The sequence below is a fragment of the Somniosus microcephalus genome, chromosome 5 (genome assembly GCF_052327205.1).
Source record: "Somniosus microcephalus isolate GS21.2 chromosome 5, FLI_Smic_1.0, whole genome shotgun sequence".
NCBI classification, from domain to species: Eukaryota; Metazoa; Chordata; class Chondrichthyes; order Squaliformes; family Somniosidae; genus Somniosus; species Somniosus microcephalus.
The window spans coordinates 64237073-64309161 of NC_140991.1; the positions used below are offsets into that span (position 1 = coordinate 64237073).

Sequence of the window (72089 nt, forward strand, 5' to 3'; positions counted from 1 at the left end):
TGAGATCTGGGAACACAATTACAGCCTAGTTTCATCCACTCGTGTTCGTTTTGTAGGTTTAAATTTTGCATGTATAAACCTGCTTTGCAGGTCCCCGTAAAATAACGTATGCACAGCTGTTAAACTATTTCTGTAGAGCCCGACAAGTTTATTAATCAAGTTCCTCTGTCATTCTGCTCAATAAGCCCGTAAAATAAACCCGATTTGTATTTAATAGATGCTTGTTTTTTTTGCTGTTGCCGAGAACCACAACCTATCCCATTACTAGAGTTAAATCACCAACCGCAAACATTGCCCAGCTTCCAGTTCAGACCACGGTTCGCACGACCCGCCGTTCAGTGCGAGAGTTTCTCCCACACATTTGAGTAAAGGTTTCTGGATTGGGACGGTCTGGCCGTCTGACATCCTGGTTTATCTAGTTGTAGAATCGGAGGCACAACTAATGAAAAGTTCTTTATTCATTGTTTAATTTAACCCGGCTTAATGAGAAACACACGGCAATGAGAAGTATTAACATCGTTCAAAAGAAATAGGAAAAGTTGTTTTAAAAAAGAAAGCCCTGCACAATGCAGATTGCCTGCCTCCAGTCAGAGGGATTGGTGCTCAGTCTCGCCAAATCAGCAGCCGACTTGCACTGACTTTCACAAACTTCTTTCGTTTTACCTAAAGGCAAAGCACTGTGATGAAAGATTGATTTTTTACAAGACCATTCATCAACATATACATCAAACTCTATCTCTGCGGGCAACGCGTTTATTTCAATCCCCCCGCATTCATGTCACTTGGAATTAAAATAATAAAATTAGGGCTGAAAGCGAGAAACTGTGAATTCGAATGGGTTGTAACGTAAAATAATCTGCGCGTACTCCCGCGGGATTGTCGAGTGCCTAAAGCAGTGAGTTTCATACAAGAATTCACGGGCAATGGCCAAGAGGAGGTTACCAGGCGGGCACCGTTGCGGTCGGATCACTCAAAACGGGGAAGCAAAACGGTAGATACTGTAAAATATTACAAAAGGCAATTGATCAGAGTGTGATACCGCCAAAGATCAGATAACCTTTTAATACCGTGCGTGGTGATGATGGTGTTTTGATATTGAAAGAAAGACTTGCATTTATATAGCGCCTTTCACGACCACCGGACGTCCCAAAGCGCTTTACAGCCAATGAAGTACTTTTGAAATGTAGTCACTGTTGTAATGTGGGAAATATTGATTCATCCCATCGCATTATACTTTGTTATTTGCCGTGTTACGACTCTTTCATGGGATGATTGAGCTGTTTCGAATGCCTCACCCCTGAGATCACCAGGATTATGAAAAGCTTTATTTTCCTACTTTTGAGTGTGACCTCGTAATTCACTTGTGGTATCCCATAGTCCCCGTTGCCTATTCTCTGGGTATACATTTTCTGCTTGACGACTAAGCAATTCAGGGGCTCTGGATTTGCTCAGACGCGTTGATCATACAAGTGCATTTGTAAGTGTGTCACTTTAGTGAAAGCTACAGACGTTTGTGTGTTCGGAGCGAGTGCCAGTTGTAATCATAAGGTTGTAAAGGCAAGGGTAGAGATTACACGTTTCCTTCGCTTTTCAAGTGCTGACGGACCCGCGGTGTGCTTCCAATATTTCTGTTTTTATTTCTAGCATTTTTAACTCGGGTTGTGTTACATTTATGTTTACAGTTACTTCACTGGGTGGCTGACAGGCAAATAACATTAACCGCCGTGTTCAGTCAGTGCACAGACCCCAGCCTTGTGAGAAACGCAATCATTTCTTCGCCTATCTTTTTGGTAACGAAGTGGATCCAGTTACAAATCACCTCGTCAAGTTCACGTTAACACTTGCAGGTATTCAAGGATATTCTCGTATCATTTTATTCTGGATAAAGCCACCGTGATTTTCAACACAAGCCTTTCATTAGGAGAATTGTAAAGGTTCTACCGGGTTCTGATTACTTCTCAAGAAGATCGGTGCTCGTAGGATGTAGAACCTTGAGTTAGTTTAATGTCGTCTCCAGCGATAACTAATACTATTTGTTCAAGATATTTAACACCAAAACCTGACCCAGCCCCGTAGGATAACACAATTTTATAAGTCAGCCTTAATTTAGCTGGCCACATTTTTTTGTTGTCCAAGTGTATTTAAATAGAATGCCCATGATTGACTTAATAAATTAAATACAAAATAGCTGGCGCTGTGATTTACGTTGAGAATATGCTGTGCTGATCCAATACACACGATTTCAAAATTATATATTAGATAAGCTCGTCCTTAACCAGAAATGGAATCGACTTCTGATTCGAGAGACTCATCCCATCTGCCAGGTTTTTAAATGTGTTGCGCTGTTATTCCTGTGCAGATTTTAGCTATTGTCAAAGTTAGGAGTTCTACCTATGGTCCAGTTTTATATGAGCCCAATTTTCTCGCAATTGAATTAGTCTAATCTAAGTAGAAGCCAATTGTCCAACATGTTTGAGCGAGCCCCGTGTATCTGTAAAGTACGTATTACGATGTTTAAATAAACGAAATCTTGTGATTCATACTTAAGTTAATTTATATTCAATTAAAAATAGTTTTCCGAATGAACACCATTTTCGATCTTTCACATTGAAATGCAGATGCTGTGCGGTTCTTTGATGAGGATAAATAATATGGGAAGGTGTGCATAAAGGAATTATGCCCAGAAATATGAACAAAAGGTAGATTTACAATGCGACTCCATAAATGACATTATTGTCAGGTCTGTGATCATTGACCGCGAGATGTGGCGTTAGGAAATCCAATCCAGTTGATGTTATCGATATGAACAGCTGGATTATAAGTTGTTTTCGAAAATATTAATGAATATATTTTCAGTGCTGCACTCGTCGGAGGAAAATGAAACGAAAATGCACCAGGTCACTTTATTTAGAACGGAAATGTTGTTGCTGGAAATGAAATAAGCGCGCTATATTTAGGAGTGGGAGAACAGGATCCTGTAAAACAGGCAGAGCCAGCCTCCCGCTGCACCATCCCGGAACCTGTGTAACGCATTCAGTCTATGTTCACAGACTAGGCAGCGCAGCTGGGAAACATGAGCGACGCTGTTTATTCAGGTTCCGGGGTTAGGGCTGCCATCAGGGTAAATAGGAGAGAGGCGAGCGTGGTTCGTGCGGTTTCAGATCAGTCTGACTGACAGCGATGTGAAATGGGAATGCTAATGCACACAGGAGCTGGATTACTACTCGTTCTTATCGCTTTACCGCACTGACCGGACCCTTCCAAACAAAACCAGGTACAGTCACTTTCTTTTCTGCTTTCCAATAGTGTCTGCTGGTGGGATACTAATTCAAGAGAATCTCGGCAGTCAACAAAAAGCAATTCTCGCTAGAATGTGATCTTATTAATTATTGTTTTTAAAAGGCACGGGGGCTTTACAAACGCTTTGGAAACCTGTTACATTTGACAGAGTTGCTGTGAAACGGTGAATGGCGAGGGGGTTTTGCGGTAACGGAGGTGGCGACTGCAAGGGGCAGTGTGACTAAATGTTCGCAGGATGACAGATAAGCTAGTTGTTGCAAGTTGTTTGCTGACCGCTTGTTTGCTTGGAGCTCTGGGGCCGGCCAGCTGATCTGCGGGCTCGCCTGCGGGTTAAACGTTATCAACAGATCAGCTGTCGACTGCTCAATATCACACCGGAGGCGCAGCCTTTTAAAACGCCAATGACGCCCGATTTATGTATTGCGGTCTCAGCCCGGGGGGTCACCAACTATCCACAATCACTATGTTCTCGTGTGTCAATGTTGCAGTTGTGCATTTAATTTTGACCATATAAATTAGTTTACACAAACAAACTGAGAGGAGATGATCGGATGTAACCGAGCGAGTTTGCAGCGGGAACCTACAGGTAAGAGACAGGCTGTGAAACAACGGGACTATTATCTGATCACCAAAAAGGCAGCGATTCAGACGGCAGACACGTGGTGGGCCTTTTCTAACAGTGTCTGGAAGCTATTCCCTGTGGCGTTCACAGAGGGAAAAAAACCCAGAATGAATGGGAATTTACTCGGTACATTGATCGATGATGTAAGCACTCGCCCACAAGCTCAGCTGCCCCCGTACTTTGTAAGTCTGTGCGTGATATTTCTCAACCTCCTTCAGATGCCCTTTTAATATCTAACAATCTATTCTGAATGGGAGCTCTGTCTGGATCAGCACCCGCGCTGCCTTCTCACACAAACCGAAGAAAAATCATAAAAAGCGTTTCTATTAATATGTGTACAAGGCACAAGTTGTCCTAAAAATGAGCCAGCGGCCGATGTCCCGGGAGATTAATGTTTACTTCAAACCCTTAATCGTCTACTTGTTTTGGGAGTCAAGTTTTGACTGTTGTGCAGATCCACGGCAATAAAGTCAAGGGTGAGATGGAAACCTCGAGCGCGATCGCCGCCCTGACATGTTGCTCTGGTTAACTAGACGCGCGCGTTTGGTCTTTAATGCTGCAAATGACCCATCAAAGGCTTCCCTTTTTCTCGTTCCCACTCGCTTCTGTTTGTGCACCCAGAGCACACCCTGAAGGTATTTATTTCACTGCTCTGGTCGGTACTGAGGGGAAGGTTCCAATAAATTGTATTTTTTTTACGAAGCTAAATATTTGATCTTAACCTATGATTCTCAGCGGGTGGAAATCTGGCCGAATAGTGAGATGTTTTCCGTCCTAGTAAACCGTTTCATCTGCAAATTTCTGTTCGCTCTTCAACCTTATGAATGGCGCGTATTTGAGGTTTGTAAACAACGCGGTGTAGAAAAACAAACTCTCACTTGCCCGTGAAAATGAATAACAAGACCATTCACTGTGAATGGTTTGCATTTTGTCTTTTTTGGCTCACGGCCGGTTCCTGCCTTTGTGCACGGGTTTTTTATTTCGCCTTCATTTACATGGCGATTTGGGCCGTTTGATTTTTATTTCGAAGTAACCTGCGATTCTTTATCCTTTGCCTCCAGTAAACCAGGGTCGATCTTCAAATCGCGACACTTCCATCTATTAGTAAGACAGACACTGGCACTGGAACGTGCACAAAGATGAACACCATCGTTTTTAATAAATTTACCAACCAAGTCCTCTTCGAAGAACAGGCAAACGAGGTCGAGAGGAACAGCAGGACCTATATGGAAGTTATGGAAGAGCAGCACCAGGAGCTGATGATGCCGGACAGTCCGTCCAGTAGAAGCCAAAGGGGTCTGCGACACAGGAGGTCTGGGTATGACCATATCTTTATTTCATTTCTGTATTAGATGGATGTATTTGACTAGCTTCTGAAATGTAGCTGAGTGGAATTGAACAAAAAACACACTCGCCCTTCATCCGTGTAATGCACTCTTGATCCACTGACATCGGTGAAGGTGAAATTGTGTTTTGCCGTAAGCAATCCGCTTCTGTGTCATGAGATTGTGAGAATACATCCCACAAACCAAGCAGCGATGCACGCATTGTGCAGAGAAAGTGCAGCAGACGGTGTACAGTCCAGTATCTGAATCTGGCCGTCCAGTTGTACTCAGTGATGCCCGTGTACATGAGATTTTATAAAATATCCCTTCTGTTTTTCAAACCCACTTGCTTCACCATAGTTGACAGTTATGTTGAAATGATCTTTCTGGAATTGTGATTGCGAGTTTCTGATTATATCAGTGCAGTAATAACATGTGCAAGGTTTAAATTTATCGGAGGTAGCCGGATTCTAAATTAGTAAACATATAGTCCACCTCATTTTACCATTCAAAACAAGACACCATTCTGTTAATCTGTCTATAAAAGCCCAGTTATTGAACACATACAGGTTATCCTTTCATACTGCTAATAGTGGCCTCCTGAATGTGAAAATATTATTGATTGTTTTATGCAATGCCTCATTTCATCAGACACTCAAAGAAGTGCGATAAAATGGAAGAGTCTAAATAGCAATGAAATTTAACTCCCAAGATTTTATAGTTGGAATAGCCTTTACACATTGGCTGACCACGAGGGTAAACATCTTTCCCTATATGGTATGGTAAACCTTAAAACAATTTAAGCACAATCAGATATTATATGCACATACACGTGCATTCAAATAAACATATTATATGGTTGGTATTCGGTTACAGATTTATATTTATGCGCTTCATATATTTCAATTCCACCGACAAATACAAATCAAATACAAATTACTTCTATTTTTTAAACAAAAGTTTGACAGTCGTTATGGTTTTCAAGAGAATTTATATATTTTCTTTGAAGGAGATAACTTATGGTACTTTTATTATAGTACAGTGTTCACTAAATAAGTTTTCTGTGAGAAACGAGGTAGAATTCCAGTACCTCAAACACAAACAACCAATAGACACAGCTGTAAGCTTGAGGATTGATAGGATAACAAGTATATGTGATGACAAATGCTTTGGGGTCATGGATGTGGATCGCGAAAGTTTAGCAATACCACGACGGTCTGGCAGTGTTCAAGGGGACGTGAGTCAGAAGTATCATAATCACTAGCTCAGAATACAAGTGTCTGTAATAACTGGACAACCTGCCTCTAGATTCACAGCGACATCTACAGGACTCAGCTTAAATACACACACACAGACAGACAGTTATTCACATCACGTTCCTCCGGCTACAGACACACTTTACAGACACCACAAATCCGCCTACTAATCACACGCAATGCTTACATCCATACAAATATAGTACGCAACAATGAAACGTACCCACATCCACATACCAGTTATGTTGTCCTGGGGACAATATTTATCCCTCAACATCACACACAAAAGAAACAGATTATCTGGTCATTATCACATTGCTGTTTGTGGGAACTTGCTGTGCGCAAAGTGGCTGCCGGATTAGGACAGTGACTACACTTCAAAAGTACTTTATTGGCTGTAAAACGCTTTGGGACATTCTGAGATCGTGAAAGGCGCTATATAAATGCAAGTCTTTCTAGAAGCCGGGTTATGCGGATGGGCATGCAAATGCAGAAACATCTACCCTGTACCTATCTAAAGACAGGAAACACTTCCTTTATACAGAGCCTTATCACGTCTCTGAGAAACTTCCCAAACGCTTCAGCTGCAATGAATTACTTTGAAATACTTTATTATCTACATAAAACACGACAGATAACATGCATCCACAACACCTGTACACACAGATACAAAAAAGCCTTGCTGAAAACGCCTACCCCCCACACACAGCGGTGTCTCAGTTCCATCCACTGAAGTGAATTTCACCAGAAACATGATAAACATTTTCCCAAACCCGTCTCCGAAACTGGGTTCGATTGAATTATAAAGTGACAATTTCTTACTGTTGTGGTTTGGATTCTTCTACTAGTTCTGATATGCGGCTTCGGGGAAGTAAGGTTCAACATCAGATTGATTTCAAAAATGCACAAATTTCAGTTACCATCTTTCCCTCAAATAAAGTGAGCTTTTAAACCTGGTCGAAAGGCAGACGTTGAATTTGCTATTTCTAGATTTTGGTCCAGTAATTTACTTTGACACATTATTGTGACTGCTGTTCTGTTTAATATGTGGTGACTGATTTCTGAAAATTGTCGCTCAGTGTACAATGCACACTCATAGTTTACAATATATTCTCAGTGTACAATGCACACTCAGTGTAGAAGTGCACACTCAGTTTACAATGCACACTCAGTTTACAGTGCACACTCATAGTTTACAATGCACACTCATAGTTTACAATGCACACTCAGTGTACAATACACACTCATAGTTTACAATGCACTATCAGTGTACAATAAACACTCAGTTTACAATGCACACTCAGTGTACAATGCACACTCATAGTTTACAATGCACACTCAGTATACAGTGCACACTCATAGTTTACAATGCACACTCATAGTTTACAATGCACTCAGTTTACAGTGCACACTCATAGTTTACAATGCACACTCAGTGTACAATGCACACTCATAGTTTACAATGCACATTCTGTTTACAGTGCACACTCAGTTTACAGTGCACACTCAGTTTACAGTGCACACTCATAGTTTACAATGCACACTCATACTGTACACTTTGTGACTACATGGGCCTTCATGCGTACAAGAATAATTCTATCATTCAAATTAATTACATTTTCAGTGGAATAATTGTTTCGGTTGTCTTTCAAAAGGTTATATTTTGATTTGTTTATTGATTACTGACGATTTGTACCTTGTATTGTTTGTAGCTCTCGGCAGGGTGGAGGGAAGGTGAGGCACAAACGACAGGCTCTTCAGGATATGGCTCGTCCCTTGAAACAGTGGCTTTACAAACACCGGGACAATCCCTACCCGACTAAAACAGAAAAGATTTTGCTGGCACTCGGATCCCAGATGACTCTGGTACAAGTAAGGCCGTTTTCTACTGGATTCTTCTCCAGACGTCTATTTCTCTTCAGTGCGGTAACTCCCAGAATTATCCATTAGTGTCTCGCAAAAGAAAAATAGTGTAAATTCGCTGACCTAACTAATAAACTCCAGCGAAAATCTGACTTTATCCTGCAGTATATGTCAATAGCTTTTATAGTTATTGCAGTTAAAACAGTGGCAGATGTAGTTTAACAGTGAAGTTTAAAGTAGAGAAATTGCCCTGAAACTGTCAAGCGGGATTTGTGACACTCGGTCTCCGGGATCAAGTACCATCAGAATCGAGGAGTCAGTTGAGCGGTACTTTATCTTAAGCACCGTTTTCGAATTTGCAAATTTCCACTCAGTAGCTGGCACGACGAGTGTTGAATACACCATTCAAAACTCCGTAACTGCAAGGACCGTGTTGTTCTTATTTTATTTAAGGCGAGGCTGCTATAAATGTCGACATTTTGAAATCATGGTTGAAATTTCAATTTAGAGGTTTCGGTGTATTGGACTCAATATCCGACCAGAAGTTCAAATGATCTAACCGAGCAGCAAGTTAAGCGGAAATCCTTTTAATGAATTTATTTCCTTGCTCACAGTAGTTTGGAATGCAAATACATTTCATGTTGTAGATCGATGACGGTGAGCAATTTGTGTGTGGGTTTTTTTTTAAAGACACTCACAAAAGGTTAAATGATGAACATAGGTTCAGTATTTAAACTGGTGAGACGTGGTACTTACCCAGATGTAGTAACAGATTTCTTCCTGTAAAGAAAGACTTGCATTTATATAGCGTCTTTCACGACCACCTGACGTCCCAAAGCGCTTTACAGCCAATTAAGTACTTTTTGAAGTGTAGTCACTGTTGTAATGTAGGCAAAGCGGGCAGCCGATTTGCGCACAGCAAGCTCCCACAAACAGCGATGTGATAATGACCAGATAATCTGTTTTAGTGATGTTGGTTGAGGGATAAATATTGGTCAGGACACGGGGATAACTCCCCTGCTCTTCTTCAAAATAGAATGTAGAATAAATGTAGAAATCTTACTCCGTTATACAGTTCTATTCGAACTTTATCAACTTTATTCGAACATTCCTTCTGTTGACAAGAATCTCAGAAACTTCTTTGTACTGTAAGAAGTTCTAGTTTAAGGCTATATTGCGCTGCTTATTCACATCTTCACATCCTGTAATAGCAATGTTTAACGATTAATCACAACTCGATATACAATATATTAGAGGACCCAAACTATTAATAGTAAATATTACTATTCCAAAAATATGAGCAAGAGGCCCAGGGAGGGAAATCGGAGAATGAGCTTGTGTTCATTCATTATGCATAGCATGAAACTGCTTGCAGTGATTTGCTTAAAACCGGCACTGCTGTTTTCATAGCCCCTGATCTTCCTACTATTACGGTTAGTGTTAATGTAGGTGATCTTACTGCTGTGTTATAATGCCACTACTCCGCGTTTGACACGATGCAGAATTAAATGTTTCTTGACCCATTTACTGTTCTTGGCTTTGACTAGATTTATTCTCATACCTCCTTCTGAAACTATCCCATTGCCAGTTTATAATTGCCAAACATGTTTTAGGCGATTACAGCAAAGAGTGTACTTGATAAGATAACTTTTTAATGCACTGTGTTAACCACCTCTTTCACCGACCACAGTTCGCCTGTTGAGTAAGTAATCGTGGGTAATGTGTTGCAATACAGAAAAGCCTTGGCCAATAATTTATTGCTGTGCAGAAATATCTTTCAGAAACGTCAACTTGCCTTTTTTATTTTTGAGAAGGGATTTAAAACGGATTGCCCTGCAGAATGTCATGATTCCACGGCAAGTTTTGCACTCCAGTGGTAGTCCGTCTAAATATAACGATTTCTACCAAGATTTTCTAAACAACTTGCATTGTATATTGTACAAATATATTTTAAAAAAGTGACTTCAAACAATCAGTTAACATCTAGGCAGCTCTTGGATATTACACGAATTAAATTCTGCCGTGTACGTTTTTATAAATATTGAACACACTTCTATTTAATCATAAAGACTTGTTCAATTATTCTTAGAACGTGCACTCTGGGAACAGATACATTGGATTCCTGTTATTGTCGGTTTTAATGGTGCTATTTGCTATGGATAGAGGAGAGAGTCGGGCTCCTTAAACAACCCGTATCAAATGTTCAAAAGTTTGGAATCCACTCCCTCCCTCCAGGTCACCAGCCAGCCACCTCTATTGTCCAATTTCAAATCTAATTTTGAGGAATGGCATTTGAACTGCCAACTATTGACCACTTGCCAATTATTCTAACGATATCATTTGAACATTATTTGAAGCCTACGATTAGAATTTATTTGTACCTTATTTATACCTCCGGTTTCTTCACACTAATTTAGAGCATGGGACGATTATTTGGAATAAAAACGTCATCCCGAATCAGTTTTAAAAAAACCCTTAGTCTTGCCCACCTGTACACACTTGACAGCTCAGTGAGCTCACGGAGATGTGGCTCCTCTGGAAGAATTCCGTGCTGTGCAAGATTCGGGCAGCATCAGCTGTGAAGTGAGCCGTGCAGATGTCAGACAGCAATAGCAGCAGTTTGTTACTGGGTCGAAAAGTAAAACAAACAAAAACATATTCATGGTACAAACGAGAAAGGAATTCCGCACACTTACATTATATATTTTTAAAACCAGAAATGTATTAGGCACAAGTGTTAAGATGTCGCAAAAAACATCTCCCGGACCACTGGATTCTGGTGAAATGGCCTGGTGAAGTGATTATTTGCCTTCAGTCAGAAGGTATTCTATAGTCTGTGGCCTAGAAATTCAGTTGCCTTAGCGCCGCTTTTGAGGCGCTAGAGGGACTAGCGCCAGAGTTATGGCCAGTTTAAAAATTCCCTGGGGCCCTAAATCGGCGTTGCACCGGTAGCGCTGCGCCGGCACCGATGACGTCATCGGTGTGCGCAGCGTCCCGGTTGCCATGCCGACGGGCCCTAGCGCCGAAATTCAGTTGCGGCCGCCTCGCCCGTGGCAGCCGCAACTAAGACTCTGGCAACAGAGTCTTGCATGAGTTTGCGCCGGCGCATTAAAGGCCCCGCGGCGGCCGGCCGCTTTCCCGCCGGCCGACTGCCCGCAGCTCCCTCCCCGGACTTCTCCCCCCCACCCCCCGGAACAGATGCAAGCCCGGCACTTGTCTGAGGTGCCGGGCTCATTTTTAGACAGATTTGCGCGGGCCGCGGCCGGGTGCAGGCAGCTCCTCCTTAACGGAAGGAGGAGGCCTGCACTTCCCGAGCCTGCCGCACCGCATCGGGTGCCGCAGCGCCGGAATTGCGGCGCGAAACGGCAGTTAGCACCGATTTACCGCCGCAAAGACCCTTCAGTAGCGCCGGCAGCCGTTTGGGCGCGGCCCTGCTGAATTTTTGGCGCGCGCAGGGGGACTTAGCGCCGGCACTAACTTCCGGCGCTAAAGCCCTGGCTAAGCCAAAACCCAATTTCTAGGCCAGTGACTTGGAAGGATGTAAAGAGGGGCGATGTTCGTTATTCCCGTGTGTTGGTATTTTGTTTATACAGGTGTGCAGGGACATGTATCAGTAACATTTATGTGAAGGTAACGTTCCTGTAAAAGCTAGCAATCAAAGCAGGCAAAGAAAAACACAGCAACCTGCTGCGGGTCACTCCTATAGGAAAGCAAATCCTAGATCAAATATTTCCTTCAGCAATGAATTGTTTATTTAATAACCTTGTAAAATGTCCCTATGGATATTTCTGCTAATTTATCCTTTAATGTAATGCTTCATCTATGTTAACCACTTTAACTCATCTGTTTTCTTGCGTTCAGGTCACAGAATTGTAGCTAATTTTATTTATCTTAAAACACAATTGCATTGAAATCGGCGGCTTGGAATAATACCACACCAATGCTCAGACAGATGGATAACTTTATACCGCCATTTTCACTCCAACACACACCCAAAACTGCTTCGCAACCCCATGGGCGTGGTAGCAGATGGGCGGGCTACTATGGTGCACTTAAAATCAGGTGTGAACTCACTGCAGAGAAAACCAGGCAGCTGCTATTTTTAATGACAACAAAAGATCATTTTAGACACGGTAGATTTGTTAGTTACCCAAGTGGTTGGTATAATTTGATGTATTAATATTTTTTAATGCTGCCTTTAAACTCCAGTTATCAGTTTGACACCAGTACCAGCTTCAGCATGGCACAAGCTAGCAGTGCACTGCTTTATGCTCAAGCAAATTGGACCTCAATCCCTCTAGTTTTAAACGCATGTGCAGTGTTCCTCTTCCTGGCTGACGTTAATAACATAAAAGTGATGTCTGCTGGATCTTTGGAGACTTTATTAAAAAAAAGGTTTATAGAGTTGCTTTTCCACCAGTTGCAGCCAATGTGAAATGTGAGCCTAGCCCCTCAATCAATGCTGCAGAATAACTCGTCCGTAAAGAGCCATTTCAGGAAGGCTGAGCGGTCAAGTGAGAGACAGTCACAAGTGTTTAGACCTAACTGATACAGAAGTCTGTTTTCAGCAGTTCTGACAGTTTTCCTAAAGTGATGTTTCTTTGTGGGGTAATTATCTCTGGCTTTCTGCTGGTTTTTTTTTTCATATCTTCCCACTGTAGGTCTTTTGACAACTGACAATTTAAACCAAATCCATTTAGGCACTTTCATGATTACATTTCTTTTAGCTAACTTTAAATTTCTCAGTCCCACCCTTACAGGATATTACTTAAATCTTTCATTACTTGCAATAATTGTGAAGTCGCAGACTGGATTGTATTGTGCAAATTCCACTTGGCTGTATTTTGTTTCACCTCCTCATGGTACGAATCTGCAGCCACTGACTGTGAATAAAACAGGTGGCGCCTTGTTTTAATATTTTTATTAGTTGGTTATACTATAGCATTTGCTTTGATGCAGCACAGCTTTGGCTCCATATCAACACTGTAAGATTTGCACACAGAACAATTTAGTCATATCTGCACTAAAAAAACATTTCAGCAACTAAGTAATCGACAGTGTCAGAAATAAATTATGAAGCCAATAAATACCTCAGGTTAAAACTCAAACCTAAATTCATCCAAATGCTATTGTTCTCAATACTTTTGTTCTTTCTTTGTGCCAAATTGCTGTTTCATATTTACAAGGAACAAGCAAATTCTTTTGATCACTGTTTAATTGCAGCAAATTTGGTATTCCGTGTTTATAAAATCATTCATTTATTGTAAATAACAGAAAATGCTGGAACCACTCAGCAGGCCTAAAAATAAGCTTATCTTTTTTTAAAGTATTTTTAAATGATATATCAGTGAAAATTTTGTTTTTAATCTTTTTTCAACTCTTATCCTGGTAAAAGCAGGCCTTACGCCTGCTTTTTGCCAGGCGTAAGAATTGTAAGGGTTTTCTGCGGGCGGAGGGTCTCCAAAAAGCAGAACTATCCGCCCGCAGAGGCCCTTCTCCCGGGCAGCCGGAGAACCTGTCAAGACCATTCTTGACAGATTGGAAATGCCGGTTTTCAGCGCATGCGCAGTGCATGCCCGAAACCGGCATTTCCGATGTCCCTACGGGTGGGTACACAGCCCGTCCCCACCCGTAGGGATTGGAATATCTGGGCCGTTAACTCTGTTTCTCTCTCCACGGATGCTGCCTGGCCTGCTGAGTGGTTCCAGCATTTTCTGTTATTTCAGATTTCCAGCATTCGCAGTATTTTGCTATTGTATTCATTTATTGTATCCTGGTTCAACTGTAGCTCAATCATAATTCAATCGCTCATAATTTTTAAACTATCTTTGCAGTACTGAATTAATAACATCAACAGCCAGATCCCAGATTTGCTTTGATTGTTTTTTGGACATTTTAAGCTCGGAACTTCTTCCAATTGGCAGGGCAGTGCTTGCTGCTGGCTAACTGAACTCTTCTGCTCCCTCAGTGACCACAATCAGTATCAAGCCTTCCCTGTGACATTCTACTGTACTATCGGCGCGGAGCTCAAAGCAAATTCTGGGTCCAATGAGCGGCCAAGTAAAACGCCTCAATGCATGTGGTGGCCATGCTGCCATGAAATCTTAGCTATTTCACTCCACTCACTAACTTTAACCATTTCATTCTGTGAACCAGATAGAGGAACTGTATAGCATTAAGTCAAATGGAGCAACAATTCCCAAACTTACAGGCTGAGATGTGAAAGGCCCTCCTAGAAATGGTTGATGAGACATTTTCTGAAGCTGTGCTATTATTTTGGACACCCAAAAGCTTCACCACAGTTGCTAATGAATTGTCTTGCTCGTCATGAACAACTCCTGAAATATAAATGGAAAAGCATGTGTTTTAGGAAAGCAATAGTTTCAGTTAAAACGATTGTTTTAACTATCTTCAAAATCAGTCGAATTTTAGAATCTCACCCAGAAATCCAAACAAAATGTTACAGCAATTCGAGCTTGGTGCCATGATAAAAGCATGTGTAGAAACTTCATGAGCTGGTGAGGAGTTGTTTTTGTCTAACATATGTTGCAAAAAAGTTTACAATAGGGAAATGGTTTATGTTTATGATTTGGCATGCGATGTTCAAATAAATGCTAATGATGTGTATTTAAATTTATAATTACCAACTTTCAAGTCAGTCAGTGTTTCTGGATGACAATTTTTTTAACTGAGATTTTTAGAAGACATGTCTTGTTATCAAACAAGCATTTGTTAAAAAAAATCTCATGTTTTTCTAATAGGTTTCCAACTGGTTTGCAAATGCTAGGCGCCGCCTGAAGAATACCGTTAGACAGCCAGATTTGAGCTGGGCATTGCGAATAAAGTTATACAACAAGTACGTCCAGGGCAACGCAGAACGACTCAGCATTAGCAGTGATGACACATGTTCGGAAGGTATGGCAAGTGAAGAAAAAGACCTTCGAGCTCCATATTCTTATTACAGAACATGTTTTATTGTTAACTGGCACTGCCTTATTACAGAATGTTCTGTTGTTTATGGATATTGGAGTCAACCTTCAGTCCAACAAAGGTTGTGTTCTCTGAAGAGAAACTAAAGTGTAATGTTAGGCAAAAGCGCTACATCTCCAACATAATTTAATGTTCAATGAAGCACGGGAGCCGAGGACAATTTTGGCTGCTGGTTTGTAGGTCCCTTTGTGTCTGAAGGATCTAATTAAAAATAATTTTTTTAATGCATTTTATTTTTAAGCAAGTGTGTTCAATCTGGTACAAACCCCAAATGTAGATATTTCTGCATATTATCATGTACCTAAGTTATTAAAAGTTTAAAAGAAAAACATCTGGTGGGGCAATCACTAAACAAAACAAATTATAAGACATCAAATCAAACAAACCCTAAGTTTCATATTTTCTTTCCATTAAACTTAATGAAAAAGTAGATGAGAGTAAGCTGGTGAGCAAGACTGGTGAAAAGTGTTAACATACCTTTCCTCAGGTTTTGCCACCGCTCAGAGTCTTGGTCCTAAGCCAAAGCAAAAACAAATGTTTCTTAAGGGCAATCAAAAGAAAATGGTGAAGTTTTGCATGGGAGTGGAAAGTAATATGAAGATTGAGTTTATTTGTACAGTCGGACCTGTGAATTAGTTGTTTAAAGGAAGGACAAGATTTCAAAGTCTCAATGGAGCACCGATGGAAATAGTGAGTGACAGATTTGCATGATTTGTGGCCCCATTTATGTTATTAATCTAATGATTCCCTTTGGGAGCCCCAATTCTTTTTGGAGACTCAATTGAACACCTGCTAGCAGCCTTGTCCCAACTTCTACTGGCAACCATGACTAGACCCACCCCAACCTGACTCAACTATCACTACATTGCATCAGGTATGTAATTATTTGTTTACTCCCACATGCACAACTCTTATTTTTGTGTTCATTGGTTGAACACGTAAGGCTATTTTCTGTACGTTACAGCATAAAATTTCCACTATCTTAAAAAAATTGACAATATATGTTCTTCCTCTTCCTAATAAGTAAGGCTGATTTTCTTCCTTTACCTTGGCCATCTTTTCCAAGTCATGGAATATTTCGATTACCTCCTACCGAGCTACAGTCATGGAGACTGAGCCCAAGCAGTGATTTGCTGCAATGCTTTTTAGGCCCTGTTGAAATGTATGTGGCAGATGAAGTTATAAGCAGGAGCTTTTTCAGAGGCAAATGAGTGAAATGGATAAAATAACTTTGCACTCAAAAGGGAGGTTGCCATGTGAAATTGACAGCTAGTTCTGTACCTGATGCACTTTGGATTTACCAGGAGTTGGGCCAGAAAGGCTCAGGTTGGACAGCCAGCAGGAGTCGGGTCAGGTTAGATTGGGCTGCCATCAGAAGTTAAACCATGACTGTTAGCAAGAAGTTCAGGAGGGACTGCTAACAGGAGTTTATTGACTTTAGAATCTTAATTGCAGTCAATTTTTAGTTTATTATTTCCCCTGAACAACAGGAAATGCTTTCACTCATTGTTAGCAGGCTTTAGCCTGTATTTCATAATGTTAATGGCAGCCTTATTGGCCATAGATGGAATTCACCGAGCCCAACCATCCTCTGATGTTCCACCTAAGTAGCTGTTCTTCATGTGTAAACACAGACAGTAAAAGTTGGTACACTATTTAACTGTGCAGAGCATCGTAGCTGAGTCTGATCCCTCCTCACTGATCTCCCTACAAGTGCACTTGGAGTGAGGGCCCTGAATTTTCCACCACTTAGGCTAGAGGCATTGAGGTCAATCATAGCACACTTACCACACACTAGTTGACATCAGCTGACTCAATACAGGCTAAGGATTGTATTTGAGGCCTCCCTGTTCTGTATAACTTAGTACCATATCATCGCAGATATGGAGAACCAGGGCAGCCCCTGAAACTGATGCATGATGATATCCACCTTGAAGGATTGATGATTGTAACGTAATTGCTGCAAGTGTATTGAAAGATAATTTGCAATTGATAATCAGAAATAACACTCAATACTTATTGTAGAATATTACATCCATAATTTCTTTCTACAGGATGTAAAGGGTTAACAATTGCATTGAACCCTCACAGCTTCCCAAACATCATAATAGGAATTACAGTACCTATTGCCTGCCTATATTTTTTACCAGTCTTGCCTTGTTATTGTATTATATGCTGTAAAACCAATAGCAGCTAAAGTCAGTTTAGGCAGGGATATTTTGTTTACTTCTTCCCTTATGACATCATAGAGTTCCACTCCTGTGGCATCATGGATGGTGATTGTTTCCATCATCCTACTGTTCCCATTCATGATTTTAACAGAGTGCAAATTAAAAATGTCATAGCAGGACAAACGCAAACCAAAATGTATCTTCCGAGGCTCTCTCTAACTAGTTGGTTGCCATCAAACGTGATGCTGTTCACTTTCTGCTGGTGATTCTACCTTTTGTAGAGTGGTTAATTGACCATCTGATGGAAAACCAGCCGTAGAATCATGACAGGCAAATCAAAACTGGACTGTTGCTTCATAAATGGTGTGCTGCTTTCAACCCTTCAGTGAAACTTAATAATTCCATTGGGAAGGGTTGATCACCTCCCTCTCCAAATAAAAAAATCTTGTTGCTGTGCTATGTACCCTTGAAACCAATAGACTGGATGAGGTGGCCTGTTCTATGCCAGAGACCATGCTCTCCAATAGCATTGAGGTGTGGCCAGGCCATTAGTCAGTTCTCATTGATTGGAACAGCAGAACAAGAGTTGGCAGAAGCACAGAGCTGAGGCAGCAGCACTTCAACATTCTGTATAAACCCAATAAGCCTGTGCAGAATAGCAGCAGTGAAGCTTAACTCTCCACGATAGAGCTCTCTTCTAGACAGTATTGTTACTCACAACTCTCCTGGCATAGAGAAGTTCATAGGCAGGTCTGTCTGCTCAAACAAGGGTTGGTGGCGATCTTGTTATGCACAGAATCGTTGATTGTTTCCTATTTACAGTGTCATAAATTATCTGAGTCTTTTCATTCTTCAGCGATCACCAAGTCACCTTTATAAAATACTTGCCTTAATTACAGTCACTTCCAGCTGCACCTTATTGTTATGCTAACAAATATACAAAAAATAATTTTAAGGGATAAAGGCCTAGAAATTCAGTCGCGTTTGCGCCCACTTATTGGCTAAAGAGTGGTTTGCGCCGGAAGTTTTGTAGCGCCCGAAATTCAGTTGGTCCCTAACATCGGCGTTAGCCAGTAGCGCTGCGCCGGCACCGATGACGTCATCGGTGTGCGCAGCGCCCTGGCTCCAATGCGATTCCGTGCCGACCGCCAAATTCAGTTGCGGCCGCCTCGCCCGTGGCGGCCGCAAACAGCGTTTGAAAAACGGTGCCTTGCAGCTCCGAGAGGCCGGCGCATAAAGGTGGACGGGCGGTCGGCCGCTTTCCCGGCGGCCGCCTGGCCGCACCTCCCTCCCCGGACTCCTGCACCACCCCCCCGCGGCATTGGTGTCTGACTCCCGCGAGCCCGGCACTTCTCCGTGGTGCCGGGCTCATTTGCCGGGGGAATCCAGCGGCGATCTCACGGCTGCAGGCAGCTCCTCCTTAAGAGAAGGAGGAGGCCTGCAGTACCCCAGCCTGCCCCACCGCATCGGGTGCCGCAGCGGCAGCTGGACGCCTGCAATTGACTTTCATCGCCCCAAGCGAGGCGGCCAAACCCTGCAATAGCGCCCGCCTCTGTCTTGGGGCGCCGCAACTGAATTTCAGGCGGGCGCTACGGGAACCCGGGCGAGCGCTAAATTTCGGGCACTAAAGACCTGGCGGGGCCTTACTGAATTTCTAGGCCAAAGTATGAAAATAAACATCAACTAAAAACCACTGGCAAGACTAAAGATCTGAAGTGGTTTGTAGAGCTTTCCATCGGTCTTCTATACTGACGTATTGATGCAGATGTTGAAATGTAGCTACGGCTATTCTTGTGTTCTTTCCAACTCTTATTGTATTCTTCCAGCCAGGCTATAACCACAAATCTTATAGAAAATAAATTGAAACATGGAATAGGTCTGATGATTTTAATACAGCATTGGTCAGTTAAGCTTTTCAACAAATTAAGACTTAAGTTAAGGGTAACAATAAAATGTGTTGTACCCAACTCTTTTCCTGCAAGATTTATTTACCATGGTAGGAGTAATGGAAAACATACCTGCCTGAAAGCTTGAATTTAGCTTCAGTTTTGAACTGCGCACTTTTTAACTCACACACTTTCAAAATAAAATTAAGGTAAATATAAATTTTCCATGACTGGAAAATGTAATATTTAATTTCTGTCGATAAAGTTATTGCATTGTGCTAGCAAAAAATCTTTAAATGTGTTTTTCAACTTCACCTGTTCCTATTGTATTTATCTTGGCTGGAGATTGCTTGATAATGGGCCGTATTTTCCGATCGGAGGCCTCCTGCATGCGGAAGCCTCCGATCTGGAAAAAATCTACGCACTTACCCGAGGGCTCCCGAGGTGCATATAGTTCCGATCCTGGGCCTCTCCAACTCCAAGTGAGCAGGACCCACGTATCCCGGGGCACATGCGGTTCGCAAGCGTCCCTGGGATCACGTGGGCCATGGGGAGCCAATCAAAGAAGGGAATCTCCCTTCATACACTTGACAGATAGACCTGCTAAATACATTTTTTTAAATCACATTTTTAAATTAGTTCAAATTACAATAAATTAAATACTTAAAAAAAAAAAAATTTTTTGAAAAAGAATTATAGTTTTTTACAGGGCTAAGAATAAACGTAGCTTTTTTAAAAGTATTTTCAAATGATAAATGACTGAAATTTCATTTTTATAATTTTTTCAACTCTTGCGCCTGCTTTTACCAGGCGTAAGATTTCTAAGGGTTTTCTGTAGGCGGAGGTTCTCCAGAAAGCGGAACTATCCGCCCGCAGAGGCCCTTCTCCAGGGCAGGCGTCCGATCTGCCAAGAGCATTCTTGACAGATCGGAAATGCCAGTTTTCAGCGCATGCACTGTGCATGCCTGAAACCGGCATTTCCGATGTCCCTACGGGTGTGTACGGGCTGTGTACCCACCCGTAGGAATATCCGGGACAATATTATTTGTACATAATACAAATTGATGAGAATGACCTATCAAATTTCGGGATCAAAAAGTTCTGCCAGGAATGTTATTCCTGAAATCTAGAGAATATCTGTATCAGAATTGTACCCAAGGATCAAATTATAAATCTGAAGTTTTAGAAAGTGACATTTTCCATAAGAAATGTTTTACTTTAGAAACGAAACAATATGGCAGATTCCAATAAGGATTATATCTAAGTGTCCAAGGATAGAGCTGCTGAGAGATTAAATATGAAATTTATTGGGATAGACTCCTGTAAGGATTAATGGGATCTGTTAGAATGGAGCCTCCTAACTTTTAATGCCCTTCAAAAGCATAATAGATAGAGGAAGACTGTGCAATAAAAGTGTTGTCATGTGGAATATACATAAACCTCTCTAAATTACTAGACATCTGCTTTTTGAATGATGTCAGTCTGCTACTGTATTCATAAAGCTTAGATAAAACGTTTTGATTTAAAAATACTTAAGTCATTGTGCCGTGAACTTGAACAGTTCTGCACACATCAATTGGCCTATGCACATAATTACCCACTACACCTGAATGAAACAAGTGTGTCATTTAAAAAAAATAAATTCAAAGGATCTGGGTGTTGCTGGCAAGGCCAACATTTATTGCCCGACCCTAATAGCCCTAGAGAAGGTGGTGGTGAGCCGCCTTCTTGAACCGTTGCGGTCCTTGTGGTGAAGGTGCTCCCACAGTGCTGTTAGGGAGGGAGTTCCAGGATTTTGACCCAGCGACGATGAAGGATCGGCGATATACTTCTAAGTCAGGACGGTGTGTGACTTGGAGGGGAACTTGGAGGTGGTGGTGTTCCCTGCGCCTGCTGCCCTTGTCCTTCTAGGTGGAAGAGGTCACAGGTTTGGGAGGTGCTGCCGAAGAAGCTTTGGTGAGTTGCTGCAGTGCATCTTGTAGATGGTACACACTGCAGCCATGGTACGCTGGTGGTGGAGGGAGTGAATGTTTAAGGTGGCGGATGAGGTGCCAATCAAGTGGGCTGCTTTTTCCTGGATGGTGTTGAGCTTCTTGAGTGTTGTTGGAGCTGCACTCATCCAGGCAAGTGGAGAGTATTCCATCATACTCCTTACTTGTGCCTTGTAGATGGTGGAAAGGCTTTGGGGAGTCAGGAGGTGAGACACTCGCCGCAGAATACCCAGCCTCTGACCTGCTCTTGTTGCCACAATATTTATGTGGCTGGTCCAGTTAAGTTTCTGGTCAATGGTGACCCCCCAGGATGTTGATGGTGGGGAATGCCATTGAATGTCAAGGGATGGTGGTTAGACTCTCGCTTGTTGGAGATAGTCATTGCCTGGCACTTGTGTGGAGTGAAGGTTACCTGCCACTTATCAGTCCAAGCCTGAACGTCATCCAGGTGTTGTTGTATGTGGGCATGGACTGCTTCATTATCTGAGGAGCTGTGAATGGCACTGAACACTGTGCAGTCATCAGCAAACATCCCCATTTCTGACCTTATGTTGGAGGGAAGGTCGCTGATGAAGCAGCTGAAGATGGTTGGGCCGAGGACACTGCCCTGAGGAACTCCTACAGTGATGTCCTGGGGTGTGATGATTGACCTCCAACCACCACAACCATCTTCCTTTGTGCTAGGTATGACACCAGCCAGTGGAGAGTTTATCCCCTGATCCCCAGTGACTTCAGTTTTACTAGGGCTTCTTGATGCCACACTCAGTCAAATGCTGCCTTGATGTCAAGGGCAGTCACTCTCATCTCACCTCTGGAATTCAGCTCCTTTGTCCATATTTGGACCAAGGCTATAATAAGGTCTGGAGCCAAGTGGTCCTGGCAGAACCCAAACTGGGCATTATTGAGCAAGTTATTGGTGAGTAAGTGCCTCTTGGTAGCACTGTCGACAACACCTTCCATCATTTTGCTGATGATTGAGAGTTGACTGATGGGGTGATAATTGGTTGGATTGGATTTGTCCTGCTTTTTGTGGACAGGACATACCTGGGCTGTTTACTACATTGTTGGATAGATGCCAGTGTTGTAGCTGTACTTGAACAGCTTGGCTAGAGGCATGGCTAGTTCTGGAGCACAAGTCTTCAGCACGATAGCCGGGATGTTGTCAGGGTCCATAGCCTTTGCTGTATCCAGTGCGCTTAGCCATTTCTTGATATCATGTGGAGCGAATCGAAATGACTGAAGACTGGCATCTGTGATGGTGGGGACCTCAGGAGGAGGCTGATATGGATCATTCACTCAGCACTTTTGGCTGAAGATGGTTGCAAATGCTTCAGCCTTGTCTTTTGCACACACGTGCTGAGCTTCACCATCATTAAGGATGGGGATATTCATGGAGCCCCCTCCTCCCGCTAGTTGTTTGATGGTCCACCACCATTCACGACTGAATGTGGCAGGACTGCAGAGCTTTTATCTGATCCGTTGATTGTGGGATCGCTTAGCCCTGTCTATAGCATGCTGCTTCCGCTTTTTAACATGCATGTAGTCCTGTGTTGCAGCTTCCCCAGGTACGCCTGGTATTGCTCCTGGCATGCTCTTGTACACTCCTTATTGAACCAGGGCTGGTCCCCTGACTTGATGGTAATGGTAGAGTGAGGGATATGCCGGGCCTTGAGGTTACAGATTGTGGTGGAATACAGTTCTGCTGCTGCTGATAGCCCACAGTGCCTCATGGATGCCCAGTTTTGAGCTGCAAGGTCTGTTCTGAATCTATCCCATTTAGCACGGTGGTAGTGTCACACAACACGATGGAGGGCGTCCTCAGTGTGAAGATGGGACTTAGTCTCTACAATGACTGTGTAGTGGTTACTGCTACCAATACTGTCATGGACAGATGCATCTACAACAGGTAGATTGGTGAGGATGAGGTCAAGTAGGTTTTTCCCTTGTGTTGGTTCTCTCACCACCTGTCGCAGGCCCAGACTGGAAGCTATGTCCTTCAGGATTTGGCCAGCTCAGTCAGTAGTGGTGCTACTGAGCCACTCTTGGTGCTGGACATTGAAGTCACCCACCCAGAGTACATTCTGTGCCCTTGCTACTCTCAGTGCTTCTTCCAAGTGGTGTTTAACATGGAGGAGTACAGATTCATCAGCTGAGGGAGGGTGATAGGTGGTAATCAGCAAGAGGTTTCCTTGCCCCTGCGTGACCTGAAGCCATGAGACTTCCATGGGGACCCGAGTCAATGTTGAGGACCCCCAGGGCCATTCCTTCCCGACTGTATACCACTGTGTCACCACCCCTGGTGGGTCTGTCCTGCTGGTGGGACAGGACATACCCAGGATGGTGATGGAGGAGTTTTTGGGACATTGGCTGTGAGTATGACTAGCCTGTGGGATAGCTCTCCCAATTTTGGTACAAGTCCCCAGAAGTTGGTGAGGAAGACTTTGCAGGGTCGACTGCTGTTGTTATGTCCATAGCTGGTGCCAAGGTCAATGCCGGGTGGTCTGTCCGGTTTTATTCTTATTACAGTTTTTAGTAGCAGTTGTGTGCAATTGAGTGGCTTGCTAGGCCATTTCAGATGGCAGTTAAGAGTCACAGTTAAAGGTGGGTCTGGAGTCACATATAGGCCAGACCAGGTAGGGATGGTAGATTTCCTTCTCTAAAGGACATTAGTGGACCAGATGGGTTTTTACGACAATCCAATAGTTTCATGGTCACCATTACTGATACTAGCTTTTTATTCCAGATTTATTTAATTCACTGAATTAAATTCCCTAGCTGCCATGATTTGAACTCATGTCTCTTGATCATTAGTCCAGGCCTCTGGATTACTAGCCCAGTAACATAACTACTATGCTGCCGTTCCCAGCCTGGGTGTCAATATTCATTGTACTTTGCTCAGCAGCAGCGGAGCTCTTTATAAGATTTAACTGTTAGGAAAGAGCCAGGGCAGTGCGAGCACTCTCCTAACATGATAAACAACTAACTTGACTTCACCGCGGACTGCAGTTATAATGCACAAATAAGAACGCCAATAAGTGTAAGACTACCTCCTTGAGATGGTTTCATGTCTCTTGGTTTTAACGTGGGTGGGAGTCAGGTGATTGATGTGACTCTTGAGTAACACCACCCCTTCAGGGTGTACATTGTTGTGGAACTCCATTTCATCATGTCAATCACATGTATGCACATTAAGATTGAACCACCTGTTCCAATGAATCATAGAATCATAGAATAATGCAGCACAGATGGATGCCATTCGGCCCATCGTGCCTGTGACGGCTCTTTGAAAGAGCTACCCAATTAGTCCCACTCCCGTGCCTTTTCCCCATAGCCATGCAAATTTTTCCCCTTCAAGCATTTATAACTTTTGAAAGTTATTATTAAATCTGTTCTCACCACCCTTTCAGGCAGTGCATTCCAGATCATAACAACTCGCTGTGTAAAAAAGTTTCTCCTCATCTCGCCTCTGGTTCTTTTGTCAATTACCTTAAATCTGTGTCCTCTGGTTACTGACCCTTCTGCCACTGGAAACAGTTTCTCCTTATTTACTCTATCAAAACCATTCATGATTTTGAACACCTCTATTAAATCTCCTCTTAACCTTCTCTGCTCAAAGGAGAACAACCCCAGCTTCTCGAATCTCTCCACATAACTGAAGCCCCACATTCCTTGACCCATTCCAGTAAATCTCTTCTGCACCCTCTCCAAGGCCTTGACATCTTCCTAAAGTGTGGTGCCCAGAATTGGACACAATACTCCATCAGTGATTTATAAAGATTTAGCATAACGTTCTTGCTTTTGTACTCTATGCCTCTATTTATAAAGCCAAGGATCCAGTATGGGAAATGCATTTTATTTCTCTCATATACCCAACAACAGGATCTTTAAAATTGTTTTTTTTACATTTTATCCCATAAATCTTAGATGCTGAACATCCACCAAGGAATCCTGCAGATGGAGAATTCAACAAACCAGTTCAGGCTGTTATTAAAAAGGAAAGTCCCATTCTGAAGGCAGTGGGCAGGGCAGGCACCATAATCAATGAGGATTATGTGTCACCGCCAAAATACAAGAGTAGCTTGTTACATCGCTATCTGAATGACTCCTTGAGGCATGTCATGGCATCGAATGCAGCTATGAAAGCTACTGACAGGAAAAGAAACCATTCTGGATCCTTCAGCTCCAATGAATATGAAGAAGAATTAGCATCACCATCATCATCTGAAACAGATGGGACCTTTGTGTATCGTACTGGTAAGGGTTCTGTACTACAAATGTTGATTATTTTTCTAATATTATTCATTTTTGGGATGTGGCATCATTTATTACCCATCCCTAGTTGTCATGAAAAGGTGGGGGTAGACCTTCTTGAACTGAGCACTCTGTTTTTCTTTTCTTGCTGTTTGATAAAAATCAGTGACTTACTGGACCTCTGCAGAGGGCAGTTAACAATCAACTGTGAGAGTGTGGGACTGGAGTCACATATAGGCCAGACTGGCTAAAGATGGCAGGTTTCCTTCCCTAAAGGACATTAGTGCACCAGTTGGGGTTTTACAACAATTCGACAGCTTCATGGTCACTTTTATTGTTACCAATTTTTGTTACCTCCAGATTTTTTAAGCTGAATTCAAATTATCACATGCACAGGATTTCACTGGATCTCTGATAATCCTTGATAACTTTGTGTAATGTTTCCAATCTAATCATTTAGAATTTATTTTTAACTGTTGAATATTAAAGCATTAGCATATAGATACCTCTCCAATGAAACTTCTCATCCAGATTCAGCCTACTAATAGTCTGAATTGCAGCTTTGAAGCAAAGGGAATCTGGTTCAGAATCTTCATAAATAAAGCAAATTAAGTGCTCCATATGCTTTCCTTCTATTCTTTATTTAATGTTAAAAAAAGATAAAGAGAGGAAGAAAATCAGCCAGTGTTCCAGCTGACCACTGCTGGAAAGTGGGCATGTATGAATCTCAGGTGAGCACAGGCTTTGTATCCAGGTTCACACATGGACAATGGCCACATAGATGAGGTACTACTCACACCCATGGAAATGTACCCCAGCAAGAGTCGGGACCTCTGGAGGAGGATGAAGGGAGATCAAGGGAGAAAATTATGAGGGGAGGGGGGGATGGAATATTCTGTTTTTTTGTGTGTTCAGTCTCTAGTTACTATTATAAAATATATTTTTACATGAAAAAAGTGTACTGAAAAGTGTTAAATGGAAACACAAGGATGACTGCATCATAGGCTAACTGAGAGCCAATGCGACCCCACAGTCAAGTTTTGTTTGTATGTGCTTCTGCAGTGCTGTCACAGACCCACGAATTTGACACAGATCTTTTTCTTTTGAAGAATAGACCATATTGGCTACCTTGTCAGTTCTGGTGATATAATAGTGCACAGAACTTTCCTGTTGAAGGCACTTTCTTAGCTGGGGACACAGCCATGAAAAAACAGTTTTTCTGCAGGATTTTAGACATTTTATTAATGTTGCTCCAGACAGTCTTCTGCAGTATTTGTTTTGAAAATAAGAATATTGTAGACATTCTTAGAAATGAGCCAAAGGTAAAAGCTGACATTTTTTGGTGAGTTTTCTGGTCAATGTTTAATTAGTCTGGAGTAAAAATGTATTCAAATAGTCAAGAATGATAGCCTAGAAAACTATGGAGGAAGCACTTGAAGCAGAAAGTTCCTGCCCACAGGAAATGTATGAGCTCCCTTTAAACAGAACAGGAGTATTGGGCAAATAAATGTTTTAATTCATGAACCCAGCCAGACATTATTTATGTTTCCAGGGTACTTATGCTATTTTTTCGAATACTTGCATTCATCATAGCTGTAGAATATTAAGGCAAATTACAGCTTAACATTTCCTTAAAATAACACCAAAATCTGTTTATAGTTAAATTAATACAGTAGCTGAAAAATTATTTATTTCTAGTTGAAATATGTGAGTGGTTGAAGCCTCCATAAAAACTCGGCACAGTATTGCTGTTTCTGTTGACTGTGAGCAGGCTTGATTTATAAGACTGGGTGTAATGGACGCCCTTAAATAGGGTTGTAAATACATTTTTTTTAATTAACCTTCATCAAACCTCTATACAAGAAGCCCACATTGTACATTTAAGCAATTAAATACTCAATGCAAGGCTTTTTTCAAACACAGCAAACTATAATAAATTATATTTAACTGATGCATAATTTTGACAGAAGCAAATATTTGAACTTCTGCCATGACATGCACAATTTATACTATGAACACAGTATCCAAAAAAGCAGACAACACTGGTTTCCAGTTTTTGCCCAATTTAATGATGAATGAAATAACATTTCCTAAATGAACTATGACTGCAGAATACAGTGGACAGATATTGAGCTGATAATCACCCATTGGGTAGTTGTGACTGATTTATCCTTGCAACATTGCATATTATATTATTTATTGCAAAATTTATAATTTTACTGAGTATTCTATAATTTACCGAATAATTCATCGAATTAAATTTGAGCTGTTTTAAAATTTAGCATAATGATATAGGTATAAATTCACTGATCCCTTGCTCCCAGTGGGGAGGAGTACTTTAAGGGAATGGGAGTTGGAGATAGGGCTACAACACTATCCTCACTGGGAGTGTGGAATTTACCCCCTTTATATTTTCCGGTTTTGAATCCTGCTGAATTGTGGTTCCAGGCTGTCCTCTGGTCTCTCGCCTAAATGACCAATCTTCATGTGTGAATCTAAACTGTTGACTTTTAGTTGACTATTCCATCATGGTGGACATCATAGCCAAGATGGTTGATTTTCCCCCCCACCCTAGCCCAGGGGCACCAGGGACACCAGGGCCCACTGCAGCGCCCATAATGTTCTCCTGGTTGAGATCAGCTAAGTCTGTACAGACCGATGACAATACTTGGGACCTCCCTGATCTGTGTGGCTCAGTGTCACACCAGACAGTTCATTTACATACTAACCCATTGGGGAGCTCATTTTGACTTTATATTTCAACAGTTTTCAGTGCATTACTGTTAAGAGCTTCTACTTTTCCAAATACTATCTAAAATGTATTCAATACTTGCTGTCAAAATCCACATTAGTTTAAGTGGCAGCAAATTCCACTGATATATGTTAATCTCAAAAATCTATTTCTCCCTCCTTAGTTTCCCACCCCTTTCCATTACTGAGGTTTCTTCCAATGTTGCTTTGTAGGACAGTGGCTCAGATTCTGTTGCCGTTTGATTTTCCATCTCCTTGTTTGGAAATATTCTGTGCTTCTCTCAGACAGATTAGCTGAGATTGCAACAGTGTGAGAATCATAGGTGAATCTACTCTATTCTACTCTGTTACCCAATGGGGGTAATTTTAACTTTTGGTGATAGTGTAAAATGTGCGATAGCGGCTCAGCCACTCGTTAAACATCTCTCCTGATTATCATTTCTATTGACGTCAATAAAACAAAAGTCAGGAGAGGTGTTTAATGGGCGGCTAGGCCGATATCACACATTTTATACTATCGCCAAAAGTCAAAATTACATCCTATGTCTTGATGCAATGATACACTCCCATGCATATACGTAAATAATAATGAATACCTATTTCCTTCAAGTAATTGGATGCTGAGAGGGTCGTGGATTACACGTTTAGTGAGTTGGTCACACCGCAGGTTAGAGCTGCACAGGCAGAAGGGAAATGGGTGACCATCAGGCAGAGCAGTAGAGGCAGGCAGGTAGTGCAGGGGACCCCTGTGGCCATTCCCCTTTCAAACAGGTATACCGATTTGGATACTGTTGAGGGGGATGACTCACCAGGGGAAGGCAGCAGCAGCCAACTTCCTGGTACCAGGGGTGCATCTGCTGCTCAGGAAGGGAGGAGAAAGAGTGGGAGAGCAATAGTGGTAGGGGATTCTATCGTAAGGGGAACAGATAGGTGTTTCTGTGGCCGTAGACGTGACTCCAGGATGGTATGGTGCCTCCCTGGTGCCACGGTCAAGGATGTCACTGAACGGCTGCAGGGCATTCTGAAGGGGGAGGGTGAACAGGCAGAGGTCGTGGTTCACATTGGGACCAACGACATGGGTAGGAAGAGGGATGAGGTCCTGCAGCAAGATTTTAGGGAGCTAGGTAGCAGATTAAAGAGCAGGACCTCAAAGGTTGTAATCTCTGGATTACTCCCGGTGCCACGTGCTAGTGAGTATAGGAATAGGAGGATAGAGCAGATGAATGCGTGGCTAAAGAGTTGGTGCAGGAGGGAGGGCTTTTGTTTCCTGGATCACTGGGTTTGCTTCTGGGGAAGGTGGGACTTGTACAAGTCGGACGGGTTGCACCTGAACCAGAACAGGACAAATATCCTTGCGGGGAGGTTTGCTAGCACTGTTGGGGGAGGTTTAAACTAACTTGGAAGGGGGATGGGATACAGAGTGGAGCTATAATAGGGGGTGATGTACAGCCAAACATAGAGGAACAAACAAGTCAGCTTGGAAGGCAGAGCAAATATGTAACGGCACAAGGGAGTAGGGCAAGGCTGGATGGCATTTATTTTAATGCAAGGAGTCTTGCGAATAAGGTGGATGAACTGAAGGTGTTGATGAACACATGGGAGTATGATATTGTTGCTATCACGGAGACATGGTTGAGGGAGGGGCAAGACTGGCAGCTCAATATTCCGGGGTATAGAATCTTCAGGCGAGACAGAGGGGGCGGTAAAAGAGGAGGGGGTGTCGCAATATTAATTAAGGAGTCAATTACTGCTATAAGGAGGGATGATATATTAGCGGGTTCCTCTAATGAGGCCATATGGGTAGAACTTAAAAACAAAAAGGGGGTAAGCACTTTGCTGGGAGTGTACTATAGGCCCCCAAACAGTCAGGGGGAGATAGCAGAACAGATATGTAGGCAAATCTCAGAGAAATGTGCAAATAATAGGGTAATAATAGTGGGGGATTTCAACTTCCCCAATATTAACTGGGATAGTCAGAATGTGAAAGGCTTAGAGGGTGCAGAATTCTTAAAGTGCATCCAGGAGAGCTTTTTGAACCAGCATGTAGAAAGTCCTACAACAGAGGGGGCGGTACTGGACCTAATTCTAGGGAATGTGGCCAGGCAAGTGGAAGAAGTGTTAGTAGGTGAGCACTTTGGTGACAGTGACCATAATTCGGTGAGATTTAAGGTAGTCATGGAAAAGGACAGAGATGGACTGGAAATAAAGGTTCTAAATTGGGGGAAGGCTGATTTTAACATGATACGGCAGGATCTGGCCAAAGTAGACTGGGATCAGCTACTTGTAGGAAAATCCACATCGGAGCAATGGGAGTCTTTCAGAAGGGAAATTGAGAGAGTACAATGGCAACATGTTCCCGTAAATGTCAAGGGTGGGACCAGCAAGCCCAGGTAACCTTGGATGTCGAGGGATATACGAGAATGGATTAGGAAAAAAAGGAGGGCTTTTGGCAGATACAAAGGACTAAAGACAGAGGAAGCCCTAGAGGAGTATAAAAAGTGCAGGGGGATACTTAAAAAATAAATTAGGAGAGCGAGGAGGGGCCATGAAATAACACTGGCGAGCAAAATAAAGGAAAATCCTAAGCTGTTTTATAAGTATATTAAGGGTAAGAGGATAACTAGGGAAAGAGTAGGGCCCATTAGGGACCAAAGTGGCAATCTGTGTGTGGAGCCAGAAGATGTAGGTGGGGTTTTAAATAAATTTTTTGCATCTGTGTTCACTATGGAGAAGGACGATGCAGACATAGAAATCGGGCAGGGGGACTGTGATATACTTGAACATATTAGCATCGAGAGGGAGGAGGTACTGGCGGTTTTACCAGGCTTAAAAGTGGATAAATCCCCAGGCCCGGACGAGATGTATCCCAGGCTGCTGTGTGAGGCAAAGGAGGAGATTGCAGGGGCTCTGACACAAATTTTCAGAACCTCTCTGGCCACAGGGGATGTGCCAGAGGACTGGAGAACAGCTAACATAGTACCATTATTCAAGAAGGGTAGTAGGGATAAACCAGGGAATTACAGGCCAGTGAGCCTAACATCAGTGGTAGGGAAATTATTGGAAAAAATTCTGAGGGACAGAATTAGTCTCCACTTGGCGAGGCAAGGATTAATCAGGGATAGTCAGCATGGCTTTGTCAAGGGAAGATCATGTCTGACTAACTTGATTGAATTTTTCGAGGGGGTGACTAGGTGTGTGGATGAGGGTAGTGCAGTGGATGTGGTATACATGGATTTCAGTAAGGCTTTCGATAAAGTCCCGCATAGGAGACTGGTCAAGAAGGTAAGAGCCCATGGGATCCAGGGTGCCTTGGCACATTGGATCCAAAACTGGCTTAGTGGCAGAAGGCAGCGGGTGATGGTGGAAGGTTGTTTTTGTGACTGGAAGCCTGTGTCCAGTGGGGTACCGCAGGGATCGGTGCTGGGTCCCTTGCTGTTTGTGGTCTACATTAATGATTTGGATGTGAATGTAAAAGGTATGATCAGTAAGTTCGCAGATGACACGAAAATTGGTGGGGTGGTAAATAGCGAGGAGGGTAGCCTCAGTCTGCAGGACGATATAGATGGGTTGGTCAGATGGGCGGAACAGTGGCAAATGGAATTTAACCCTGAAAAGTGTGAGGTGATGCATTTTGGACGGACTAACAAGGCAAGGGAATACACAATGAATGGTAAGACCCTAGGTAAGACAGAGGATCAGAGGGACCTTGGTGTACATGTACATAGATCCCTGAAGGCAGCAGAACAGGTGGATAAGGTGGTTAAAAAGGCATATGGGATACTTGCCTTCATTAGCCGAGGCATAGAATATAAGAGCAGGGAGGTTATGATGGAGCTGTATAAAATGCTGGTTAGGCCACAGCTGGAATACTGTGTGCAGTTCTGGTCGCCACACTATAGGAAGGATGTGATTGCTTTGGAGAGGATGCAGCGGAGATTCACCAGGATGTTACCTGGGCTGGAGCGCCTCAGCTATGAAGAAAGACTGGACAGGCTGGGGTTGTTTTCCTTAGAGCAGAGAAGGCTGAGGGGGGACCTGATTGAGGTGTACAAAATTATGAGGGGCATAGATAGGGTAGATAGAAAGGAACTTTTTCCCTTAGTAGAGTGGTCAATAACAAGAGGGCATAGATTCAAGGTAAGGGGCAGGAGGTTTAGAGGGGATTTGAGGAAGACCTTTTTCACCCAGAGGGTGGTTGGAATCTGGAACTCTCTGCCTGAAAGGGTGGTAGAGGCAGGAACCCTCACAACATTCAAGAAGCATTTGGATGAGCACTTGAAATGCCATAGCATACAAGGCTACAGACCAAATGCTGGAAAATGGGATTAGATTAGGCAGGGCTTGATGGCCGGCGTGGACGCGATGGGCCGAAGGGCCTCTTTCCGTGCTGTATAACTCTATGACTCTATGACTATGACCCTATATGCAGGTAGAGTTTTGCCAGTACAGGTACACTATCCCTTATCCGAAAGCCTTGGGACCAGCTGAGTTTCGGTTTTTGGAATTTTTCGGATTTCAGAAGGTATTATTATAAGACTGGGAAATTTGTATTTAATATAAATTTTGAAAGTTCAGGCTACCTCTTGCGACTGTTCCGTGTCTCATTCCCCTTCCTGCTTCTCTGGAAAGCCGGATATCGGCTGACTCCTACTAAGCTGGCCTGCAAATCAGGTCGGGGGTCGGGTGGGGGGGGAGAAAAGAATATCGGACGGGCCGCGGTTCAAGTCGGGGGGGGGTGGGGTCGGGGGGGGAGAAAAGAATATCGGACGGGCTGCGGTTCGGGTTGGGTGGGGGGGGAGAAAAGAATATCGGACGGGTCGGGGGTCGGGTCGGGTCGGGTGGGGGGGAGAAAAGAATATCGGACGGGTCGGGGGTCGGGTCGGGTCGGGTGGGGGGGAGAAAAGAATATCGGACGGGCCGCTGCAGCTATCGGACGGGCCGCTGTATTGTTGGCTTCACTCTCCTGGTACCTCCTTCACACTGCCTGGCTCGGCCTGCAATCTCCTACCCAGGAGGGAACTCGGTGACCCTCTGCCCTGCTCAGCGTAAGTCGTGCGCCACTCTGGTCATGTCGTGCGCACGACTTACGCTGAACGAAAAAACTTTCGGTTTTTAGAGGTTTTTGGTTTTCGGAAGTTCGGATAAAGGATAGTCTACCTGTACACCCAGAATATTATTACAGTTTGATCACATTTTCTATTCATTTTTCAGCCTTCTTATAGCTTGTTTTTCTGGACATCTTCAACTGTCAAAAATCACTGTCTGAGTCCATCAGCGGCACTGCGCTGATTGGCTGATCCCTTGTCAGGGAACTTCTCACAAATCTCATATCTTCAACTAGGCCTGAAATCTTTAATTGTGTCTGAACATACAGCATTCAGGCAGTCCGACCACTGTGATTGAGTTCACAGTGCCCTGACTCAGGGAAGGCAAGATACTTCACCCTTTAGTCAGAAAAATATAGTTTAAAAAAGACCAAAATGGAAATCTATCATCTCTTATTTAAATATATATTAATGGGTACCTGAGCATGATTTAAAGGTCACACTCTCATTTAGGGGTCCAGAGACACCTGTAAACCACAAGGGTGAAACTTGAGAGGTTTCGAAGGTTTTAGCTGTGGCTCAGTGGGTAGCACTCTCACCGCTGAGCTAGAAGGTCTTGGCTTTCAAGTCCCACTCCAGAGACTTGAGCACAAAATCTAGGCTGACACTCCAGTTGCGCACCTCCAAGTTCTCCTCCAAGTCACACACTATCCTGACTTAGAAGTATATTGCTGATCCTTCATCATCGCTGGGTCAAAATCCTGGAACTCCCTTCCTAACAGCACTGTGGGAGTACCATCACCACACGGACTGCAGCGGTTCAAGAAGGTGGCTCACCACCACCTTCTCAAGGGCAACTAGGGATGGGCAATAAATGCTGGCCTTGCCAGCGACGCCCAGAATCCATAAACAAATAAAAGAAAAAGCACTGTCGGGTGCTGTCTTTTGGATGAGAAGTTAAATTGAGGGCTCGTCTGCCCTCTCAGGTAGACGTAACAATCCCATGGCACTATTCAAAGAGCAGGGGAGCTTTCCCCAGTGTTCTGGCCAATACTTATCCCTCAACCAGCATCACTTAAAAAAGATTATTGGTCATTATCTAATCGCTGTTTGTGGGAGCTTGCTGTGCACAAATTGGCTGACGTGTTTCCTCCATTCAAAGAGTGACTATGCTTCAAAAAGTACTTCATTGGATGTAGAATACTTTGGGATGCCCTGTGATTGTGAAAGGCGCTATATAAATGCAAGTTCTTTCTGTCTTATCTCAACCATCTGTTGAGGTTACCACCTTGAAATGTTATTTGTATAAAATGTACAGTGTAGTTTATGAGGCAAGTTTTATTCTATTTGCAATTTGCCAGCAACAGATGCCACAGGGAACATCTGCAGTCATAATACACACTGCAGTTAATGCTTGACATCTTTACTGATGGTTAAAAGTTACCACATAATCATCATGGTTATTGAGTAATTATGTACAACTGAATTCCAGAAACAACATAGTTGGTACATCGCATAATAGCTTGCATGGATAAAATTGCTATTAAACTTACATCAAGTGTCGTACACCTTGGGTATATTCACTTACAATCCATGGTGTCTGCATAAAGATAAGTTCAAATTTGGGTGCAATCTGGAAGTGGTTCACAATGAGTGGAATTGCTGCACCTGCAAGATGGAAAGGTGACTTCGCCAAGAATTGGTGCTTTTATTCCTAAACCCAGTTTGCCCTCAGCTATGTACTTGGTAAGCTGTGCCTTTCTTGAAGCTGTCTTTATAAGGTTACCTCAATGAATGTGTAAAAAAAAACCTGCTGAATGCTTTGTTTATCTTATTGTAAAACACTTGAAGAGCCTGGAAGACTATTGCACTGGATCTGCAGGTGGATGATGCACTTTTCTGGTTGGACCTAGTCACCTACCGGATGCATTTGTCTTGGATTCAGAGGGGGTTAGATCTTCTGAAAAGGATGCATTTTCTTTCCACAGTACCCTGGCCTATAGAGGAGTGTGTACATGTGGGTTACTCAGATGCCAGATTACAGCTGTATTGCCTTCCATCCACATTATGACAGCCCATGACTATCTGTTGATAATTTTACCAACTCAGTCAGTCATTCAGCACATCTGAAAATGTGACTGTCAGCCATTGTAGAGTTTGAAGTTACACAGTGCCCTGCTTTGTGACTCCAACTTCCAGGATTTCTAAATCTCCATAGAAGAGGCTTTATATGAACAATTAGAATGTCTCAGGGTATTCAAGTTTCCTTCTGCTGAAGTTACCGCATAATACAGATCTTCAGATCCTGACATAACTGGTGACTATCTATTCAATAGGAAGAGATGTTGGATCAGCCCAAGTCTTACCTAGAAGTCCAGATTCCAGAGCAGGGGATAGCTCAACTCCTAACTTGCACACCCAACAGGATTCAGTGGAAAATACCTTCCCTAGAGAAAGTACACTCAGGGAGGAATCTTTTTCTTTTGAAGTCTATGTGGGGAAACTTTAGTTGGGGATCCCTTTGCTTTTCCAATCAATGCCACACCACCACTGGACTCAGGCTTCCTGATACGACTGCCTCCACAAAGCCTTGAAACAGAGGCATATATATTTTTCCATTCCATTTTCTGGTTTCATGGGATGCTGAACTCAGTACTACTCTCATAGCTCACTTCTGTCTGTCTACCACTCTAGGTGGACATTATCATCAGACTGGCCACAATGAATAGAGTTTGCTCTCTTTCAACCAGATGTACCATCTCCAGTTGCTTACTCAGAATCTTTTCACATGCCTTATCGCTCACCACATGTGCAGATAGATTATGGGATGTTGCTATTTCACTTTTCTGTTTAATCTACTCCTTGTTTCCTTAAAGATTTAACAGCTAAGCTTGTTAACTGTTTAACTGCCTGCAGTATGCATATCTTCAGACATTCAATCTTCCCGATCTTCAATGCAGTCACATAATCAGGGTACGTTCCTTTTATTTAGAAGATGTGAATGTGCCAACGTAGAATATGGGATTGCGAGACATAGTGAATTCCCGATCTCGGCCGGGCTGCCAATGTGAGATGTCAAGCAGGTGTCAGGCTTTCCACAGTGAAAACACTAGAAAAATGGAGGAAGTCAACCTGGTCTACTCTTCTGTAGATCTTGCTGACCAGTTACAAACCAGGCAGAGACTTTAGACCAACTTGTTTGCCTATCCTTGTAGTTAGTAAATAGTGTGTAATCCAAGTGGACCTAGAAAGGAAAGTGTGAGCAAAATAAGATAAGAAATGAAGAACAAGGTCATATTTAAGATACTTGATTACGATTCTTCTGAAGCCTTAATCTGTGTTCTATTTTATCAGGATGTTTATTTACATCTAATCCCCAGATTTGGCAAAATTGAGGCTGTGCATGCCCTTCTTTCTATGGTGCCATATCAAAGCCAGCAGCAACTAGAAATAATAAAGCAAACTATTAGGGGAAACAAAAACAGAAATGCAAAAGTTGAGAGCTACCCAGCAAAACCAACTGATGCACGGAGTAAAATACAGTGAAAGGTCCATAAAAACAATGAAAACCTAAAGAGAAAGTCATCAAAAATGTTCTCCCATTAAGAAGTCGACTTCAGCCTCAAAAAAGTTCCAAAAACCTACTTTCTTCTTTTAAGAAGCAAGGCCCCAGTACAACACTGCATCCAGTTTATATGGATGAAGCTCAAGCTGTGGTTGGAGCCTTGCCAGAAGACATAAAATTTGGCAATGGACAGTTTATAATTGCATTCAAATATTAAATATGAGTTGGCACATGGCGATAACGTGGACTCATTATTTATCCCCAAATTACCTTTTTAGAAAATCAGGCACCCTGCAATTCTTTGCAAAATCAGTTCTCTGTTCCTTTTAAGTCAGCTTAAAAATAGTTCTTTACCTGCATAGCTTTACCTCAACATCCAAATATTAATCACCAGCAAATTGTGAATGAAATCTGTACTTGCCCAGTACAAATATCAGTACTACCAATTCTGCCTCTCACTCAGTCACTAAAGCAAAATGACTGAGCCAACTTCTGTCATATTCTTCTTTGACAGGTTCTGCTGGAGGCCCTCACTGTGTATCTACTGTCAGATTAGTAATAGGGTGGGACAGTCTAAATTTGAGCACATTATTTGACCGGTTATCCACCATTCTATTGTAAGATAAATTCAGTTAACAATTTTTGCATGACAAAACTGTTTTCCTTAAATGAAATAGTGAATGACCTATTCTCATTCCTTCTCCAAAGTATGTCAGAGACCTTGCAACCCTCCTTCATCTTTTAACTCCATTAGGAGGGTTTGGTCCTGTATGTAGATCTTGGATACTTGACCCTTCTCCACATTCCAAATTATGTAGTAGGAAACAAACAATCGCACTAAGAAAATATATTTACAGGTAATGGAAAAGGAGCTAAGACTCGGCCAAAGCAGTGATATACTGGCCAGGTCTTCTCCTTCGGTGTGTACTCGTCTGCTGACCAGGATGCACCCCATGGGAATTCTATCACCAATGTTCTGGGCCCTCTCTTTACTGGATATGTAATATTTTTCTCACAGCTTTACTGTTAAACTTGTTCAATTTAAACATACTCCCAGTGAGGTTCATGTTCTTTGATCTCACTTGCATTTTTCTTACACACCTTTCCTCAGCCTCGCTTTGTCAGAGTCAAAATATAGATGCCTGGCAACATCATCTTTTATCTCCTACTACTGGAGAGAGCAATTCCTCTCACACAGTCCTGACATAATACGTGGCCTGTAAAGGTAAGAGTCAAACTTGAACTTATCACAACTTGCCATTGCAGACAAAACTATTTGCTCATTAACAAACTCATGGCAAATACAATTTATTACACCTCAGATAATCACTGGGCCTCTGCATTTATGCAGTTAAACCATATTTTTATATAGTTGTTAACAGTTTTAACAATACTAAAGCCCTGCTGGACTTTTTTATTGTACTAAATTTGTTCTATTAAGGATAATTATTAGACTTTACCAGTCAAACTGACCTCTGTGTTAAAAGATCAGATGTGAGACAATAATAGAGCTGTCATACTTGAGGTACCGGTTTGAGACTGACGGCTCCATATTGCTCTCTGGCTAGGCATGCAGAGCTCTACACGTGTATTTAAAAAAATTAATTATTGCGATGTGGGCGTGTAGTGTATGTAACTGTTCTACCTTTAAGAGAACTATCGTATGTAACCGTTCACCTTTAAGAGAACTATTTTAGGTGTGGCACTACTTTATCTTGGCTGCTGTATACTGTAATACCGACGGTGACCACACCAGTATATAAGTGCTGTGTCAGGATTTATTGGGCAGATTCGCCCTGACCTTCGAATAGTAAAGTCCTGTTAAAGTTACTCTTGTAGTCTGTGTATTACTTCGCTATACAACCCACAGACTTTACAGTGGCGACGAGTTCGATCTTACCCTGCGTGCAGCAATACGTCCGAAGCAGTTAACGAAGCGTCGAGAAGAGGCAACCGCCCTCGTCGTTTTGCTGAGAGAAAACTCAAGGCTGCAGAGCAAGAAGGAAGGAAGACTTCAAACAAGACGCCTTCCATCAGCAACAGGCACTGATTGTCCCTTCTGCCATGGTGGGGAGTGAGCCGATTAGCACGAGAAGCAAGTCGGCCACGGTGACTGTGAGTAAAGGGAAAATAGAAACAAATAAACGGAGGATAAGGGCGGTGCAGTCGACCACGGTCGAGGGGGAAAGGAGCCGGACAGAAGTCGGGCCCAGAGGCGCTGAGACTGGGGCAGCGTGGAGCAGAAGCCGCGGTACAAGCGGGCTGGGGAGCGTCGTGAGACGACTAGACCGCGACGGCGAAAAAGGCCGGACAAATACCGAGGCCGCGAGGCGCTGCGACCGGGATCATAAGGCGCGGAGGCAATAAATAAATAAATAACTAAATAACCCGCGAAGAATCAGCCGCAGCCGGGGAGGAAAGGACCGGACTGCGGGAGGTCTGGGAGAGGCGTTTAAAGCCGCTGAGGGAGAGCCGCGCGAGCGGGAGAGACAGAGCCCGAGAGAGAGCGAGCGAGAGCCGAGCGAGCGGGAGAGACAGAGCCCGAGAGAGAGCGAGCGAGAGCCGCGCGAGCGGGAGAGACAGAGCCCGAGAGAGAGACCGAGCGAGGTTCCGGCCAGCGGCTTGCAGCAGCTGCCGTGAAGGACCAGGAGCTGGATCTGTCCGACGCCAACTGGTTGTCCCCAGCGCCGGTTGCCCCTGCCGAAAAGAAGAAGGGGGGGGACAAGGAACGCGATCGGCTTTTCTAGTGCGCGCTTCAGAATAAACTGAAGCTGGCGCACAGGCTACAAACCCTGTAAACCAGCGGTCGTCGCCCGAGGGCAAAGCTTACCCCTCCCACCAGAGGAAGAAGTCAGGAGCAGGAAACCGCCATTTTGCCAGTAGGCGGGGAAGAAGACAAGCGCGGGAACCCGCCATTTTGGAAATAAAAAAGTTAATAAGTTAAAGAGAAATCCTGTTGTTTCGCAGAAAGATAGTGAGAGATAGTGAAGATGCCTAAGCATGGTAACATCAACAACTTCGATGCCGAGGTGGAAGATTGGGCCAAGTACGTAGAACGTATCGAGATATATGGTGAGGCCAATAAAATAGAAGATGATGATAAAGCTATAACCTTGCTAAACTCGATGGGCACGAAGACATATGGGTTATTGAAGCATCTTCTATCACCAGCTAAACCGGCGGATCAGACCTTCGCTAATATTGTTGCTGTTCTGAAGGATCACTTGAACCCCGCACCGCTGATGTTAGCGGAACGATCTAAATTTTACGGGAGAACGCAACGAAAAGAGGAAAGCAACGCGGAGTACTTGGTCGAGCTGCGTAGACTAGCGAAATACTGCCAGTTTAGAGGAAATCTGACAGAGGCATTGCGAGACAAGTTCGTGTGTGGATTGTCAAAGGAAGGAACGCAAAAACGACTACTCGAAGAGAACGATCTTACACTTGATAAGGCTGTCCTTATTGCAGCATCGCACGAAGCCGCAGCGAGAGGCACGGCGGAAATGCAGCGGAAGACAGCGGTACTCAGTGTGGATCAAATGACTTCGGGTACAACGAAATGTTCTCGTTGTGGGAAGACAACACACGACCAGAACCAATGCTGGGTTAAAAACCAAGACTGTAGGAAATGTGGCAAGCTTGGCCACATAGCTAAGGTATGCCGGTCAGGAAAGAAGAGAAACAATAATAAGTCACCGCAGAAGAAGTACAGAAAGGTACATGAGGTGACTGGGAAGAGTCCAGATGAACAGAATTCGGACTCAGACTCCAACAGCAAGGCACTGGGTAGTCTGAGGATTCATAATGTGAGTAAAGAAGCTGACCGACAAACTATCTGGATCACACTACAGATTGCAAAAGTCCAAGTGAAGATGGAAGTGGACGCCAGATCGGCAGTGACGGTCATGAATAAGCATGATTACAAAAAGTTATTCAAACATATTCCCCTACGGGATGCGGAGATAGTATTGCAGACATACACGGGGCACAAAGTATACCCCATCAGAAAGATAGAAGTCAAGGTGAGATACAAAGACAAAGATCACCAAAGGATGGACTTGTATGTGCTGCCCGAGGGAGGTCCACCACTTCTGGGACGGGAGTGGATCAGGAAAATAAAGATAGACTGGCATTCACTAAACATAATGACAGTAGATTCCGGGAAGGAAGAGGTCAAACCTGAACGGTTGTCCAGAATATTGGACGAAGCTAAAGAGGTATTCCAGCAAGGACTGGGAACACTGAGAGGCATTAAAGCAAAAATCAAGATTGCAGAACGTGCAAGCCCAAAATTTTTCAAAGCCAGATCGGTACCTTACGCGATACGACCTGCTGTGGAGGCAGAACTGGAAGAGCTTGAACGTTCAGGGGTACTGTCTAAGGTGGACTGGAGTGAGTGGGCCACGCCCATTGTTCCCGTCATGAAGTCTTCATCAAGTAACAAGCCAGGGGGACTGGGGAAGGTCCGCATCTGCGGAGATTTCAAGATCACAGTTAATCCGGTGCTTCACACGGTACAATACCCGCTTCCGCGGATTGAGGATATCTTTGCTTCATTGTCTGGCGGGCAACACTTCACCAAGATAGACCTGGCACAGGCATACTTACAAATGGAAGTCGAGGAAGAGTCACGCCAGTATCTCACAATCAACACGCACAGAGGCTTGTATCGTTATAATAGACTGGTTTTTGGAGTAGCTTCGGCTCCAGCAATTTGGCAGAGGGCAATGGAGCAGGTCTTACAAGGTGTTCCAAGCACGCAGTGTTACTTGGACGATATCCTGATTACGGGAGAAGACGAGGAGGAACACCTCACAAATTTGAAACTGGTGCTCGCCAGGTTGAAGGAATATGGCCTTTGAGTTAATCGCCAGAAATGTGAGTTCTTCCAGAAACGGATCTCGTACTGCGGTCATGTCATTGACCAAGAGGGGCTGCACAAGTCGCCTGACAAGATAGAAGCTGTCGTGAAGGCCCCCGCTCCGGAAAACGTTTCACAGTTGAGATCGTTTCTGAGGTTGATTAATTATTATCACAAGTTTCTGCCAAATTTATCCACGGTGCTACATCCGCTGAATGCTCTGTTACGGAAAGAAGTGCCATGGAAGTGGAGCGAGGACTGTAAAAAGGCCTTTCGCAGAAGCAAGGCGTTGATTACCTCTGAGGAAATGTTGGCTCATTTCAACCCAACGTTACCTCTTCGTCTAGCTTGTGATGCTTCCCCTTATGGAATTGGAGCAGTACTTTCACACAAGTTACCAAATGGCTCGGAAAGGCCAGTCGCATTTGCGTCCCGATCGTTGACCTCCGCGGAGCGAAATTACGCTCAGATAGACAGGGAGGCCCTCAGCCTTGTGTGGGGAGTAAAGAAATTCAATCATTACCTGCAGGGCAAGAAGTTCACATTACTGACAGACCACCAGCCGTTGGTGTCCATATTCAACCCTAACAAGGCCGTTTCCACTATGACAGCGCAAAGGTTACAGAGGTGGTCCGTGTTACTTGGGGCACACCAATATGACATTGAATACAAAAGCTCCAAACAGCATGGAAATGCTGATGGGTTATCGCGCCTACCGTTACCGGTAGTAGAAGAGGCGGCTACAATGGACCCGGTAGAAATGTTCCACTCATCCATAGTAGAATGTCTACCAGTAACCAATTCGATGATCGAGAATGAAACAAGAAATGACCCGACTCTCTCACGGGTCTACGATCTAACAGTGGAGGGATGGCCAGCACATGGCGAACCAACACTGCCAGCATTTTCGCAACGGAAAGAACAGCTGTCAGTGTGCCGAGGAACCTTGATGTGTGGATCGAGAGTGGTGATCCCACCCAAACTTCAGCATAAGGTGCTAAAGGAACTTCACGAGGGGCATCTGGGTGGAGTGAAAATGAAGAACCTAGCAAGAGCATTTGTGTGGTGGCCAGGTATTGATGGAGACATCGAGGAAATAACCAAGAGTTGTCTAGGATGCCAGAAGGTCCAAAACGCGCCACCACAAGCTCCTCTGCATCCATGGGAGTGGCCCTCATCTCCTTGGCAAAGGGTACACATCGACTTTGCTGGTCCATTTATGGACTCAATGTTTCTAATAGCGGTGGATGCACACTCCAAGTGGCCGGAGGTAATAAAGATGTCCTCCACCACCACGGAAAAAACCATCACAGTATTAAGGACCATGTTTGCCAGGAATGGGCTGCCGGAACAGGTCTGTTCTGATAATGGACCACAATTTGTGTCCGAAGAATTCAGGAAGTTTTTAAAAAGCAATGGGGTCAAGCACTACACGTCAGCCCCATACCATCCCGCCACCAATGGCTTAGCTGAAAGGTTTGTCCAGACCTTCAAGAAGGCCATAAAGGCCATGGGTAATGAGAACATCAACTTACAACATAAGGTCGATAGCTTCTTGTTGGCGTACAGGAATGCAACACATGCAGTCACAAATCAAACACCCGCCATGATGTTTTTCAATAGAAGACTAAGATGCCGGCTGGATTTGATTAAGCCAAACGTCAGAAGGGACGTAGAGAACCGGCAATTCCAGGGCATGAATGAAAGGCCAACTAGATCTTTTCAGACAGGTCAACAAGTTTTGGCCCGGGACTACCGTACCGAGAAATGGCAGCCGGGAACTATTGTAAAAAGGCTAGGGCCGCTGCTGTATACAGTGGACATTGGTGACAGCATAATAAGGCGCCATGTTGACCAGATCATAGGGTCATCCACAAAGAGCCAACCTACACCACAACCTTACACGGCTAATGTAGAAACAGAGATACCCAGAGCACCTACCTCCGATCTGGTAATACTGGAATCAGATGATCCTGACACTGTCCTTCAAGCTGAATCGGCCTTGCCGGAAGAACCTACTACCCCGCCGAAAACTACTACACCACCGAGGCGTTATCCGGACAGAGTCAGGAGACCTCCAGAGAGACTGAACCTGTGAACTGTTTTACATAATTTGTATATATGTTCTAATGATATGGTTAATGGGGAATAAGTATGTTGTAAGCTAAAAAGGGAGGATTGTAGTGTATGTAACTGTTCTACCTTTAAGAGAACTATCGTATGTAACCGTTCACCTTTAAGAGAACTATTTTAGGTGTGGCACTACTTTATCTTGGCTGCAGTATACTGTAATACCGACGGTGACCACACCAGTATATAAGTGCTGTGTCAGGATTTATTGGGCAGATTCGCCCTGACCTTCGAATAGTAAAGTCCTGTTAAAGTTACTCTTGTAGTCTGTGTATTACTTCGCTATACAACCCACAGACTTTACAGGGCGTCACTGGCTAGGCTGGTAATTATAGCTCATCCCTAATTGCCTTGAAAAGGTGGTGGTGGACCTTCTTCATGAGCCACTGGTAACGGTTTGTTACAACTGAGAGCAGTTAAAAGTCAACCATTCTGGAGTCACTTATAGGTCAGACTGGTAAGGACGATAGGTTTCTTTCTTGAAAGAACATTAGTGAACCAGTTGGATTGTTAAGACAATCTGATAGCTTCGTAGTCATTATTACTGATAGCAGATTTTTATTTCCAGATTTTCTCACACTGAATTCAAATTCTCAATTTTGCCATGGTAGGATTTTAACTCACGTTTTCTGGATTATTAGTCCAGGCTCTCTGGATTACCAGTCCACTAATTTAACCACGACAGCACCGTCCCCTCAATCACCAACTCAACAGCATCAAAGTGCCAGTTAATGACTGTCCCATCAGCTCCTCACTAACACTAAAAAGTTAAAAATGAAGTTTAGAAACACCGCTTGGGACGTTTTTAAAGTTTACTTGACACTGGTTGCAGATATACTGGCCTAGAAATTCAGTTGTTTGCGCCAGCCGCTAGCACCTTAGGAGGAGGAGAAGTGGGGTGCTAAGCGGCTAGCGCTCGGGCGCGGCGCGATCTGCGCCTCTCGCGAAATTCAGTTAAGATTTAGCGTCGGCGCAAAACCTTTGCGCGCGCTCAGCTGCGCGCGCAGATCCTGACGTCATTTCATGGTGCAACGCCCTTTGTGCGCCCCGAACCGGAAATTCAGTGGCACCGCCCTTCTTTGCGCCTGGCGCCCCCAGCGACTGGTAGAGGGGAACGGTTCCCAGTCGCTGCGGGGCGCGGGGGGCGCTATTTAAAGGGGACTCCTCCTGCAGTATAAGTGGCAGCCATTTTGTGCCAATCCTTCTGTGTGAGAGACGGATATTTGGAGAGAGACAAAGGCAGAGAGCTTTCTGCTTTGACTCAGCGCTTGCACAGGTACTTGTGGCTTCAGGCCAGAGCTTTGCACTTGGATTTCACTTTCAGTGCCATAGCCTTGAGTTGCCACATATAATGGGGGCTGCAATGGGTAGAAACGTTGGCTTTCTGCATTGCATTCAAAGGGATCAGAGACGCCGTGAGAGAGTGCCAGTCATGGCCAGATGGAGATTGGCCAACAGGCGTCGGCACAGGAGGCCTTACCCACCCAGGGTATACCGCCAGCAGTTCTCATATCTGAACATGTCTGAGGAGCAGTGTGTTCAGAGGCTGCGATTCAGAAGGGAGGTGGTCACTGAGATCTGCCACCTGCTTCGCAGAGATCTGCAGCCACAGCTGAGGAGCAGGACGTCTCTGTCAGTGGCAGTGAAGGTGACAGTGGCTCTCAACTTCGATGCCACTGGCTCCTTCCAATCCGCTACTGGGGACATTGCCAACATCTCCCAGTTCGCGGTACATTGCTGCATCCGCCAGGTGAACAATGCCCTTTTCAGAAGGAGACGTCAGTACATCTCCTTCCCCATGACCCTGGACAAGCAGCAAGAGCGTGCAATGGGATTTGGAAGAATAGCGGGCTTCCCCATGGTTGAGGGCGTAGAACTGATGAACCAGCAATGGTCAGGCCTTGCTTCAGGGCTGCAGTGTGCAGGGCATGGCAACCAAACAAGTCGACCCTTCCTCTTTAAGAGCTGACCGGCGCCAGCGTGTCTGCCTTCATTGAGCAACTCGCTGCACCTGCGCAGCGCCCGCCCTCGGTGTTAGCGCCCCGGATCGCCGGCTTAGCGCCTAATGATAGTCGTGCATCACCTGCTTTAGCGCAGCAGCGACCTCTTGGGGCGATGCAACTGAATATCGGCGAAGGTGGCGCTAAGTTGCGCCGGGCGCAAAATTAAGCGAACGCCCGGCTGTAGCGCCCCAAACGTGGCTATACTGAATTTCTAGGCCACTGTATCTCGTCCACATCCAAATCAGCGCAGGAGATGTGGTCTGGATATGTTTGAATATATGTGTGGGAGAATTATTCCCCTCAGGTCTTCCCTAAGGGGAAAGTATTACCTTAGGCTTTCTTTTTCCTGCAATTATCTGTGGTTCCAACTTAAAATGAAGCTCCATGATCACATAACTTGTCAAGAACTAAGCTCCTTAGAACAAGTATTTAGACATATGGAGGGTTAAGATAGAGTTGGATATTTCTCAGCATTTTTTAAAATGGAAAACTGAAGATCTTTTGTTGAGGGCCTGTATGAATTTCACTGGAATCCAGTACTGGAGAATTCCATTGCATTCTCCAGTTTTTTTTTCCTCAGCCAAATCATGCATTAATGTATATTCTATGTTAGGAATTCCCCTACTAGGCACTTTAGTACCTTTTCCCTTATTTGCTAAGTTTCCTCATTTTTATACTATTTGGCAACAGTCCATGTCAGCAAAAGTCAAAGAACCTTTCAGCGGAAAAGAATAAAGTCAATATTTCTGACTAATCTTACAGGGCCTTATTATTATACTTGGCTTGTCAAGGCCACACATGTTCATTCTTCAGGTGTAAAAGACAAAGAGAAGCCCTTCACTTCTAATTCCCATCACTAAAAGAACCCTGCTTGCGTTAAAAAGTTCCCAAAACGTTTTCGCCTTTTTCTACTTTCTACATGGTTTCACACTGTTTCTGTCAGTCCATGTTATATCCACCTCCTGAATATTCATTTCTGACACATTCTGTGAAGATACTGTAACATTTTATATTTTAAATTGAATTTAAAGCTTTACAAAATCTAATAATAAATGCTACAATTTTACCTGTCAGTTAAATAAAACTTAACAGTTTAAAAAAAGGCATAGCTAGGATGTTAACTAGAATGGACAGCTTACAGTCCCACTGCTAAAAGATGAAACAATTAAAAAAGGTTCCTTTATCATGGAGGATTTGTTACAGGACTGAATTAAACGTTTTAGTTTTCCCTCGTAAAATTGTAATTTCCTGATTAGTCATCCTTTCCACTGACAAACATAATCTGTAACTCTTCAGGAACAAGCACACATACAACAGCTGTTCTCAGTAAGCAAGATGTTTAATTATTGATTCTCACTGCTAATTATTTATTAGCTAATGATTTTGTAATTCTACTGGACTATAACTTTCTAAAATCCATGCTATTGAATTTGATGCTATATAGTAGGGTCTTGCTAACATAATCTTTTATAGCCAAGCCAGATGGGAACCACAGTTTTATCTGGATTCTGTAACAATGAGGGGGCCAAAAAGAAAATAAGATAGACTTTCCAAGACCTCACCTGAGGCAAGGTACTTCACAAGGCATGAGCGTGCATCGGAACATCACAAGCAGTGGGCCCACAAAGTTTTGATGCGTTTTTTCAGCATGGAGGCACTTTACCAGAGGAGAAGACATTGTAATATATATATATGTATATGTGTGTGAATCTATATATATCTATATATATATCTATATAGAGTCGTGTGTGTTTTATATATATATATGTATATTTAATTAAAATGTCTACTAGGAAAACAACTTCTAAAATAATAGAAAGAAGAACGTTCAGCCCAGCTGTCAACCACTGTCACTTTTGGCTTTTGTTTCTCCAGCATTCAGTGAAAGGGAATGTTTGTAAAATGAGTCGATGTCAGATGACTAACATCTCCAGTTATGTTATTGCTGGCAGCCTGCCTGTTTCTGAAATATATAAAGGTAATGCAAGGATGATGTGTCCTTTGAAACTCAGTCACAGTTTACTCCTATGTTATAGTTGAAAGCGTGTGCTGAGCATCAGCTCTCCTTGCACCATTTGTAGAGTAGGTTTGTTTAATGATAATCACATCTCACTACCAGGACTGAAGCCTACCCTTTGATCATATATCTGTCTGGAGTTAATTATTATGCTATGTTGACTCAGGCAGTGTTTGGCTTTCATACCTAAAAAAATATATTTAAAAAAAAATTGGCTATCAATTAACTGGAGATGAAAGTGGATGTTTGGAAAATGAGTCTGCACCAGATGACCAATATGACCAACATCCACATTTGTTTGCTGGTAATTAGCCTATTTCTGAAACATCTATCTAATACAAAGAAGATGTGTCCTTTGAAAACCTGACACAGTTTTGTTCAGCATCGTTTGGCAGCCTCTGTGCACAAGACAACCCTCCACCATATCATGATCAACCAACATTACATTTGACCCTTTGATAATTCATTTGCCTTAACTGAATTATTAAGTTATGCTGACTTAGATAGACAGTATTTGGCTTTCATTTATTTAAAGTGGCAGGTGTGGCTCAGTGGGTAGCACTCTCACCTCTGGGTCAGAAGGCTGTGGGTTCAAGTTCCCACTCCAGGAACTTGAGCACAAAAATCTCAGCTGACACTCCAGTGCAGCGCTGAGGGAGTGCTGCACTGTCGGAGGTGCCGTCTTTCAGATGAGACGTTAAACCAAGGGCCTGTCTGCTCTCAGGTGGATGTAAAAGATCCACTATTTCGAAGAAGAGCAGGGGAGTTATCCCCGGTGTCCTGGCCAATATTTATCCCTCAATTAACATCACAAAAACAGATTATCTGGTCATTTATCACATTGCTGTTTGTGGGAGCTTGCTGACGCACATTGGCTGCCGCATTTCCCACATTACAACAGTGACTCCACTTCAAAAAGTACTTCACTGGCTGTAAAGCACTTTGAGACGTCCGGTGGTTGTGAAAGGCGTTATATAAATGCAAGTCGTTCTAATTAATCCTTGCTTGCTGAATTATCAAGGAAGATGTTAGACTGTTCCGCTCCATTGCACTTAAAAATAAATGGAAATAAAAAGCTATTAATTAAAAGTAGGCCCTGGAAACAGTGTAAAGTACCAGAAATAGCTTGGCCTGTTATGTTCACACATTGTTCAATTATGAAAAATGTAAACTGGGAGGACTTTTTTAACTGGATAACCCACTTATAATACCAATATAAACTTTCGATCACTCTTATATGTTAATAAAGTAGAATATGTTTAAAATGATTGCTAATAACTTTAGCTGAAGTTAGTTGTATTAAAAATGTTTCTATGTACAATATATTTGGCTGCTGATGAGTGTGCATCAGATACAGATTAAAGTAGACACAGTTAGAAAAAGTACAGTGGACCCAGCTGTGGAGAACTGAGCCAGACTGGAAAACGTTTGGTTGATGCCAGTGCTGCCTGATCGGACTAAACTGATAATGACTTTAAAATTACTGTAACCTGGTTTCAATTATGCAAACTAGTTTTGTGATGTTATTAGAATACTGATCTTAAAAATATGCAAAATACTGCATAAGGGACCAAAGATAAGAAATTAATGTTTGCAATACTTTATTTTACAAATACTAGTAAAATATTACCAGGTTAAAATCGTGAGCAAAAGGATGTCAAGAATATTAGTTATTTGCATGCTAATATTACAAGTTATTTCTAGTTTTAAAATATTCCTAATAAGTGAATAACTTGCTGAAGCGAAAACCCACCTGACTTTTGATATAAATTACACAATTGATAGATCACGGTGTGGTGTGGTGTAGTGGCTTGGGACATTGTTCTTTCACATCTGGAAGCTGGGTTTGAATTCAGTCCAGACCCCTCTCCTCTCTCTGAGGACTGTTAACAGTCCTAAGTGAAAAGGTAGGCATAATCTAATTTCCAGTGGACCCAAATTTATAGCACAAGATGGCCCATAGTTTGACACTAATAAGAATTAAGTTGTCAATCTCACTCAATGCAATTACAAGAGTAGCTGGGTGAGAAATGGAAGTAGCACACTGGCATAGTTGAAAGCTTATCCTGAAATCAGAGTTAAATCATATTAAATCATATGTTGTGGCAGTGTAGAAGGAGAATTCCTGTATCGGGCATGTGCTACAACAGGACCAAGAGTGCTTGAAGTTGACCGTGGAAGCAAAAGAGTGAGTCTATTTTCTATGCATCAACAATACCCTCTCTTATCTTGATAAACACAAAATTCACAAACATATAAGACATAAAAAACATAAGAATTAGGAGCAGGAGTAGGCCATTTGGCCTCTCGAGCCTGCTCCGCCATTCAATAAGATCATGGCTGATCTTCTACCTCAACTCCACCTTCCTGCACTATCCCCATATCCCTTGATTCCCTTAGTACCCAAAAATCTATCGATCTCTGTCTTGAATATACTCAACGACTGAGCAACAAAACATCAGAAATTCATCTATCACTGATGGTCCTGCATCATTACTCATGTTGAGCTGTAGGATACAATCTAAGTTCAGTATATGTTAGTGTTTGAAATTTGAGCCACTCCAATAGTGTGATAGATTATTTTGCGCTATGGGCACATTTAAACTGTGCCTCAAAATAATTAATATGTTGCTGTAAGATTTCCCATGGCATTGCTCATGGTAAGACAGATGGTGTGCTATTTTATAAAGATAGGAACCGTCTACAATGCAAAACATATGTATTTTTCTTCTGCTGAAGTGTCTCTTTAAGACTGAAAAGACTATTCGATAAGTAAACACTGAGGGCTAGATTTTCAGTTGCTTGCGCCAGCAGTTAGCGCCTTAAGAGAAGTGATTTTCGGGCGCTATGCGTGTAGCGCCCGGGCGCAGCGCAGTTTGCGCCCCGCCCCAAATTAAGTTGCCCGTTAGCGCCGGCGCAAAGTTTAGCGGCCGCCCGGATGCGCGCGCAGAAAATGACGTCACATCCTCGTGCAACGCCCTTTGGCCGCCCCGAATCCAAACTTCAGTCGGACCGTCCCATTGTGCGGCTGGCGTCCAGAGCGTTTGTAAAATGGAACGCAACACACCCTGGGGAGCGCAAATTAAAGGGCACTCCTCCTGCACTATAAAAGGCAGTGTGCATGTGTTGTGTGGAAGGATCCAGTATGTTGTTGTGAACGGTGTATTTATGTTTCCGGCCACCACCACGGCCACCACCACCACCACCACCACCACCACCACCACCTCCTCCTCCTCCTCCTCCTCCTCCTCCTCCTCCTCCTCTTTCCCCCCCCAGACTCTGCCTTTGAAAAAAACACATGCACCCTTCCCCTTTAAGAGCTCACTGGCACCAGAGTGTCTGCCGTGCGCTGCGCCCGAGCTCGGGTGTTGCGCTCTGCACCGCCAGCTTAGCGCCTAAAGATAGTAGTGGAACGCCTCTTTTAGCGCTCCACCAACCTCTTAGGGCGAAGCCACTGAATTTCCGGCAACGGGGCGCTACTTTGGGGCGGGCGCTAACTTCGGGCGGGCGCTAAGGTTAGCGCCCCAAAACTGTCTATACTGAAAATCTAGCCCTGAGTCACTTAAGAAGGTGCAGACATTCTAGCTGCAGTATGTTGTGATCCTGCTGGTTTTCTCTGTAGATTTCAAATGCTAACCCCTTTATTTAAACATTTTTTCAATTATATCACAGAAATTCACATGAGACAGTGTGTGATATCTGAAGTGTGACAGACAGGAACTTATACATTTGAAAGTTTTATAATAGTACAGAGATTATATAGATTGATCTACGAGGAATCAGAAATTGGTCTATGAACAGTAATTCTTTTTCACCTGGTACACTAGAGTTCTCTGTACCAGTCTGTATATGTTTATTTCAAATTAATTTGAATCTTCAAGCAATTTAGATTAAAGAATCAAATATAACTATAGCAGAGTAAACCTGTTAAATCTATCCCTATAAAAATGTTTGATATTTCCTCAACTGATGGTAAAACAAGATCTGGATAAACCTGTGCAAACATTTGATTTAAATTGTTACATAGTATTTGACCTACAATGATCCACATATTTCACCAGTGTAAGTGTAGACATGACACTTCCTGACCTTTTGTGAATGAATAGTTTAGCAATTGAAAGGAGCTAATTGTAATCCAACTGTTCCAGACTCCCTCTGGTTCTCTAATATCAACAAGTCATAAGATTAGGTTTCTGTCTGTAAACAGTGAGCTAATCAGAGCCTCTCTTACCATATAATAACTGTATAACTCAATAAACAAGGAACATTGAGCATTTCCTTTCTGAAATTGCCTTTTTCCTTGCTGAAGTGAGTGTGAGCCATCACTGATCTACCCAGTGTGGACAAGTATTATTATACAATGCATTGTACAAGACCAGGACATAAGTCGTTGGAATTATTCTCAGTGAGCAATGTGCAAATACAGTGCCTTCAAGTGTACATTCTTCTATCTGGTTTCAGCGGGTTCACATAGATTATCTTACAATGGTAGAAACCGAAATTGTCAATCCTATTCTTGTCTCATGGATATTGTGGAGAAGTGTGAAGTTATCCACTTTGGTAGGAAAAATAGAAAAGCAGATTATTTTTTAAATGGTGAGAGATTGGGAAATTTTGGTATTCAGAGGGACCTGGGTATCCTTGTACATGAATCACAGAAAGTTAACATGCAGGTACAGCAAGCAATTAAGAAAGCAAATGGTATGTTAGCCTTTATTTTAAAGGGATTGGAGTATAAGAGTAAAGAAGTCTTACTACAATTATATAAGACCCGATGAGACTGTGTACAGTTTTGGTCTCCTTACCTAAGGAAGGATATACTTGCCTTAGATAATGCAACAAAGGTTCACTAGACTGATTCCTGGGATGAGGGGATTGTTCTATGAGGAGAGATTGAGTAGACTAGGCATATACTCCCTAGAGTTTAGAAGAATGCGAGGTGATCTCATTGAAACATATAAAATTCTTAAAGGGTGGATGCTGGGAGGATGTTTCCCCTGGCTGGTGAGTCTAGAACTAGGGGCCACAGTCTTAGAATAAGGTGTCAGCCATTTAGGACTGAGATGAGGAGAAATTTCTATGGATGCTCAGTCATTGAGTATATTCAAGACAGAGATCGATAGATTAAGGGAATCAAGGGAGTTGAGGATAGTGCAGGCTGGTGGAGTTGAGGTAGAAGATCAGCCCTGATCTTATCGAATGGTGGAGCAGGCTCGAAGGGCCGAATGGCCTAGTCCTGTTCCTATTTCTTATGTTCATGCACAATCTACAGGCCATTTTGCAATGTTGTGAATTGGTTTTGACTTATCACATTGATGTAAAATGTGTGGAATAATTCCAGTGCAAAGTCACCCAAAACAAATTTAGGATGTAATTTGAAACCATTTAGGCTGTGCACAAGCTGCAGCATGACATTTACTTATATAGCAATATAGTCACTGCAGTTTAAAAAGTTTCAGTGTAAAGTGAACTTTAAGAAGTTTCTAGACACTCAAACCAATCACCAAGGAACTTTTCAAATTTAATTTTTATGTTAATAATGCACTGCTTGAAAGGGTGGTGGGAGCAGATTCAGCAGTAACTTTGGATATATACTTGAAACAAAAAAACTTGCAGAGCAATGGGGAAAGAGCAGGGGATTGGGACTAATTGGATAGCTCTTTCAAAGAGCCAGCAAAGGCATGATGGGCCAATTGGCCTCCTTCTGTGCTGTATCATTCTATGATTAATGTTAGCAGAAAGCTGACTGTGTCATTGGCTTGTTAACAGTAATGTTTAACGGGCATTTGGATGCTGATGTACAGAGCTCTGGCAGATGCAATATAACGTGGATAAATGTGAGGTTATCCACTTTGGTGGCAAAAACAGGAAGGCAGATTATTATCTGAATGGCAATAGATTGGGAGAAGGGGAAGTACAACGAGACCTGGGTGTCCTTGTGCACCAGTTGCTGAAAGTAAGCATGCAGGTGCGGCAGGCGGTTAAGAAGGCAAATGGTATGTTGGCCTTCGTAGCGAGAGGGTTTGAGTACAGGAACAAGGATGTCTTGCTGCAGTTATACAGGGCCTTGGTGAGACCACATCTTGAGTATTGTGTGCAGTTTTGGTCGCCTTATCTGAGGAAGGATGTTCTTGCCATGGAAGGAGTTCAGCGAAGATTCACCAGGCTGATACCTGGGATGGCAGGAATGACGTATGAGGAGAGATTGGGTCGATTGGGCTTGTACTCGCTGGAGTTTAGAAGAATGAGAGGGGATCTCATTGAAACTTATAAAATTCTGACAGGGCTGGACAGACTAGATGCAGGAAGGATGTTCCCGATGGTCGAAGAGTCCAGAACCAGGGGTCACAGTCTAAGGATAAGGGGTAGGCCATTTAGGACAGAAATGTGGAGGAATTTCTTCACCCAGAGAGTGGTGAACCTGTGGAATTCTCTACAGGCCAATACATTAAATATATTCAAGAAGGAGTTGGATATATTTCTTAAGGCTAAAGGGATCAAGGGGTATGGGGAGAAAGCAGGGACCGGGTACTGAATTTGGATGATCAGCCATGATCGCATTGAATGGCAGAGCAGGCTCGAGGGGCCGAATGGCCTACTCCTGCTCCTATCTTCTATGTTTCTATGTTTCCCTATAAAGGCAGCAGTATGAATCAGGTCCACTGGGCTGCACATCATGCTGAACAGATATCAGTTGCAATCAGGTAACATAATTTCAGCCCCATAGACCAATCCAGGGAGCACCTTGATGCTAGATTCACATTGCATTTATGCACCCACTTTAATATCACAGAGAAGCACAAACAGCTTCACTGCAATACCAAATTTTACGTGCAAACAGGGAGCCAAATCAGTCGGCACACTAGGGGCTGAATTTTACTGGCGCTCAGAGTACGGGTGTAGAGGCGGGTCCGCTGTCAAAATCACAAAGATTGACAGCGGGTCGGTATTCCGCTGTAAACCCGCCTCCTTGTCAGTTTCCCAAGTGTCGGGTCTGTCATCCCTGAACAGACCCAACACCAAGCGGGTCAGCCAGTTTAGATAGTAGAAAGCTTATTAAAAGGTAGTTAAGAACCATTTGCCCATGTACTTACCATTTTACCAGGTTTTCAACGAGGCTCCTGGAGAGTGGCTATCACGTCAGGTAAGTATGTCGGGTTCTCAATGACTGTGGATTGCTGTGAATAGGTGAAAGCTGCAAAAGTGGTATAAAACCTACCATTTCACAGCTGTTCACTTCCCAATCTTAAAAGCTGGAGCATTAATGATTTGGAACCTACTTTTGAGCTTTATGCACTTTTGAAGTATTTGGAGTAATCTCTCTATCCACTGTCACCTCCTTGAAACAACCTATCTCAACATTGGCAGATTACTTCTGTCATCTCAACCTCACCTGCCATCTATTCCATCAATATCAGTGCCCTTGAAAAAATCTCACCTTGGTCCTCAGAATCCCAACACAATCAGCCCCAACACCAGCATCACCAGGCACACCAGCAGCACCAACATCCACACCAACCTTCTCTGCAATCACCTGATGCTGCACAGACACAGGGCATCATCACCCGTATATATTGCTGCCCGGGACGTCAGGGATGGCCTCACCATGTCCAGGTTTGTTTCATTTAACACTGTACACCCTGGCTGCCACATGATGCACCAGGTTGGCACCACCTCACAGCAGCACCATAGAGCATCCCTGCAATGTGCAAGCCATTCCTTTCTCACTCATCACCACTAGGGGTGGGGGGGGGGGTGGTGGTGGTGGTGTTATGTCTCACCATTCATTGGAACTCACTAAGACACTTTCAAAGGTGCACACAAATCTGTCCAAGAAGTGAAAGTTGTGGCAATAAGGATTTCAGTGCTTGACAACACATTAACAGAAAGTTTACATGGACATTGGCTAAAACACCCAAGTGCCTACCCTTGTGTGTTGCTAGTTGGGATGATTGGACTAGGATGAGGGTGAGTGTGAGAGGTGGCTAGTGAGATGGGGAAGTGATAATATGGATAGAGAGGGGTGGGTGGAGGCGTAAGGTAAGTTGGTGTGAGTGAGGATGCGCAGGAGTAGGGTAGGGAAGGCAGAGTGATGGGGTTGTGATGAGTGGCACAGCAGGATGAGGTTGAGTGTGGCTTTACAGTAACATTTCGTGATCTACTGGGATCATTAAAAGGTTTGCGCCACTGCAGCCAGGTCCTCTTGACAACATCCCTCCTGTGCAATGTGCAACCAGGCTGTCCTGGGGAGGTCTCTTCCACCCATTGGAAGGGAAGAGAACCACCCTGGGTGCTGTGACTCCCTCCATAAGCAGATGGAGTGAGTCATGGGAGAGCCTGGGTGCAGCCGTGCACCTTTGTGCAGTGCTTGTCAGTGTTTGCAGCACCTCAATGCTGCAGAACACTGACAGCAGAACTGTCAAAATCAATGTGGACATGGCCCCTTTAAGGAAACCGGCTGATGACGCATCATCAAATGACGTCACCAGACCCGCTTCCTTTTAATTGGCTGGGAACCTCGCAGGCCGGGCTTAACAAGCCCAATCAGGGCAAAATCACTCAGAGGAGGCAGGATGAAGACAGGTGCGGAGTTTGAGGCCGCTGTCTACTCTAGCCGCACCGGACTCACCGCGGCTGGTGAAATCACGGCCTCAGAATGGCAGACTGAACCCTCGTGTCATCATCACTTTGTGACCAGTGACAACAGAATGAAAACAGGCTTCGAAAAAAGGAAGTGAGACCCTGTCTGGAAGATCCGTTCTAAACCAGCTCTCCAGAATCACAGCAAACCTGAGAATTATTTGCTTTCCGTTTACTTTGTGCAGTGTAGCAGCACTTTTAAAGGCCAGAGAGCTCCTCCAGTGTAACGGGCAGCAGTGAAAATGATCTTGTAGAGTTGAAGGAAAAGAGGAAAGGAAAACCAGCCTTAGAATTCTTCCGCTTTCCTACCCCTTGTTAGCACTGACAGCTCTTCAAAAATTAATGGGGCAAAAAAGAGTATTCTGTCTGCTGGTTTATAAGAGAGACCTTGTAAGAGAAAGAGAATAACTTTCTTCTCTTTTGTTATCAGAGACAGTGGAACAGGGGCCGAACAGATTAACCAGGTTAGTCAATTGCAGAACATTCTACCTGCAGTGCTGAAAATTGCTAATGTCAGTTTAACTTGCAGACTAAACTGGCGCTCTCCATTTTTCTTTCAGCTATCCAAAGAAAAAGGAAACTTCCAAAGATGAAACCTACTGGAAGGAAATTAACGCTGCCATGGCCTTAACAAACCTGGCGCAAGCGAAAGGCAAAATACAAGGAACAACCAGCTGCATCATTCAAAAGTCTTCGCATATTTCTGAAATTAAGACGTTGAAAATTTCACCGGGTAAACCATTTTAAAGAAAATAATTACATGACTTAAGACATTTCAGAAGCAGAAACATTCCATGTATATATTTTTTAAAAATGTTGCAACCAAATGCTGACTCCTGGCTCCTGAGGCTAGTTTAGAACAAATCTTTTTTTAATCTAATCTTATGTTTATTAATATATTTAGGATCTTGCAGCAGTTTTTAAATCTTTTGTAATTGCACATGTATTTCTGCTGTTGTTGGCCAGCTTATTTTTTTTAAACAAGGACTGACTGTAAATTGTTAAAACAGTACAATTTCTATCAAAGTATTAACTTATTTTATATTACTCAAATTAGTCTTTGACATCTCATGTTGATGCTGTCAGCATGAATATAATGTAATATAAATAATATATCAATAAGCTACAAGTTGCACACTGAAAGCATTTCTACCGCAGTGAAATTGTACTTTTGTATAACAAGATCAGTTCCATACTGTAAAGCTCTTATTTGACAAACAAAACAAAACAATAAGTCGACAACACAGGAATGTACATTGTGGTCCTGAAAAAAAAACATTGGGGTTGTCCTGGCATGTCACTTTATTTTGACTGTAGTCACGCTCTGTTGATGTTGCTTTGCCTCAGAGAACTCGTGCTGAAAACACATGACAACTAGCATGTCATACAGATCTAAACTGTGATCTAATTAGAAGCAGCTACCTTTTGCACTCAGGATTCATATGTGCTGAATTATTAGCCAATATTAAGCTGGAAGGTTGCATAGCTAAGCAATGCTCAAACCATTGCTTTTCGGAGTGACAATATTCCAATGTCAATTCAAAATATGAAAGAATATATCAGCATGAGTTGGCCTCAGTAAAGGACTAGTATTATTTTTTCATTTAATATCCAAACTTACCCCATACATAATAATAGCATATAGCAATAGAAAGCTGATGATTACAGAATAACAAGCACAGGGAGTTTACCTCTGTCCGTAGTACACTGACTGGGTGGAATTTCCTGTGGGGTATAATTGAGAGGTTGCAAGTGTAATTACGTCCATTCGTGCACCCATTTTGCAATGTCTATTTGCATCCAAATTTCCTGCCAATCTCATTAACAAACGCCAGAACATTAAAAATGGGCGTAAACAAGCAGAAATCAGCGAAAACAATCGGGGCCTGAAGAAAGTGCTGAATTCACACTATATAAGTATGAAAATTAAAGTTTCAAGCCATCTAACTATTACTCATTAAGCACAGCTTGTTTAAGAACATGCAATGGTGGCAGCTTTTCAATTTTTTATGTGACATGCTGAAACCATAAAAATGCATTCAAAGAAACAGAAAATACAGTGCAGGTCTCAGAGAGGATAATTATTTTTAAGTTGCTCAAAAAAATAGCAATAAAACACCAGAAAAATTACTTTGTTTCCTGCTGTGCCTAAACTTCTGGCCTTGCATTTACACCGGTTTTGATCCAGTGTAATTGCAGGAAATGGTGTATTGCTTGTTAGTCTGGGGGCGGAGCCATTATAATGAGCTGCGATACATCTGGGGTCAGGGAATGATAGACAGGTGTAAAAGAGCAAGGAAATTTGGATGTAGTATAATTACATGTGCAACACACACGCATCCGAATTTCCTCGAACATCTACACCTTTTAATGAATTTTTTGCTTCACACCCTAATTAAGAGTGTCTCTGGGGGCAAATACACAGGGAATTCCACCCCACTATGTTTAAATTGTGTGCTTCTGTGGTCCTCAAAGGTCTAATTACTTTACACGCCAGTTATACTGCTTATTTGTGGCCAGATGAAACGGGTTTGTGTGCTTGTTTGTGTTTAAGAACTGACTTGAGGAGGTAATCTCACATCTCTTCAACTTCGCGCCTACCTCAGTATAACTGCAGCTGGTGAAAAGTGGAGTTTAAGGAGACTGCATGGGAACTTTTCAAGCTTACTTTCTAATCTTAATATTAGCAGGGAGACAACTTTCCCATTACATTCCCAACATTAAATTTATCTGGCATTCAGATTCTGGTGAGCACCTACCAAACACGTCACTTGTACAAAATTCTGGAATATTAAAGGAATTAATTTTAACATGTGCATTTAAAAAAAAAAGAAAAATGTTATTGCCTATTTTTAAAATGTAAAAAAATCCAATGTAATATTTTAGGGCCACCCAGTGTAACTTCATTCCTAGCATGCTCTCCTCTTTGTGCAATGAACATAAATGTAATTTGAGATGGTATTTGTAAATATTTTATACCTTTTGTGCAAACTGTTAAAAGTTGCAATTTGTAATATGCCCTAAGGTGTAAATCAGATAATTGAATGATGTATTTTGGCATGTACAAAAGAAATCTGCTTTAAAAAAGCTTTTTATGGTAGTGTCATTTTTTAATATATCACAAATCAAGCAAAATAATAGTTCCAAGATTGTTTTTATTGTGTAGTCTTTTTCTGAATATGTTTAATTGCTCTGATGTGTTCAGCAAGCAATTTATTGCAAATATTATTACAAATTTATAAATGATCACAACAATAAACAATAAAGTGCATGACATTTATGATTTCTGCTACATATACATTTTGCAATTCTTCATTAAAATTGCAAATCATCGATGGCATTGTGGAATACAGTTTCCAACTTCACTCTGCAACAATATGAAATGAGAAAAGAGTATGTGGCCTTTCTTTCCAAACACGATGTGTATTACAACTTGTAATAGACTCCACCCCACCTTTTCTAATCTTCTCAGGGAAATACTTCCTGATCTTTGGACAAATGAAGCAAATTCTCCAGGCTACCTCTCCATCCCCACCATTCAATTCTGGCCAGCTGCCATCAACCATCATGTTCCTGGAGTTTTTGATCAGTCTAAACTCGCCCCTACAATGGTCAATGCAATTCCCAACTAGATATTTATCCAGCTCCTTTTTGAAGGGATTACTCATCAGAATATCAACAGCTTTTTTCTGACAGTAGGCTCTACATCACCACTATTCTGTGGCAGAAAATATTTGCCTAGATTTTGTGGTCAGTGGCGAACAAATTTGTGTGGGCTTTTACACTGCGATTTGTGGTTATCAGACAGTCAAAGCAGCATGGTGCCCACTACAGGGGGTCTGAGCCCTATGTGAACAGGTCAAGCAATGGCGTGACTCCTCAACCAATCAGATTGAAGAATCCTTCTTGAGGCATGCAGAGTCTAAACCAAGAAGTGTAAGTTAGAATATTTAATTCAATGTAAAATCATGTACAGAAAGCAAAATAAAGAGAGCAACAGAAAGGTGGGATTAAGAGAGAGTGATCAAAAGAGACAGAATGAAAAAGTAAAAAAAAAATTTTAATTTAAAAAAATCTCCAACAATAATTAAAATCTGAAGGAATGCGACTCCACACTTGTAAAAGTACATTATCAGTGCCAGAGAAGTTGTTTGGCAGTAATTAAGACTTCTCATGCTACCTCTCCATTCCTACCAATAAAATGTCTCAAGCCCTAGCGTTTTCTAGCATGTTTAGTGGGTAGCTAGCTAGTGGGTATGTACCACAACTTCATGCCCTTCATGTGTTTCAATGCCGAGTCTCTCGGCGAGGCACCAGTGTAGCGAAGCTTGTGGAGGAGCAGGGCAACTCAGACAGAAACTTCCTGATTTCCACTGCGCATGTGCGGATGATTTACTCCTTAATAACGGTGAGCACTGATAGCCTCACTGTTATTCTTAACACAAAATCTGGGACAGTCTTGTAATCTTGCTGGCTTCCAGTTCTGTGCTCACAGTCCAAGACTAATGGCTTGTTTAGATTCATATTATCTATAAGCCTCTCAATATTTTAAAGAATTGGATCATGTGTCTTTGATCAAGTTCAAATTTCTTGCTCTCGCCTCATAATTTAGAACCTTAACTCCTAGAATCATCTCTTATCCCTCAACAAGCCTTAAATATGTTTTAAAAGACAGTACACCCAAAATTGCACATATTGGCCTGGAATTTACGGTGGGTAGAATTAGAATTTTTAAGAAACTTAAAATAAAATGTGTATTTTTAAAAAAGTTTGTTCATATTTATTTCAGGTTTACCTATAGCCCATGTGAGAGCCCCAATCTTTGCTTTGCTCTCTATAACAATTTTTAAAAGTCAGAATAAAAGGAGCTGCTTCACTTAATAGTTCCCGGTCTGTGGGAATTCTGCATTGTGATTGGCTGCTTAGACAACTTGTTGACGCCCACTAAGCTACGCTGATCTCAACTGCATGTCGAAAAAGCCAAACTTCTTACCACAGAGATCGCAAGATCTTTGTGGGCAGCTTTCTTCAGGGCCAGCGGTGAACGTCTTTGCTTCGCCACTGACCGCAAATTATGGGCCAATATGTAAAAGTGTCCTCGCCAGTAAACTATACATGGTTAGAATAACTGTTTTTTTGATTTACAACTTCATGCCCTTCAGATCCATCTTAGTATTTGATTATATTTGCTGATACTTGCTTTATACTGATTGGAACCTCTCAGTGCACAGTCAGTAATCATTCTCCTTCCTCTGCTGATGAGCACTGCTTCATCGTGTACACGTTTGCAGTTTCCTGTTCAATGTGCATTACTTTACATTTACCGACATTAAAATCTATCTGCTGTTACTTTGCTTACCCCTTATTAATTGGCCCAGTTCTCTTTCAGAGCTGTTTATCACATTTGTAATTGTCATCTGGTGAAATAACTTTGTATCAGTAAATTGTGCAGTATTTTAAAAATTTAAAGCAGTGTGAACAGAAAGAGTCCTAGAAGAGAACCCTGAGGAACTCTGCTAAACACTGCCAACTACCCTAAGAGAACTGCTTCCATTTATCATCACCTTCTGCTTTCTATTTCTGAGCCAGATTTCCATGTAACTAGCCAGTTTTCCATTAATTAATGAGCTTTCAACTCCTTTAAAATACACATGGAATTTTATCAAAGGCTATCTGGAAATCAAAAGTAAATGTTATCAACTGGATAGCATCATTTAGTTTAGGAATCTATTCCAAGTAGATGAGTGAGGTTTGACCTCCTATGCTGACTATCTTAATCTATTTATGCATCTGTGAAGCACCTTGGGATGTTTTTTCTGCGTTATAGGTGCTATAGAAATGCAAGTTGTTGTTGTTGCTATGGTCTCTGTATTCTTTAGAAGAGCATGGATAGCATCATGCCATAAATATTTTCTCTGTGCTATAAATGTTGACTATCATTTCCAGGGTTAATTCTCACTCCTTTTTTGAATATCAGGATAATACCTGCTACCTTCGGACGTTCAGGTGCAGCAATGGCCCTTGGTGTTTACGGAGCATGCAAAAATATTAAAGAGAATCTCACTTATTTCCTCTCCTTTTTCCACGAGAGAAAGTTCTGCTTGGTTTCTCTTCAAATCCTTCCCCGGGGTAATCAAGTAAAACTTTAGAATATCTTTTCAATCCGCCTTTCCACTATTCAGTCGTGACCAGTTGTACTCCCTTGGTCTCACAGCACAGGGGCCCTCATGTACCATGTGTCTTGGTGTTATTTGGCTAATTTCGCATGTGAGTACAAATCTGAAAATTTACTCAGCATGATCTTACTGTTGTAACTGCACTGTTTAAATATTGAAAGTATTTTTTTTCCCTAGCCAATTATCTTTTAAGGACCTCATTCAAGAACCCATTTCTTAAATCAAACATTTTTAAAAAGTACTTATTTGGCTGTGAAGCGCTTTGGAACATCTTGAGGTCGTGAGAGATGCTATATAAATGCAAATTCTTTCTTTCTTTCTTTCTTTTGAAAGTGAGTATTGGCAGGCTGTTTGACCATCAGAGCCAAGCCCAATCGTGTCCTCACATGACATACGCATACACACACACACACACACACACACAGACACACACACACTTCCAGCAGGGCCATTGGATAATGATCAGGAACCGGAGCGCTGCCCAAAGTTTCCCTCTTCAGTCCAGACATGTTGCATCGGTTTGTAGAACCCCAACTGCTGCCCAGGCTGAAATCACGGAATTCAGCACAATCCTGGAATCAAACTTGGAGTGTTCCTGGTCTGTGCGGTTTAGTGCCAGACATACTGCACTTGCCCACTGAGCCATTGGAAGGGTTTCATGGAGAGTTCTTACATTCCCACGCAGACTTCAATATGTTGGTGGTCTTACTATCTTTATGCTCCAAATGCAACAAAAGCAATTTTTGAAACAACTCCCAGTATTTTTCTATAAGGATCATGCATTTTCTTTTCCAGTACATTAAACTGAGCTAATGGGCTGTCAGTTCTGCTAAGTCAAGCACTTAGTTATGTTTTGGGTGCAGACCAGAAACGTGGTCGTGATTCTACCTTAAGGAGAAAAAAAATTAACAATAGCAAAAAAAAAAGTCTTATGGTAATAATAACACTGATAAACCACATATTTAAATTGTTCTGCTCCCTCGAATACATCCAAGCATAGTTTCCTTACACTGGCACAAAAATCATTTCAAAATTAATTTTCTTTTGTGCTGCACTGAACTGCACTTGTGCCACTGTTTGTACTTTCATTTCAGTTTAATGCTGGTGGAAAGAATATAAAAGATGGTTCATTTTTTTCATATTTCCTGTTACTTTTATTTTTTCTATGTTTATGGGTCCACCGTATGTCACACGGTATTTCCCAGCTGAGCATTCAAACTGCTTTTGGACTCGATGCCTGGACCAGCCACATAAATACTTTGGCTACAAGAGCAGGTCAGAGGCTGGGTATTCTGCAACAAGTGTCTCACCTCTTGACTCCCCAAAGCCTTTCCACCACCTACAAGGCACAAGTCAGAAGTGTGATGGAATACTCTCCACTTGCCTGGATGAGTGCAGCTCCAACAACACTCAAGAAACTCGACACCATCCAGGACAAAGCAGCTCACTTGATTGACATCCCATCCACCACCTTAAACATTCACCCCCTCCACCACTGGCACATCGTGTCTGCAGTGTATACCATCTACAAGATGCACTGCAGCAATTCGCCAAGGCTTCTTCAACAGCATCTCCCAAATCCGCGACTTCTACCACCTAGAAGGACAAGGGTAGCAGGCGTATGGGAACACCACCACCTCCAAGTTCCCCTCCAAGTCACACACCATCCTGGTTTGGAAATATATCACCGTTCCCTCATCGTCGCTGGGTCAAAATCCTGGAACTCCCTCCCTAACAGCACTGTGGGAGTACTTTCACCACACAGACTGCAGCGGTTCAAGAAGGCGGCTCACCACCACCTTCTCAAGGGCAATTAGGGATGGATAACAAATGCTGGCCTTGCCAGTGACGCCATATCCCACGAATGACTTAAAAAGTGTGCAGAAACAGACTGTGATTATGCAACCTATGATGTTCCTTCCCTCCCAGTCGGGGCAGTGTCTCCTATTGATAGACCAGTTGAGGTAGGGAGCTTCATGTTTTGTGAATCTCAAGCTTGAGCTCATGCCCTGCCATTCTGTGACACACCATACTGACACTCCAATATATTGCATTTCCTGGATACTAAAGGCAGTGCGTATCTTAAAGCTCCCATTTGCTTTCTTTGTTTCAGTGCACCATTATCTGTCTGAATGCTGCATAGTCAAATGTCTGATTATCCATTTGATCCAGAGTCTGTTGATCACCAAACCAAAATAATTTTTCTCCGTATAGAGAAAGTAAGAAAACAATCATTTGCTGATATCCAGTGGGAATGAATACATGGTGCCAAATAACACATGAATAACTGGGAGGCCATTGTCGGGAGCGGTGAGAACAGAGGTTCAGTGAGTATTTAAACTCACTTTCGCGGGCTTTTTTTCACAGGCCAGTGTCAGGAGCGGTGAGAGCGAAGGTTCAGTGAGTATTTAAACTCACTTTCGCGGGCTTTTTTACAGAGGCCAGTGTCGGGAGCGGTGAGAGCGGAGGTTCAGTGAGTATTTAAACTCACTTTCGTGGGCTTTTTTACAGAGGCTTATCAATCTCGCAGACCGGCGGCGACATTCCAGAGCCATGTCACGATTCAAAACGTGATGCGGGCAGGAGGAAGCAGCTGATTGGGTGAGTGCTTATACTACTCTATAGTTTGAGACTTAAGGTTCATAGTTTATAAAGTTTAGAAGGTCTTAATTTTGTGGTTATAGTTTCTAAGGTCTCTGTTGTGTAGCGGGGAGTGCTAAGAAACAAGGGCCCTTGAGTATATCATTGTAGTATAATTGGTGGTATTGATTTAATTTAAATTAATTATAGGGTAAGTCATGGCAGCAAAGCTCGGCCCTGTGGCATGCTCTTCCTGCACTATGTGGGAAATCAGGGACCATGAATGCGGGAAGTGTATCCAGCTGCAGCTACTGGCAGACCGCATTGCAGCGCTGGAGCTGCGAATGGATACATACTGGAGCATTTGCGATGCTGAGGACGTCGTGGATATCACGTTTAATGAGTTGGTCATACTGCAGGTAAAGGCTGCACAGGCAGGAAGGGAATGGGTGACTGCCAGGCAGAGCAGTAGGCGCAGGCAGGTAGTGCAGGGGTCCCCTGTGGCCATCCCCCTCTCAAACAGATATACCGCTTTGGATATTGTTGGGGAGGATGGCTTATCGGGGGAAGGCAGCAGCAACCAACTTCCTGGCACCATGGGTGATTCTGCTGCACGGGATGGGAGGGAAAAGAGCAGGAGATCTATAGTGACAGGGGATTCTATTATAAGGGGAATAGATAGACGTTTCTGCAGCCGCAAATGAGACTCCAGGATGGTATGTTGCCTCCCTGGTGCAAGGGTCAAGGATGTCTCGGAGCAGCTGCAGGGCATTCTGGAGGGGAAGGGTGAACAGCCAGTTGTCGTGGTGCATATAGGTACCAACGATATAGGTAAAAAATGGGATGAGGTCCTAAAAGCTGAATATAGGGAGTTAGGAGGTAAATTAAAAAATAGGACCGCAAAGGATTGCTACCAGTGCCACGTGCTAGTCAGAATAGAAATAGAAGGATATTTCAGATGAATACGTGGCTAGAGGAATGGTGCAAAGGGGAGGGATTCAAATTCCTGGGACATTGGAACCAGTTCTGGGGGAGGTGGGACCAGTACAAACTGGACGGTTTGCACCTTGGCAGGACCGGGACCGATGTCCTAGGGGGAGTGTTTGCTAGTGCTGTTGGGGAGGGTTTAAACTAAAATGGCAGGGGGTTGGGAACCTGTGCAGGGAGACAGAGGAAAGGGAAGCAAGGATAGAAGCAAAAGACAGGAAGGAGAAAAGCAAAAGTGGAAGTCAGAGAAATCAAGGGTTTAAATCACACATGGCTGCAGTAAACAATAATTCTAAAAGGTCTAAGAGTGTTAAAAAAACAAGCCTGAAGGCTTTGTGTCCTAATGCGAGGAGCATTCGTAATAAGGTGGATGAATTAGCTGCGCAAATTGATGTAAACGAATATGATATAATTGGGATTACGGAGACATGGCTCCAGGGTGACCAAGGCTGGGAATTCAACATCCAGGGGTATTCAATATACAGGAAGGACAGGCAAAAAGGAAAAGGCGGTGGGGTAGCATTGCTGGTTAAAGAGGAGATTAACACAATAGTAAGGAAGGATATTAGCTCTGATGACGTGGAATCTGTATGGGTAGAGCTGAGAAATACCAAGGGGCAGAAAATGTTAGTGGGAGTTGTATACAGACCCCCAAACAGTAATGCTGAGATTGGGGATGGCATTAAAGGAGAAATTAGAGAAGCGTGCAATAAGGGCACAGCAGTTATCATGGGTGACTGTATTCTACATATAGGTTGGTCTAACCAAATTAGTAACAATACTGTGGAAGAGGAATTCCTAGAGTGTATACGGGATGGTTTCCTGGACCAATATGTCAAGGAACCAACTAGAGATCAGGCCATCTTAGACTGGGTATTATGTAATGAGAAAGGATTAATTAGCAATGTTGTTGTGCAAGGCCCCTTGGGGAGGAGTGATCATAATATGATAGAATTCTTCATTAAGATGGAGAGTGAAGTAGTTGATTCAGAGACTTGGGTGCTGAATTTAAATAAAGGAAATTATGATGGTACGAGGCGCGAGTTGGCTAGGATGGATTGGGGAATGCCACTTAAAAGGTTGACGGTGAATAGGCAATGGCAAACATTGAAAGATCATATGGATGAACTACAGAAGTTGTTCATCCCTGTTTGGCATAAAAATAAAACAAAAAAGGTGACTCAACATTGGCTAACAAGGGAAATTAGGGATAGCATAAGATCCAAGGAGAAGACATATAAATTGGCCAGAAAAAGCAGCAAACCTGAGGATTGGGAGCAGTTTAGGATTCAGCAAAGGAGGACAAAGGGATTAATTAAGAGGGGGAAAGCAGAGTATGAGAGTAAGCTTGCAGGGAACATAAAAACTGACTGTAAAAGCTTCTATAGCTATGTGAAGAGAAAAAGATTGGTAAAGTCATGCGTAGGTCCCTTGCAGTCAGAATCAGGGGAATTTATAATGTGGAACAAAGAAATGGCAGACCAATTAAATACATACTTTGGTTCTGTCTTCACAAAGGAGGACACAAATAAACTCCCAGAGATGTCAGGGAAGATAGGGTCAATTGAGAGGGAGGAACTGAATGAAATCAGTATTTGTAGGGAAATGGTGTTAGTGAAATTGACGGGATTGAAGGCCGATAAATCCCCAGGGCCTGATAATCTACATCCTAGGGTACTTAAGGATGTGTCCCTAGAAATAGTAGATGCATTGCTGGTCATCTTCCAAAATTCTATAGACTCTGGAACAGTACCCATGGATTGGAGGGTAGCTAATGTAACCCCACTGTTTAAAAAAGGTGGTAGAGAAAAAACGGGGAATTATAGATCAGTAAGCCTGACATCGGTAGTGGGGAAAATGTTAGAGTCCATTATAAAAGATGTAATAGCAGAGCACTTGGAAAACAGTGACAGGATTGGACAAAGTCAACATGGATTTACAAAAGGTAAATCATGCTTGACTAATCTACTGGAATTTTTTGAGGATGTAACTGGTAGAATAGATAAGGGAGAACCAGTGGATGTGGTGTATTTGGACTTTCAGAAGGCTTTCGATAAGGTCCCGCATAAGAGACTAGCGTGCAAAGTTAAAACACATGGGATTGGGGGTAAGGTACTGACTTGGATAGAAAACTGGTTGGCGGACAGGAAGCAAAGAGTTGGAATAAATGGGTCTTTTTGTGAGTGGCAGGCAGTGACTAGTGGGGTACCGTAGGGATTGGTGCTAGAACCCCAGTTATTCATAATATATATTAATGATCTAGATGAGGGAACTAGATGTAATATCTCCAAGTTTGCAGATGACACAAAGCTGGATGGGCGTGTGTGCTGTGAGGAGGATGCCGAGAAACTCCAGTACAATTTGGACAGGTTGGGCGATTGGGCAGATGCATGGCAGATGCAATATAATGTGGATAAATGCGAGGTTATCCACTTTGGTGGCAAAAAGAAGAAGGCAGATTATTATCTGAACAGCAATAGATTGGGAAAAGGGGAAGTGCAACGAGACCTGGGTGTCCTTGTGCACCAGTCGCTGAAGGTAAGCATGCAGGTGCAGCAGGCGGTTAAGAAGGGAAATGATATGCTGGCCTTCATAGCAAGAGGATTTGAGTACAGGAGCAAGGATGTCTTGCTGCAGTTGTACAGGGCCTTGGTGAGACCACACCTTGAGTATTGTGTGCAGTTTTGGTCGCCTTATCTGAGGAAGGATGTTCTTGCCATGGAGGGAGTGCAGTGAAGATTCACCAGACTGATACTTGGGATGGCAGGAATGACGTATGAGGAGAGATTGGGTCGATTGGGCTTATACTCGCTGGAGTTTAGAAGAATGAGAGGGGATCTCATTGAAACTTGTACAATAATAACAGGACTAGACAGACTAGATGCAGGAAGGCTGTTCCTGATGGCGGGGGAGTCCAGAACCAGGGGTCACAGTCTAAGGATAAGGGGTAAGCCATTTACGACTGAGATGAGGAGGAATTTCTTCACCCAGAGAGTGGTGAACCTGTGGAATTCTCTACCACAGAAGACAGTTGAGGCCAATTCATTAAATATATTCAAGAAGGAGTTAGATATATTTCTTAAGGCTGAGGGGATCAAGGGATATGGGCAGAAAGCAGGGACAGGGTACTGAATTTGGATGATCAGCCATGATCACATTGAATGGCGGAGCAGGCTCGAGGGGCTGAATGGCCTACTCCTGCTCCTATCTTCTATGTTTCTATGTTTCTATGTCTATGTAATACTATGCAGGGTCTCACAAGTTACAATTAATCAATGCTCTTGTAACACAGATGCTTGCCTTCACTTGACAAGCCATTATCTTGTTCTGTAACGTATGTCAGTCAAGGACAACACTGCTATTTGCCGGTTTTTCGAGTTAGCATCAATGTTGCCAGCTGTCAATACAAACACATTGGCCACCATCAAATCCACAAGTCCAGTTATCAGTGATTGTCGCAATAGCCCTCAGTCTGTGAGCTGTCTTGGCAAAGCAGCCGATTATGGTCTCTGGTGAACCCAACAAATGTTATATAGTGACCAACGGTTAAAGTCCCAAAGAATACAGAGAACAGGATGTTGAACATAATCTATGCAGCTGTGAACATAAAGTATAACTGATATGATGGATTTCATTAGATCAGTTGCAGTAAAGTGGGAAGGGTGGAGTATAAAAGGAAGTGTTGTGTTGATACCTCTTTCTATTCACAGTTACTCCTTGACATTGAGCTATGATATAAAATGTAGACAGATAACAGCCTCCCCGAGCCAATGGTTGGCTATGATATACTTACAGAAGACTGACCCAATGACAGTCGTCCTTTCCCTTCAAGAAAAGATTTCATAAGCAAAGAATCTGTATCTATATTCAGGATGCTAAATCATAGAATCATAGAATAGTACAGCGCAGAAGGAGGTCATTCGGCCCACCAAGTCCGTGCCGGCTCTTTAGAAGAGCAATCCAGTTAGTCCCCTGCCCCCGCTCTTTCCCCATATCCCTGCAATTTTTTCTCCTTCAAGTATTTATCCAATTCTCTTTTGAAGGCTACTATTGAATCTGTATCCACCACCCTATCAGGCAGTGCATTCCAAATCCTAACCACTCGTTGTTTAAAAATGTTTTCCCTCGTGTTGCCTCTGGTTCTTTTGCCAATCACCTTAAATCTGTGCCCTCTCGTTATTGACCCTTCAGCCATTGGAAACAGTTTCTTTTATTTACTCTATCTAAATCCTTCATGATTTTAAACACCTCTATCAAATCTCCTCTTAGCCGTCTCTGCGCTAAGGAGAACAACCCCAGCTTCTCCAGTCTATCCATGTAACTGTAATCCCTCATCCCTGGAACCATTCTAATAAATCTCTCCAAAGCCTTCACGACCTTCCTAAAGTGGGGCCAAACTAGAGTTTTATATAGGTTTAGCATAACTTCCTGGCTTTTGTACTCTATGCCTCTATTTATAAAGCACGGGATCCCATATGCTTCATTAACTACTTTGTTCTGCCACCATCAAAGATTTGTGCACAAACACCCCCAGGTCGCTCTGCTCTTGCATCCCCTTTAAAATTGGATCATTTAGTATGTATGGCCTCTCCTCATTCTTCCTACCAATATGTATCGCCTCACATTTCTCTGCCTTCAATTTCATCTGCCATGTGTCCTTCCATTCCACCAGCCTGTCCATGTCCACTTGAAGTCTATTACTATCTTCCTCACTGTTTACTACACTTCTAAGTTTCGTGTCATCTGCAAATTTCAAAATTGTGCCCTGTACCCCCAAGTCCAAGTCATTAATGTATATCAAATACAGTACTGAACACCACTGTAAACCTCCCTCCAGTCAGAGAAACAGCCATTCACCACAACTCTCTGTTTTCTGTCCCTTAGCCAATTTTGTATCCATGCTGCCACTGTCCCTTTTATCCCATGGGCTTCAATTTGATAACAAGCCGAATATATGGTACTTCATCAAAAGCCTTTTGAAAGTCCATATACACATCAACTGCACTGCCCTCATCCACCCTCTCTGTTACCTCATCAAAAAACTCATGTCACATATTTTCCATTTCAGCCAACAGCCATAAATGATGATGGTACCTTTAGAGGATATCTGCATGGGTGCAATAAATAACAGCAAACAATAATACTCTTGCATTTCCCAAAGGTACACAAGAGTCCAGACACAAACAGATAAACGCTTTTGACTCTTGTGGCCATATAAACTGAATGCACAACCGAGAGGGAGGAGGACCACACAATTAAACTAGGATACCTAGTCCTATACAGCCACTTGAGTTCTAATGAAAGGCCATCAACCTAAAACATTTAACTTTGTTTCTCTCTCCACACTTGCTGCCTAACATGCTGAGTGTTTCCAACAATTCCTGTTATTATTTCACATAACTTTACAGATCAACCATGAAACAGTCAGCAGATTTTATTTTCTTTACTTAAGTTTGCAGCCAAAAAAATGATTAGATGTATCAGAGAAGTGGCAGGCCACACACATTTCATGCTGAGGAGCCTCAAGAGGGATTGACATGATTGGGTTCAAGCACACCAGATGCACAATACCCACCCCCTCTCCCTCCCCAATAGGATATTCTTGTTCAGTACATCCTGCACGAAGCCCCTACAAAAGCCAACAATTCTGAGGTGAATTTATTTGAGTTTTCTGAGTCT

At 42.9% G+C, this 72089-nt stretch overlaps 1 protein-coding gene across 1 annotated transcript; it reads left to right on the top strand.

Annotated features, from left to right (window-relative positions):
* Positions 1-3116: 3116 nt before the first annotated feature.
* On the top strand, positions 3117-59807 carry mkxa (mohawk homeobox a). The gene is made up of 7 exons (XM_085987692.1): positions 3117-3274; positions 4984-5270; positions 8210-8375; positions 15128-15281; positions 25329-25658; positions 57098-57131; positions 57228-59807. Exons 2-7 carry the CDS (start codon positions 5062-5064, stop codon positions 57412-57414), a joined length of 1080 nt encoding a protein of 359 aa, XP_085843818.1. The 5' UTR covers positions 3117-3274; positions 4984-5061; the 3' UTR covers positions 57415-59807.
* Positions 59808-72089: the final 12282 nt, after the last annotated feature.

Coding starts and splice junctions, on each gene's coding strand:
- mkxa (XM_085987692.1), top strand. CDS start 5,062: ATGAACACCATCGTTTTTAATAAATTTACCAACCAAGTCCTCTTCGAA. Junction 15,282..25,328: donor TGATGACACATGTTCGGAAG/GTATGGCAAGTG, acceptor CATAAATCTTAG/ATGCTGAACATCCACCAAGG. Junction 25,659..57,097: donor GACCTTTGTGTATCGTACTG/GTAAGGGTTCTG, acceptor TTTTGTTATCAG/AGACAGTGGAACAGGGGCCG.